This window comes from Sciurus carolinensis, chromosome 13, assembly GCF_902686445.1.
Source record: "Sciurus carolinensis chromosome 13, mSciCar1.2, whole genome shotgun sequence".
NCBI classification, from domain to species: Eukaryota; Metazoa; Chordata; class Mammalia; order Rodentia; family Sciuridae; genus Sciurus; species Sciurus carolinensis.
The window spans coordinates 42,845,023-42,917,111 of NC_062225.1; the positions used below are offsets into that span (position 1 = coordinate 42,845,023).

At 37.7% G+C, this 72,089-nt stretch overlaps 1 protein-coding gene across 3 annotated transcripts; it reads right to left on the reverse strand.

Moving 5' to 3' along the window:
• Positions 1-24,914: 24,914 nt before the first annotated feature.
• Positions 24,915-59,402, reverse strand: Papolg (poly(A) polymerase gamma). 3 transcript variants are annotated; one of them, XM_047523113.1, is made up of 22 exons: positions 59,172-59,402; positions 55,692-55,853; positions 54,003-54,069; positions 50,464-50,545; positions 50,118-50,227; positions 49,221-49,274; positions 47,103-47,214; positions 44,828-44,917; positions 40,682-40,820; positions 39,162-39,234; positions 38,147-38,267; positions 37,761-37,845; positions 37,290-37,343; positions 34,998-35,117; positions 34,497-34,606; positions 32,657-32,778; positions 32,248-32,420; positions 31,768-31,856; positions 31,469-31,689; positions 30,924-30,989; positions 30,553-30,609; positions 24,915-27,818 (listed from the first exon to the last, which is right to left on the reverse strand). In XM_047523113.1, exons 1-22 carry the CDS (start codon positions 59,186-59,188, stop codon positions 27,720-27,722), a joined length of 2,223 nt encoding a protein of 740 aa, XP_047379069.1. In that variant the 5' UTR covers positions 59,189-59,402; the 3' UTR covers positions 24,915-27,719. The 3 variants fall into 3 exon arrangements, 2 of the variants coding, with proteins under 2 accessions (XP_047379069.1, XP_047379070.1); XM_047523114.1 differs by lacking the exon at positions 30,553-30,609; XR_007104729.1 differs by lacking the exons at positions 24,915-27,818; positions 30,553-30,609; positions 30,924-30,989; ... (1 more) ...; positions 31,768-31,856; positions 34,497-34,606 and having other exon boundaries at positions 32,286-32,420.
• Positions 59,403-72,089: the final 12,687 nt, after the last annotated feature.

Here is a 72,089-nt window from a genome sequence, read left to right on the forward strand (position 1 = left end):
TATTCTTGTCACTCTGCTTTGCCAACACACTTCCGCCTCATCTACTTCTTTCCCTTTACTGCTAACTTGCCAAAAGAAAGAGTGTCTTCTGCTCTCTCCTTCACTCTTGGTCTGTTCAGTCATCTACTCCATGAATGTGGTCTATCTAGTTCATTCTAACTGTGCCTTTGGGTGGGATTGGTCTGTGTGTCCTTGGGTACCCCCTGCTCCCTCTGGGTAGATACCATGTCTACCTCCCAGTGTGTCTGGGAGTAATGGTGATGACCTCACATTCAGAACAAGGCAAAAACCAGACAAACACGTCCCAGAAGGCCAGGGAGATGGCTGAACCAGGGCTCCCAGGGAAATTCCTTTGAGTTGGAGCTCTCTTTACTAGAATGACGACACACTATTGACATATTTAGAGCAGTGATTACCAAATGGAAATACCCTATTTCACCAGGGACTGAGATCCGAAGTCACTGGCTTCATATCTAAATGTCATTTACTTCTTCACTGTAACCAAAGCTCTGAGAAACAGAAACACATGACTACATGCTAGGGGATTCAATTCCTGTTTTTTCTTCCTGTTTGTCTTCTGCTAAAAAAAAAAAAAAAAAAAAAAAAAATACTGAAAAGAAACTTCCTGGTACAGTACTACTACATATGTGGAGATAGCAGATAAAGCTTAATGAAACAAGTAGTTTTTGAGTATTGACATTAAATGCCATCAATTCTTAAAAGACAAGTAAATAATACCTGAGCCCTAATCTGTTTGAAGGCAAAAAAAAAAAAAAATCCATTCTGTGGGTAATTCTGTTCTCACACTCTCTGTGCTGAAATGGCTGTAGGAATTTCCGTAAGTTGGAACCAATAAGCTTATGTCTAACTTTCATCCTTCTAGATATCCACTGGTTCGTTCCTTAATTCAACAATATTTATCAAAACTGTGTGCTTGATCTTTGAACAAGATAGACACTGTGCCTGTCCTCAAGATGTGTGGCCTAATCTGGCACCTGAAACTTAACATGGTAGGAGCCGGATAAAAGAAATGTACGGTATGGTAGAAATATTTATGTAGACCCTTACCCTGGACTTGGGGTGCTCAGTCAGGGACAGTTTCCAGGAAAAAAACACCACCTAGAATAAAACCTGGTGTGTGGGTGAAGGAGGAAGGGTCACGCTGGGGGAGGGGTCATTCAGGAGAGAACCACATTTAGAGACAGGAGAGAGTTTTAAAGGACTTATGAGTTCATTCTCATTGGGTCAGAGAATAGAAAAGGGGAAGAATGGAGAAGGATTTCCATCATAGAGAATATTTTAAGTACATAAAGTGGGTGCCATTATTATTGGTGTTGTTTTGCAGTACTGGAGAATGAACCCCGTGCCCTGAGTATGCTAGCAAAGTGCTCTACCACTGAACTACATCCTCAGCCCCCAGTGGGTGCCTTTATTAGTCACATTTTTCAGAGGTGGGAACTGGAGTACTGAGAAGTTTGTGCCCAAGGCCTCACAGCTAGCATGTAACCAATTCCATCTCTACCCACTGTCTGTGCCCTTGCCTGACGCAATACTGCCCCCCATCCTGTCTTTGAGATAATTTTCAAATTTCTCTCCCCACAAGCAAGTTGGGAGTCCCCAGGGGAAAAGAATAGATTGAAGCTCTGATTTAATGTTTTGTGGGATGTCTAAGCTGGAATGCCAACCCAAGGAAGTCTCTCCTCCCCCACCTCCTGCCCTCCATACATCCATTTAAATACAGGAGCAGGAGCAACAGTTTTGATTGCTCTAACTGGCAGGGTGGGATAGAGGGAGCCATTCTAGGTTAGGGGTCCCTCCCAAGGGGGACAGGTAGGTAGTAAGGGACCACCTAGTTATATACTTAGAGGCATCTTTTTTCCTGGAAGGATTATTATGAATCACCAAGCTCTCAATTTTCTATCAGAAGTAACTTAGGCTCTCAAAAATTATATATTAGAAAGTTTTTTCCCTCTTCCCATTACTAATGACATAAATGAAAATTACTCTAGTTGACTCAAGGAGTCAGAGACTCATTCAGAGCAGCTGCATTTCATTCAGAGACTGACTTAGAGCAAATAGCAGCTTCATATCACTTAAGTGGGGAGATAGTGCCTTTTATGGCTTTAATGCCATAAACTTTGCAAGTGAAGACTTTAAAGTGGTCAAGTGTGCAGGCAGTGCACCCAAGCATGGGACACGGTGATACGACTTCTCAAGACTATAATATCTATCACAGACGATTACCCACCAGCCCCATTGCACCTGGAGCTGATGAGCCATGTGGAACATCTGTTTACAACTAATTCTTCCTAAAATAAAAATATCTTAGTTTGAGAAGTACTGGATATCACCCTTCTCAAATCCAATGCTTATTTGTTTTTCTATTTCATTCCAGTTGGACAGAATAATATATTCACTGCTGAGGCTGGCTAGAGTTAAAATGCCTGTCTCCAAGACTTCCTGTGGTGAGATGGATGAGGACAGAGAGAGTTATTTCCATGTTCATGTACAACATTAGTGGGGGTGTTTGTTTCAAGATTACACACACATACACACACACACACACACACACACCCCTGGATACAGTAAGTTCTCCATATCTGTGGGTTCTATACCCATAGATTCAACTGGCTACAGATCAAAAATATTTGGAAAAAATTACATCTGTATTAAGCATGTATACATGTATTATCTTGTCATTATTCCCTAAACAATATAGTAAAAGGATTACATAGATAGCATTTATATTGTATTAAGTATCACAAGTAATCTAGAGGTGATTGAAAATAGTCATTCCTCAGTTATCTGTAGGGGATTGGTTCCAGGAGTCCCTTGGTTACCCAAATCCAAGGGGTTGTGTTTTACATCCTTATTTGCACCAGTACCTAGGAAACTCAGAGTTGTGTGGAAATTGGATATGGCTTCAGTTAGCTCTTTCTACTCCAACCATTCCCCATCCCTCCTCCAACAAATGGGCAATACCTTTATCAGTCCTTTCCCTACTATTTAAAACTCCTTTTTCCACTTAGCCAGACTTGATTCCTCTCAGGCAAGTGGACAGAAAGCGTAACAACTTATGCTTCTTTAATTTTTGTATAGATAATTAGTTGATTCATCACCTTGAAAATTCAGGAATGTTATTTATATAATGACTAACACTTTTCTTATTGGGACATAGGTTGTCCCTGCCCTTTAGGCACATATTGTGGTTAGAAACAAAACAGATAGCAATGAGATTTTATTCTTGTTTGTTTCTCTGTTGCCATTGGGTCTCCTTATCACAGAGGCTAGAAAATAGTTGACATGGTGCTTCTGGCTTGGGGGTCATTGAGAGAATGATTGAGTGAAGGGTGAAAAAACGGAGAGAGGGGAAACACTGAAGAAACCCAACTCTGACAACCAGTAGCTTCATAGGCAGAGTCAAGGAGCAGACATGGAGATTCTCATTCCAGAAACAATCAATGCTCTAGTCTGGTCCCCAAACTCCTGTATATATAAAGGATGACCTATTATATTCCCTTGAGGTCAATTATGCATTCATTATTAGTATATAATGAAAATAAGAAGAAAAAAATCCTTGTTTAATCTGATTTTATGGCTTCAATTCAGCAAACACTTAGAATAAAATAAAAGATCTTTACTTAGCCCTTCCCTTTCACTTCTTCCTGCCCTCACATATTCCCGGCATCCTGACCTCTTTCTCAAAGTCTGAACTCAGTCCTGCTTCAGAGACTTTGCACTGCTATTCCCCTGCCTCAAATTCTCTGCTCCTAGATCTTGGCAAGGCTGGCTCCTGAGGAGGCTGAGCCTTCAGAACTGCCATGAACACTTTTCCAGTTTGTGCACCATATAGAAGCCTCACTGAAATGTTGGTAAGGGCTGAAATTCAGCTCCAGTGCTCTCCTCTGAGAGCACTGTGTCCTGAGGAAGAAGTTCATTTCTTTTTTCACTAAAGATAGCATCCTGTACCAAGTTCCTGGGTCCTTGAGGTTACTTCTAGCTAGATGGGAGATCTTGTGTAGTTAGTATGCGCCACATAAAGCTAGTGGTGGCCCATGGCTAGAGGGCCTCCTCATCAGAGCTGGGAAATTTTCTCCTCCACTGAATGATAACCTGTGGCTAAACTGGTACTAGAGCCATGGATCTTGAAACTTGGGATAGAGGTCAACCAGTAGCCAATTGTCCCATCTGCCTGAAGGTGGAGGAGACAGAGCATCATGGTGATACCGGAAGTTGGTTCTGGACTCTCACCTGTCCTGTTGCTCTTTTGGTTTAGTCACTTCTTTGCATTGGGCACTTCATTATCCCAAAAGGATATTCTGGATTCTCATCATGTGGTAGAGAGGGATTACTGCCCTGCCCAGTAATCATACTGGCATGAAATCATCACACTCTGATGAGGGCGGTGGGTGGGAGTTTGAGAGCACATGGGGGGGTACCTGACCCAAGACGGGTGGAAGTGGTTCCAGGTGAGAATGGTAGGCTAGGTAGGAGGGGAGCAGTCAAAGAAAGGACGAGACCCAGTGTGGAAGGTGTTCTGGTCAGAAGAAGAATAGAAATTGTTCCCTGAGACCTGGGCTCAGTTCTAAATGCAGGTCACCAAACGTGTTTTAAACAAGGCTTGTTGGTCTTTAAGAAAATGGTATTTTTAATAAAAGTTGGTGAGAATGTGGGGAAAAGTTTCACTCCTACATTGCTGATGGGACTGCAAATTGGTGCAACTACTCTAGAAAGCAGTATGGAGATTTCTTAGAAAACTTGGAATGGAACCACCTTGTGTCCAAGTTATCCCACTCCTTTGCATATACCCAAAGGACTTAAGATCAACATACTATAGTGACATGGCCACATCAATGTTCATAGCAACTCAATTCACAACAACAGCTATGGAATCAATGTAGGTGCTCTTCAATAGCTGAATGGATAAAGAAAATGTGGTACATATATGCAATGGAATGTTACTCAGACATAAAGAAGAATGAAATTATGGCATTTGGTGGTAAATGGATGGAACTGGAGACTATCACGCTAAGTGAAATAGGCCAATCCCAAAAAACCAAAGACTGAAATGTTCTCTCCGATATGGGGATGCTGACTCACAATAGGATGGGGGCAGGGAGGAGTGGAGGTTTACCTGACTGGACAGTTCAACAGGGGGGAATGGAAATAAAGGAGGGGGAATGGGAATGCGAAAGACAATAGCAAGAATCAGACATAACTTTCCTATGTTCATATATAAATACACAACCAGTGTATCTCCACATCATGTACAACCACAAGAATGGGAAGTTATAATCCATGTATGTATGATAAGTCAAAATATATTCTACTGCATGTATAACTAAAATGAACAAATAATAAAAAAAAGAAAATGGTGTTATTATCAATGAGGTAACATTTGCAGACCATTCTGGCAGGTTATCTTTCAGGATCCAGGTACAGCATGACTCAGTGGTGTGTCACTGTCTCTGTTCAGCAAAAATTGAAGACAGGACATAGAGAAAGCAAGCAAGCAGCAGGTTTGTTGCAAAAGCGACAGAGATAGACTTGTCCGAAGAGAAGGAGCCCCAGAGCAGGGAGTCTGGTGGTGGTGTTGTGGTTTGTGCTTCATGGTCTCTGGAATTTCCTCCTTTCCTATCTCCTCCCTGTCCATGCTCTCCTCACTATTATTGATTGGTGCCCCTCTGTCCATGTGTCTGTTTTAGTTTTTCTATTGGGTTCTCTGCTTAGGAGCACAAGTATGCAAGTGACTGTCTGATTGGATCCCCTGCTTGTGTCCACAAGCACTTCCATCAAGCAGGAAGCTGACCTCATTAGAAAACCCTCTCCGTGCTCCTTTGTTCTGGCTCCGCCCCCAACCTCCTCCCTCTCCACCTTGCCCTGGCCGCGTAAGCCCTTCTACATCTCCCTTAGGCTCAACATTTATGAGCACACCACTGGGCATGGGCCAACTCTTCCAATCCCAGGGAAGATATCCAATTTCTTGGGGCATTGCAAGGTTTCTTGAAAGGGTTAGATTTATGACAAAATGATATGATGGCTTTGGGACTTACCTGAGACAGCCTAAAAAGGAGAGCTATTGCTGACCCACCTGGGATCTGGCATGATTTCTGTCAGAACCTCTCGAGTGCTCTTCATGAAGGGGGACCATGGTGGTCGGATGTGGTTAGTCAATACTGCATGCTGGATTCCTTCTTGGTCAGATACTGTTAGCAGGTCCTGAGGCAAAGAATAAAGGCACCCAAGACTTCATCCCTCCTCCTCTGAAGACTAGAAATATAGAACAGGGATAAAATAAATGTGTGATTGCCATCTCTTGCTTTGAGAAGGACCTGATTCATATGATGTGTCCCCTGACAGTATGGACTGTCAATCATCCTTGTGGTCTTCACAGCATCTGGCCCCGTGCCTGACATGCAGACAACCTTTCACTACCAAAGATGCTGGCTTTTGAATGAATGCATTCTATGAAAGAGAATCCAGGAAGTCTACACAGTAGGTCTCTTTACCCTGGGCCTTTTTGTCTTTGTAATTTGTCTTTCTGGCAACTTCTGTTTATCCTGATAAACTCAGCTCAGGGGATTCATGGAAAGCCTTTCCTAGTACCCCTGAGACTGGAGGAATGTGACACTCTATCTTCGTCTTTGACCTCCTTGTTTGTTCCACCCACTCCATCCATCGTTATTGTCTATGTCTCGTTCAGCCCTCTAGCCCTGGCCCCTAGTACAGTGACTGGCACAGTGTAGGTGCCTCCTAAAGACCCAACGTGTGAATGTGAAGCTGAAGCTGGTATAAAAGAGAAACTCAAAGTTCAGGAAAGACTGGCGAAAGTCACACTTCACAAGCTCTTTCTGCATGTGAGTCATACAAAGGGCAGCACCACATGTGACCCCAAAGCATGTCTAAGGATTTTATGGCATAAGGATTGTTTTGAGCTGAAGACAGTTGAGAAGGAGCAGACGCAAGAAAAGCTCTCTGAGTCCAACTATTTGCCTAGTACCAGGATACGAGTACACAAGTTTGTGAAGGAAGCCCCTCCCCTCTCTACCAGGAAGCACAGAAGTTAATCACTGGAGTCAACTAGACCCTGGTCAGCCCAGGAGGACACGGGAGGGAATCGCAAAACAAACCTCACTCTCTACCCTCACATCCTGCCTCAGGTTTGTCTGTCTACACTTTGTTGCTCTAGGAACTTTTCATTTTCATTTTCATTCCTCTTGTCACTTCTTTACAGATTTATTGATCTTTTGTTAAGACCCCATGTGGACCCAGGTTGTAACCCACCCCCTTGGGTTACCCAGGGTGGCTGCTTCCCTGCGAAAGCAAGATGCACATGTTAATAGACTTCTGTTTGTTTTGCTCTTGTTCATCTGTCTTTTGTGACTCTAATGTATAGAACTTAGGAGGATAGAGGGGAAAAGATTTTCTTTCCTTCCTACACATTGTACCAAATCCTTACATACCTCTTCTCTTTTAATCTTTATAATTACCCCGCGAGCTAAGTTCTACTATTCCCATCATATGGAGGAAGAACTGATGATCAGAGTTGTTACATAACTTACCCAAAGTCACATAGCTCATAATAGGAGGGGCTAATATTAGGGTCATATGATTCTCTGACTTCTACTACATGGTGATTTAGGGTGGACTGGAGTCAGAGCACTCCATTACGACAATTAAAAAGTAATTAGTATAGGGGCTGGGGCTGTGGCTTAGTGGTAGAGCGCTTGCCTAGCATGTGTGGGGCACTGGGTTCAATCTTCAGCACCACATAAAAGTAAAATAGAGGCATTGTGTTCACCTACAACTAAAAAAAAAAAAATTAAAAATAAAGTGATTAATCTAAAGAACCATTTCTTTGACTGTTTCTGCTTCTGACATCACAATTATCATTCCTAGGGGCTCATTTCTTGGATTTAAGCTTATAGTACACTGGGGTCTAATTCTGTTGTGTTCCTCGCAGATTTTGCAACATTTGTTTGGTTTACTTCATATGCTTTAGGTTTATGTAATGGCAACGTGGACCGAGAAGCCAATGGGCAGTGAACACATTCCGTAGAAACTTTTGGCCCATGTGTACTAGGATGGAGTTCCAGGATAACTTCACTGGAATTGCTTGGGGGTTTGAATAAGATTCAGGGTCTGGCCCCACACCACAGAGTGGTTTCTGGATGGCACCTTGAGGTCGGCTGGAGTTTTTAAAAAAGGAGATTTCAAGAACCTGTGTAGGGATCCAAGATGGTGGACTAGAAGGAGGCTGCCTTCCTTGTCGCTCCATAACTCGGATTTCAGGCAGAGGATATCTGTTTCTTGGTGAGGCAGTTTTTGCTACTTATCGATCCCCTGGTGTTTACCCCATTTGTCTACTGTGATCGCCTGCAGTCAGACAGCACATGGACACCTTTTTGAGTGCAGATTGCTCACTGTCAGGCACCTATCATCCATCATTTGCCTGCCTCTTGCCTGTCCATCTCCTGCCTTTCACCTACCCATCACCCACTGCCCGAGGTTCACCTCCCGATTGTCCGACAGCAGTCAGCAAACCGACCACAGACAGCCAGTGGAGAGTGCCAGCTGCCTGCTGCTGCCTGGAAGAACCTGTTTAAATTTTTAAAAAATATTTTTTATTTGTTCTAATTAGTTATAAATGCTGTTTAAATGTTAAAGGTATAATTTATAGAGTTAGATAGATTTTAAGTGTACAGTGTACACAATTCTTACATAAGCACGTTTTAAAAATATTTTTAAATTGTAGATGGACATAATATCTTTACTTATCTATTTTTTGCATGGTGCAGAGGATCGAACCCAGTGCCTCACACGTGCAAGGCCTGCAGTCTACCACTGAGTTACAGCCGCAGCACCACACAAGCACAAGTTTTAACCTAATCATACAACCACATAACAACTACTCAAATCAAGATGGAGAAGAAAAATTTCCCTCTAAGTCTTCCTTGGGATATGTACTATTCTGATCCTCACCATAGACTAGTTCTGCTTGTTCTTGAACTTCATAGACATGGAATCATTAATATTTATGATTTGCATCTGTTTTATTTCACTCATATTATGTTTTTGCCATTTATCTATGTTGTTAAGGGTGGCAGTAATTATTTCCTTTTTACTGAGGGTAATATTAATTGTTTGAATACATCTCCATTTACTCATTATTCTCTTGCTGATTTTGAATGTTTCTGGTTTGGGGCTGTTGTGAATAAAGCTGCTATGAAAATTCTGGTAACATTCTTTCATTAGTCATGTGTACTTGCTTCTCTTGGATAATTGCTTCAGGCTCAAGGTTTAAAGTGAGTGGGATTTATATATAACCATGAGCAAGAAATGCAGTGTTGGGGGAAAAATGTCAGGAATCACCACCCCAAAGAAAGAAGAGTCTAGCTCATGTATTCTCAGAGGATGATATTGCATCAAAGGTGTGAAAATCATTTCCTGAGTGTGTGTGTGTGTGTGTGTGTGTGTGTGTAAAACTTAGATTATCAGAGATGTGCAGATATCCAGATAATGTTGATATATATCAATGACATGGAGGGAGGAGTGATTAGGAAAATGATGTTGGTCAAGGCTCCTTAGGGGCTGATAATAATAATAATTTTAAAAACCAACTTGAGACAGATTAGTTTAGCTAAATCTGGTCTTTCTCTTATCTCCAAAATCTGGAACCTAAGGGGATGATCTTGGTTTCTGGTCAAGGAGGGTATTTTAGTCTGTTTTTCAATACTATAACAGAATACCCGAGGTTGAATACTTTATAAAGAAAAGAAGTTTGTTTAACTCACAGTTTTGGAGGCTGAAAACATGGCACTGGCTCTAGCAACACTCCTCCTCCACCAGCTGCATCACTTCATGGCAGATGGCATCATGGCAGGAGCATACATGAGAGAGAAAAAAAATCATATGGCAAAACGGGAAGCTAGAGAGCGCTTCATAGGTCAGGCTCACTCTAGCCAGGGTTCCAAGAGAATCACATCAATCCCTTCCAAGAGCTGTGCCCTCAGCGACCTCATTACTTCCTAACAGGCCACACCTCTTATAGGTCCCAACACCTCTTAACACTGCCATACTGAGGACCAAGGTTCCATTGCGTGAACCCATGGGGGACTCAAACCATGCCCACACCATGGCAGAGGGTAAATTGGGAGGAATAAGTAACAGTACCCAGAAAAGCCCAGGGAAAACCAAATGGTTAAATTCCTGTGTGTGTGTGGTAGGTAGGGCAGAGACTCATGGTGTAGGGGCATGATAATACTCGACAGGATAGGGTGACTACAGAGCCCTGGCTCTGGTCAGCACAGGGACCAACTGGTCCAGGAGAGAAGTGCCTTTTATTCACACTTTTGTTGAGGGAGGAAGTGAAGAATGTCTCTGCTGGCCCTGCAAGGCGTCACTGAAGATCAAATCTCGAATGGAGGAAGCTCAGGAACCACAATACAGCCACCACACTCAGGGCTTCCTGGGCACCTCACGCCCATTGATCTTCAGCTCATGTGCATTGTTTCCGCCCCAGCAGGCCTTCCCTTGTGACAAATGGAAAGAAAGTAAAAACTCTGGAAAAAATGAATGAAACAAAGAGACAGCAGAGACCACGAATCAGGCCAGGGGAGACGCTCAGCCCTGGACCCCAGGCAGAAAGAACGAGGCTTTGAGAGAAACCCTGGGGGTGCTCCTAACCCATGCTCTCGGCAATGCCTGCTCCTGGGGGCCTCTCATCACTCCTGGGGGCGGATGTGTAGCCAGCTGTAAGAAGGGCCAAGGGGCAGAGGACCCCACGTGGCCCAGGCACTTCCTTCAGCTCCAGATTACACACATGGACAGGGTGGTACCCTGCCCAAGCTACTCGTCATCAGGGTGGCTTGGGAAAGTCTCACACCTGTTCTTTTAGCATCTGTGCCTTAGTCTTCTCATCTGCAGAATGGCAGTGATAGTAATGGTACCTACCTTATACTGTTGTTATGAGAATTAAATTAGTAAAGAAGTGTAAAATGCTCAGAATGGAGCTTGGCACTCAGTCTCCCTACATGAGCATTGGCTTTTATTATTACAAATGACAAATGACACCTGCTGTCAAACTGTTCCCACGCTAGGGAAGGTACCACCTTCTAATTTCTTACTTACTCAACTGAAAGGATGACATGCAAGTGTGATCTTAATAATCTTGCCTGTTCCTCTCTAGACTTTGAGCAGGAATACTGCTGCCCCCTTGGGGCTGTCATTTCTTGATTTGCTCATTTCCCTCCTTTCAGTCCCCCTCCCCCCCACCTCCCCATGCTCCAGAAGGGGGAGTGGAGATAACCACTGTCCTGGGTATGGGGTGGGGTGTGTAGTTGAGAGGAAATTTTGATTGAGCCCCTGATGACTCATGAGTCGCTGTGCACCTGACTCAGCAGGGTGAGGTCACAGCATAGACAGGGAGGCCAACTTGGGTCTCTTAGACAATAAATGGAGCTGGTTTCACAGAAGGCTCCTGAGGCATGGAGGTGATTGCAGACCCTGCTGCCACATTCTCTTCCTTCCCAGGTTATTTTCTTAAGAGAGACATGATGAGTGGTGGGTGGTTGATTAGATAGGTGTCGGCGTGGATTTCCATAGGCTCAGCTTGTTTCTTCTGTGTCCAGTTTCCCCAAGATCCTTTGATCTCCCTGAGAAGTCGTGGAATAAGTTGTTCTGAGAGTCGCCGGCTGAGTTCTCCAGGGAGCAGTTTCCCTGGCAGAGTACGCTCCATGGCGTCTGCATTTCTGTTTCTGTTCAATTCATGGAGTGAATTCAACAGTAAGAGAGGTTAAGCCCCTACCTCTGAAGCTGATTCTCCACGAGTGGCATGGGGACACAGAAGTAAATAGCACATGGTGATTGGTGCCGCCTAATAATATACCTATATATTTATTATTTGATATGATGCTGTCACAACAAAGGATTTGCCAGTACCACAAGGAGCTCTGAAGTCATCATGGCCCTTTGAAATGGGAGCACAGGAATGGCTTCCTAACCTGCATGGATCTTTGAATGCAGTCTGCCCTGGAATGGGGCATTGGCCTGGGGAGAGGCAGCTCTCTGCTTAGAACAAATGCTATAGAGGAAGCAGCTTGAGTTCCAGCTGCCACCATGCCCAGCAGCTGGGGCCATGCGTGACCCCACCCTGCAGGTCCCTCAGAATCCACCTCACTGAACAGAGGCTTTGGATCTTTTGTATGTTTACCTCCTGTTTATATCTTTCTCATCCTCTCAGATCTGAAAGTACGATAATTAAGGGCACAGGTTTTGAAGTCTGACAGACATGTGTTCAAATCCTATTTCTGCCATTCATTTGACAATGTTTATAGAGTATCTATATTTCAGGCTCTATTTGAGACATGGAGGGCATAACAGAGAATAAGAGATCAAACCCCTGTCCCTGGAGCTGATATTGCATGAATGGCAAGGGGCCACTGACAATTAGAAAAGAAATACATAACACATGGTGATTTGTGCCACCTAATAATATATCTATATAAGTGAGGTGTGGGGGGAAGGAGAAAGGAATAGTGGGGTGGTGTTTTGTATGGAGGTAGGGGAAAACTTTCCCCAGAAGATGGCATTTGAGAAGAAACACAAAGGAGATGGGGTTGCCACTCAGAGACCTGGGAAAATGGGCTTTGGGTGAGAGCCCAGGCCCTGAGTGGAGAGTGTGGGGCAAGTGTTTGAGGCTCTCAGAGGCAGGTGCAGAGAAGGGAGTTTCAGGAGAAGATGCAGTCAGAGAGGTTTAGTGAAATATCCAGAACAGACAAATCTGTATTGACATAAAGTAAGTGGCTTTGGGCTGGATGAGTGGGTGGGGTTGGGGACTGCTGACTTTGGGATGCAGGTTTTTTTTCTGAAATGATGAAAATGAGCTACATTTCACTGAGATAATGGCTACAAAGCTCTTTGACTATATTAAAAAAACAATGCAATTGTACATTTTAAATGGGTGAGCTGTGTGATATGTGAATAATCTCTTACTAAAGCTATTTAAAAATCAGAGCAGTGGCTGATGGGGGACTGGGTTGTGCAGGGCCTGTAAGCCATCGTGAGGATTTATGCTTTTACTCTGAGCTGGGACACTACTGGGTGGTTTTAAGCAGAAGAGTGAACTGAGTGGATTTATATTTGCAAACAATCTCTGCTGCTGTATCAAGAAGAGACTGAAGTGGGCATGAGAGGAAACCATCAGTCAAGTAAGGAGCTCATTGCAATAATCCAGGTGAGAGGTATTGGTGGCTGTCCCCAGGTGCTGGATACAGGGGAGTAAGAGATTAAATTTAGTCACACTTTGATGGTGGAGCTGGCAGGAAGTGCCGAGTGTGGGTGTGTGAAAGAGAGGAATCGAGTTTAGTCCTAACTGGTAGAGTGAATTTCCATTTACCAGCATGGAGACAACTGTGGGAGTAACAGGTTGTGGGTTGGAATCAGGAGTTTATTGTTGCTATGTGAAGTTTGGGGGATCTATACAGAGACCCCTCAAAGGCAGTTGGGGATTGTCTCTAGAGTTCAGCATAGGCATCTTCTGGGCTGGAGATGAAATATAGGAGTCATCAGGATACTCATGGTATCTAGTTTTGGGATTGGATGCTGTCTTGGGAGGAATATAGACACAAGTCATGGCCAAGTGTCTGACCCTTAGAGGCTTAGTTTTCTAAGCTATGGAAGTTCTACCTTGCATGGTTATTGTGAGGGTTGACAGATGCAGAATGGACAATGTGCTCAGAGGATAACTCTCTCATGCCGAATTTTTTATTTGTTCTAATTAGTTATACATGACGGTAGAATGCATTTTGACACATCATGCATAAATGGAGTACAAGTTCTCACTCTTCTGAAGTATAAGATGTAGAGTCACACCAGTCATGTAATCATATATGCACATAAGGTAATAATGTCTGATTTATTCTACTATCTTCTTACCCTCATATCCCCTCCCCTCCCTTCACTCCCCTCTGTTTAACTCAAAGTACCTCTATTCTTCCCTACCCCCCATCCCCTTATTGTGAATTAGAATCTGCATATCAGAGAAAACATTTGGCCTTTGTTTTTGGGGGATTGACTTATTTTGATTAATATGATATTCTCAAGCTCCATCCATTTACCAGCAAATGCCATAATTTCATTCTTCTTTAAAGTTGAGTAGTATTTCATTGTGTATATGTACCATATTTTCTTTATCCATTCATCTGTTGAAGGGCATCTTGGTTGGTTCCATAGCTTGGCTATTGTGAACTGAGCTGCTATAAACATTGATGTGGCTGTGTCACTTTGGTAAGCTGATTTTAAGTCCTTTGGGTATAAACTGAGGAGTGGGATAGCTGAGTCAAATGGTGGTTACATTCCAAATTTTCTGAGAAATCTCCATACTGCTTTCCAGAGTGGTTGCACCAATTTGCAGTCCCACCAGCGATGTACGAGTGAACCTTTTCCCCCAGATCCTTGCCAAAATTTATTATTGCTTGTCTTTTTGATAATTGCCCTTCTTACTGAAGTGAGCTGAAATCTTAAAGTAGTTTTGATTTGCATTTCCCACTGAATTTTTGTTTCAGAATTCTCCATGCACTTGTCTGCTCACCTAACTTTATCTTAGCCTTATTATTTCACCACTTCAGCTGGTTCAACCCTGGGCACTGACTGCTAATCAGCCACTTGCTGGGAATATCAACTCCCTAACGATGCTGGCCTATGCTTTCTACCCTCCAAGCATGTACCTTCCAGTGAAGAAAACATAAGACCCTGTCTCCTTAATGATAATGTATGGTAAATACAAGGCTGTAACAGGTGCAACCCCAGGTTTGGAGTCGGGGAGGCATTCATTCAGATAGGGGACATTTGTGAGGACTCACCAAGGAAGCAAAACATGAGCTCACGCTTGAGAGTTGAAAAATGTGTTGGGGAGAGATGATGGGCAGACAGGAGTGAAGGTGGAAGGGAGGGCAACCAGGCAGATGTGACAAGAAGAGAACTAAAGGAATCCTATGTGGCTAAAGCATGTTTATGGTGCTAGCAAGAGGAAGCTCAGACTGGAGGGGTTGGTAAAGAGAATTGCTGTAATTGGGAGCTGGAATGTCCTCCAAAGGCCCATGTTTTTAAAGGTGTGGTTCCCAGGGTGTTGCTATTGGGAAGTGGTAGAACCTCTGAGAGGCGGGGCCTAGTGAAAGGGCCTGAGGTCGTTGGGGCGTGCCCTCCAAGGGGATTGGAGTATCCTGGTCCCCTGCTCACTCTTACTTACTGGTCATGAGGTGAGTGACTTTGCTCTGCCACACACTCCTATCCTGATGTGGCCTTGGTAGAGGACCAAGGCAACAGGGCCAACTGATCATGCATTGCAATCTCCAAAACTGTGAGCCCCAATACATCTTTTCTCTTTATCTCTGCTGGGAATAGTTCAGGTATTTCATTATAGTGACGGGAAGCTGACTAACACCAGCCCTCCATTTTAACATCCTGTACCCATGGGCACACCCCAACCCGTCTGGTTACCCAGGGCTGCTCCCTTTTTGCTGGTTCCTCTAAGCCCATCACATCGACCCATCAGCTTTATTGAACCTGCTGTTACCTGCCCATCCACCCATGACCTAACCTCTTCTTGTTTCCCTCCTGTGGTTTCATTACTGCAGTCCATCTCTTGCCAGGATCCTCAACTGATTTGCATCTTTGGTTTTCTAACCTATCATCTTTAAACTCCTAATCCTGAATCATTTCAATAGCCTCTCTTTCTTCAATTTCAGAATGTCAAGGTAGTTGAACAACAATCCCTCAACTGCTTATTGCATTGGCTTCAACTTTTTTGTTACTAGTCTCAGTTGGGCCCTTAAAAGTTGTCTTCAGTCTAAGTTGGGTCCATTCTTCTATACATCATTCATTGCCTTAATTTCCCATTTTCCACTGTGGCCAAATTAAATGTTTGTTCCTCTTCCCAACTTTTCTCAACACAGAAAGTAGAAGGCTTTTTGACTCATGCTCCCTCAAATGTTGCTTCTCCTGCATACAGACTTGTCTAATTATTGTCTATTGCTGCATAATAAGTTAGCCCTCCCAAATTTGTGGCTTAACACAACAAACATTCATTATCTTCCTACCACAGGTCTAGCCACCTTCTTGGTGTGGTTTGGTAGGGTGCCTCTCCTTTAGCATCCCTCCAAAGTTGCAATCAAGCTATTGGCTGAAGCTGCAGTCAGTCATCTCTTCTAAGATCACTCATGTGGGCTTTTCCCTAGGGCTGCCTTAGAACTTGGCAGTTGACTTTCCCCAGGGTGAGTGATCCAAAAGAGAAAAAGACTAAGTGTCCAGTCTAGAAGCCACAATCTTTTCTAACCTAATATCAAAAGTGACATACATGTACAGTATTCTATTTGTTAGAGGTTAGTCAATAAGTCTGGCCCCCACTCAACTGGTCAAGGGCAGGAACACCAGGAGGCAGAGATCATTGGGGCCATCTTGGAAACTACTTACCACAACTTCTTTCCTTCTTTCTCCTCCTTTCCCCATTCCTCCTCCTCTTTAGGGCTAGTTCTTTAGGGCTAGTTCCTTAACTAGTACAAATGTTGCCATCTTTTGGTTCTAGCTCTATAAAATATCCACCATCATTTCATTGGTTCTCTCTTCAACCTTAAAACATGTCCAGAAATCTCCCAACTTAAAAACAAACCTTCCCTCCACCTTGAGCTGTGACCACTTATCTCCCGTCCCTTCCCCTGTTACTCTTCTTCAGAAATGTGACCTTTATTCCCTGCTTCCACCTCTACAGCATTGCTCTGCTAAGATCATCCGTGACCTCCTAAATGCTGGGTCATGTGGCTACCTCTCAATCTTTATCTAAGGTGACTTTAGCTGCCTTTTTTTTTTGCCATGCTGAGGATCAAACCTGGAACCTTGCACATGCTACTTAAGCACTCAACCCACGGAAGCTACCCACCCAGCCCTCTCCATAGCTTCTCCTGGGTTGCTGACTTCATCTTCTGAGCCTCATATTTCTTCACTTAATCCTAAATCTGAGATTGCTCCAGCTTTGCCCATACGCCTTGGCTTCACTCCCTCTGAATTTCTACCTTCCCTACTCTCAACACTTCTATGTTCTGTAACTGGTGTAGCTCTGAATCTTATACTTCCAACTCTGATGTGAAGAAAATAACACATTTTTTGACCTATTTTAAATCAACTTCAATCAGACATTGAGCCCCCATTCTACTGACCTGGCAGGATATTAATCGCAGTAATAGTTAACTCCCTCCCTGTTCCATCCATGTGTGTGCCAAGGTCAGCTTGTCCAGCAGGCCCTGCTAGGCAAAGTCTTTGGTTCTCATTAATAGCTGCTGGGATGTTCCCTGTTCTGATCCAAGTAAAGCAATTTTCCTGACCCTTCCTAACTATGCCAATTGATTGCCCTCTTTGAGGACTTGTCACCTCCCCAGTGAGATGAGATAGAGCAGGACACCGATCCTAGTCCTCAGGAACCTGCTGCTATTTCCTCTCTCCCAGTGCCCTGGCAAATCTCTTCTCTCTTTTCTTGAAGCTTTCATAGCCCTCACCCAGGGAACACCAAGCATGGTCTAGTGTCTATTTTTCATCCTGCAGAAACATCTAGGGAAATGCCATAGGCCTGACCAGCTGCTGGGAATGCATATAAACCATAAACTATTCTTATCGGTGGGTTTCAATCCATTTACATTCTCTTTTGTCCCTTATGAATTTGTAGCAACTGCCAGACAGAAATTAAAACATTTACTTTATTACTGATACAACTGATTGGAGACTGTGGTTTTGGGTCTGCTCCAAGCGATCCTGCTCTGTAGACCATCTCACATGACAAGACCACCGCATAAGTTAGGATCTAAGGGGAGAGACCCCTGGTGGGTCTGCATATGCTCAGTTCCTTCCCCCTGTGACCAATCAGGTAAGCCGCCCTCTGTGCAGGGGGTACTGAGTGGCGAGAGGCGGGAGTGTCCCTCCTGTCTGAAAACCCATCTCGTGGGGCTGGGAACCCCAACTACCCCGAACAACTACCAGTAAAGATACTGCCATACTGTGAAACCTAGACTGCCAGGGAGGGCTCTCCCGGGCTCCAGACCAGCCCTGGCCATGTTCTACTGTCCCTCGCCTGGCGAGTGGGCATGAGGCTGCTGGAATTCAACACTGCTCAATCTGAAGTTAGGACCCTCTTCTCCCAAACTCCCCTGGTGTTCTCAGAGATGATTAATGACGATTGACACAATCTACCTTCCAACCCAAGGAAGGTGTACTCTGTCCTCAGCTCTTCCCCTAACATTTTGTCAGCAGATGCCATCTTTCCACTTCCCAAAACTCTTCGGGTGTTCCTTCATGCTACCTTGGTTTCCTCTCTCAGTTAGACCGCAGCAGAAGCCTCCTTCCCATCTCCCTGCCCTTATGTATCCTTGTGAGGTTCATGAAAAGTGAGACTTGGTCTCATTTTCTCTTTTACCCTTTCCCAAAGTGCATTCCCTACCTTCGCAGGGACTTCCTGCAATATCCGGTTTCTCCATGGTTTGTGTGAGTGGTTCCCTCTGCACTACTTTCCATTCTTCCACCTCCCCTATATTCCTAATGGAAAATTCCTAATGGTCCTACCACATTCAGTTCTGTGGTTATTCTCCCCATCACCATCTCTGACCAAGATGAAATTAAGAGGTCCCTCTGCTCTGCTCTCAACCGAGCAGCATAACCTAGATGTTTGGTAGCCAATTTCCTACCAGTCCTTTCAGAGTGGGAACGTGTTTAATTCCTGTCTGCGCTGTGGTTCCTAGCTCCAGGCCTGATGGATGTTAGGGGCTTCATAAACTTCTTTGGCTACCGCATACCACTGGCCCCAACAACTAGCCTTGTCAAACCATCTTATCCTTTCTTCACTTCTTCTCTCCTTCCCCATCCCCCCTCACCTGGTGACTTTGTTGCAGCTCATTGGTTGCAGAGCTCATAGGGAATTTGATGGTGCTTTCCCTCTGGGTTGTTCAGTTGGAAGACAGGCAAAACAGGCGGTCTCTGCAGGCTGTGAGTGGGCCTTGCTGGGGAGGGATGCTTCATGCAACCTCAGGGCCTCCTGCGAATCAGACATGATCGCCTTCATTTCCTGTGCTCAGGGAGATTAGATACTGCCTAATCAAGGTCGATTTTTTTTTCTTTTCTTAATATTTGAAAGTGCTAGTTGCCATCCAAGTGGGTGGCTTTCAGAAATCCCCTCTTTTTTGGTGTTCGACTTCTTGTGAGTTTCAAGAAACCAATCTATTTGGAAAGAACCTGCACTGAGGAGTTCTTTGAACTGCTATGAAGCTTGCAGGAAGTGACTTGGGACGGGTTAGGTAGTCTTGCCCAGGAGGGGTGGGAGGAGTGAGGTACAGGTGCATCTTGTGCGGGTGTGGCTTTAGATCATTCCTATGGTCCTCTCCCCTTGTGTGGCACTTTACAGATCTAGTTGGCTCTGAAATCAGGATAACTGTTTACACTCTAGAGCGACTATCACACTCTGGTGGGGCAACTGCTAGGCCAGGCATTCTGTGAGTCCTGGGTTGGCAGACAGGCTTGATAAAACTTTCTCATTTCAGCTTAACCTGTTAAAAATCTTCGAGTGGACAGAAGAACAATTCAGTGAAACTTTATAAGAAATTAATTGATTCTACACATTACTCCAGATAAATCAACTGTTCTGAGAAGTATTTTTCAAGAAGGACTTGAAGGCAGGGCAAGGGTCATGTACCTCCTCACCACTGCCTGAGAGGTGGGGATCTATTATTCAGTCTGTCTGGGAAGGCAGACAATGACTTTCTTCCCTGACTCTTATGTGGTATTTTTAGGAGAGGGGATGACCACTCTGGATCATGGCCATGCATAGATCCTGGCATATGGTAGTTCATGTGACATATAATGCCTCAAAGGGATTTATTGAACTGTACCATGTGCCAAGAACTTTTGGATCACCTCTCTTTCAGTCCATTTAGCAACTCTTTGCAGTAGGTTCTGTTATTTTAATCACCATTTTTTAGAAGAGAAAACAGGCACAGAATTAAGTGACTTCTATGATTCTTCATTGTCAACAAGTGAGTGGCAGGCTGGAATGGAGCTTGGTAATCTGACTGTACATCACTGCGCTTCTCCTAGGAAATAGATATCTATATTCCCACTTTACAGATGAGTAACCTAGAAACCAAAGAGGCTAAGCAACCTGCCCAGAGTCCCACAGGCAGAAAGTGACATAACTGAAATAGCTCTCTAGGTCTATGAGCTTCAATGTCGACATCATTCTCCTACCCCATACTGCCATACTGGTTAGATAGTGGATATACTAGTTTCAAAGCAAAGAAGTTCTACACATCTTTTTTTTTTTTTTTTTTTTTTTATATCAGCTCCTTCCTTCCTCTTCCTCTTTTTTGATTTCTGCTCCCCAGAGGCAACCATCTTTAACATTTTAAGACTTTTTGGGTTGGGGCTATAGCTCAGTTGGTAGAGTGCTTGCCTTGCAAGCACAAGGCCCTGGGTTCAGTCCCCAGCACTGCAAGACTTTTCTTCTCCTAGTCACATATTTCTAATTTTAATATTTTCTACTTATTACTACTGAAGATGAGGATTTCACTCTCTTAGGCCCTGTCCTCCTCATTTCCACATCCTTTTCAATATAATTTTTGGCTAGTTCAGTACTCTCTACCGACATTATTAAGACCATGTGAACATTAGCAGCTGAGCCATGTAATGTACTCTTGTTAATTTCTTTTATATTTGACTTTTGGATTTCTCTAAAATTAAAATGCCATTTAAGAAATTTACTTGCAGGGCTGGAGTTGTGGGTCAGTGCTAGAGTGCTTTCCTAAAATGCGTGAGGCACTGGGTTCGATTCTCAGCACCACGTTAAAAAATAAATTAAAAAAAATAAAGGCATTGTGTCCATCTACATACAACTAAAATATTTTTTTAAAAAAATTTACTTGCTTATTCTCAAGCTCTTTGACAACAGTGCTATCTTTTCACTGTGCACAAGCATATCAGGTAAATATTTATTTTCTTTTTTTCTTGGTGATATTCTTTGACAACAGTGTTATCTTCTCATTGTGCACAAGCATATCAGGAAAGTATTTATTTTCTTTTTTTCTTGGTGATATTCCTTCTGGATTCCTTTCTTTCTGGTCTGATGGTTAAGGAATGCTACATAGCTGTTATCCTAGACGATTACCTGTCTGTCTCCCTTATTTGGAGTCCTGCTTATTTGGGGATATTTTCATGTCATAGTTACCTGAAGGTTTGAAGGGCAAATGTTTTCAATGGGAGAAAATAAGCATAGAGGGTTTTAAGCATCAGTTAAGTTTACACAGATGTAAGTAGCAAAACCAGGTTAGAATGGAGCTCTCTGCTGAATGCCAGTGTCCTTTACCTCCTGGAACAAATGGCCATTGTTGTAGCTGGCCAGGTTACCCTGGAACGTCCATACCTCATGGGATGATATGGGGGTGGTAGAGACTTGATGCACACCTCGAAGTCCTTTTCTAATAGGGAGATATGGTTAAAAACTTGGACTTTGAATCATACTTCTGGAATCTGCCACTTAATAGTTACACAATTTGGAGGTGGTCATGTAATCTCTCTAAGCCTTAATTTCCTCATTTGTAAAATACGAATAAGAGTGCCACCTCATAGTGTCATAAAGATTAAGTTCCATGATGTTTTCAAGGACACATTAGAAAATGCTTAGTGAATGTTAAACACTTTTATAATTATGGCTTAGAACTTCCCCAGTAATAATACTTTTACTGTCAAACCCCTATAATCTAGTATCCTTGAATTTTTCGGCTATGGGCTATAAGAGAGCGGTGTGCAATAGAATTCTCTGAATGATTTATGCCTCTCACTTGAACATATCTGGTTAATAAGCTATCCCTGTCATTCTTCTATTTAATCCCAGACCCCTCTCTGAAAATTGATGCCATCTGTTGGCCAGCTAAGGTCCACTGACCAGTATTAAAATAAATTCCATCCCAATGTCCCAATTGGTGTTTTTAGCTGCTTTTTGACTTTTACATTCTTTCTGTATTGATGATTGATATAAAAGTGTTGTTTGGGAGTCAGAATCTTTTTTTCTTGGGAAAAAGGAGTATCTGTACTTGATCCACTTCTCCCTCATCTTTTGTCCTACTGTCCTTTCCTGAACTATTTGCTAGGAAAATTTGTGTTACAGAACAGAGAAAAGAAAGATAATCCAAGTTTGAGAAGAACTTTGGGGAAGAGAGTTTTTAACACAGTGTAATTCAAAGTGTAGCAACTTGAGACTGGATGGGAAATCACACTGTCATTTTAAAAATTGAAACAAAATAAAATGCCTGTATCATACATAGTAAGGAGACATTGTTTTGTGAACTTGTTTTAATTTTATGTGTGCATATATATAATACATCTATACACACATTCGAGTATGTATATATGTGCTAACTTAACAATATGAGATGCACTTGTCATTCAGGATTACTGTTGAAAAGTTTGGAAAGGGTATCTTTAGGATCATCACTAAGTTTTGTTTGCCTTCTTGCATCTTAGTTCCTTTACTGGTCTCTCCTCAAGATAATCTTATTCGAATTATAAACAGAAGAAAACAAAAAAACACAAGGAAACAAGGACTCATGTTTCCCTCTTCAACATTTTTTGGGCACTCACTACATAAGAATTCTTGAATGAAGATCACTACTTTCAAACCTACAGTCTTGTCAGGAGGAACAAACAGGTAAATTGAGTTATACAAATTAAAAAAATTAAATGTTAAAAGGTACAAGTAAACATGTTGTGAAGGTAGAGTGAGTCACTCTCACCAGTGTATCATGGGAGGCTCTATGCAGCTCAGGAAAGTAAAATATGTCAATAATCCAAGATTGGCAAGAAAGAACTTGGCAGTGTGTCTTTTTAAAGACTATTCAGTAAAACAGTTTGTTGGATCATACAGTTTGATAGTTTTAAGAATATGAGCTTTAAAAGCAATATATTCTATTTTGTTCTTAATTCTGTAACACATTTGAATCTACAGATAAACCTGTTATGTTAATTTACTTTAAAACATTTCAGCAGTGTGACAATTCTATGTGTAAGTTGTATTCTAGGAAATAAGGTGCTCCAATAAGAAAATCAGTCCAGGGATGATTGGCCAGTAATTTAATCAAGAAACCCAAACTTCACAAGTGACTATTAGAAGCCTTTTTTATTGGTACCTCAGTCAATACAGGTGACTTTACTTTAATATCCAATATGTTCCTATTGGGGGACATATGTGGCTTGCTAGTAACCTTGAAGCTCTTATTTGTGAATCCAGTACCAGGATGTAGATTATCTGTGAACTAGCCACTGTGTGTTCTTACAAGAACCTGACACCTGGTAACCTGTGCTTGTCTGCATAGGATCCAAGGCTTGATTACTACACACACCTGTGTTTAGTCATTAGCCCAGAGGACTCTCGTTGCCTGATGCTGACCACAAGGATGACAGAATTTTGCCTCCGATATTTGACACAGGTGCCTCAAGTGACCTTTTCATGAAAGTGTGGTCGGATCACCCCAAAAGGCATAAAAGCTGAAACTTCTTTTAGAGCAGATTGTATAAATTATTACTGCTTGCTAATAAATGTTTAATAGGTAGATTCTATGTGAGGCAAAATGATTGAGCTTCGCTTTCATATTAAGTGGGAAAGGATACCACTATCTACCAGAGTCTGAGTGTAAATGACCAAAGTGGCTATCAATTTGAAAAATAAATAAGGAAAGACTTCTGGTACTCAGTCAAATAATATCATTCAACCACCACCTATTTATTAAAGTCAAGTTTATTTGATTACTTATTCCAGACAAATAAGGCTCATATGTACAACTAAGAAATAAAACAATCCAAATAAAGGCAGGAAAAATTAATATGAACCACACAAACATCTAGAAAGGAACAGCAGCTGCATTCATTTTATAGAATACTGTGAAGTGATGTAGCACCATTTACATCAAAGACAGCCTAAGTACTTTATAAGATAATTGAGTCCATTAAAATGCAAAATAGCTTAAAAATCATAACAAACTTGATGAATTTTATGTTTAACTGATTTCAAATATAAAATTATATCAGAAAAATTATTTCAGAAAAAATAGGGAATCTAGAAAGGACATGACCTTGTACAATTCTTTAGAAAATCTCAAGGAAACTGTTATCGTTATTGAGATTGGTTTTTTTCCATCATGTGCACTATTTGTTATTAGCATTACAACCAATTTAAATTCTAAGCTTTGGATGATTTGTTAGGCAGTTGTTTATTTAAACACAAACACTTTATACAAAAATACTTATTTTTAACTAAAACACTTCTATTTATTGGTCTGTTCAGTGTGTTCTGGCCTGAATGATAAACATAGAAGAGCAAGTGAGAAATTTAAAGCTACTCAATTCAAAGGATTAGGACCTTTGATGACTATTTCTATTTTTTATAATTCATAATGATCATTCTAAGCTGTTTTACTGATGGATCTTAGATGAAATTTGTTGAACTAAAGTTTGACCCTGTTAATGAATTTAAAATGGCATATGATAATCTGATAAACATTTTTCTAAATGCTAGTATGTTTCATCTGAATTATATAAAGAACCTTAAAATGCAGTGTTCCAGATCCTCTACCAACCCTTTACTAGTTAAGAGCCACAGTACATTTTCAGAAATACACTGTAGCAAAATCAAATAGAGGAAATTTGAAATATTCTAGGCTCATTCAATCCTAGTGGTTGCTACCTCCTTCCCCTCTTGGGAGTCATGAATCACTTTGAGAAACTGATGAGAAAGCTATGACCCCATCCCCCAAAATGCATATAAACAAAAACTTCTTATATACAAAGGATTCATGATCCCCAAGTTAGGAATTCTCATTTCACAACTGTGGGACAATAGTGGAAAATAAGTTTAGCCTATTTTTTTTTTTTTAATTTTCTACTACAGTATAAAATAAGCACTTAACACTGCCTTAAGATAAAGTTCATCTTATTTTAAGCACCAATAAACTTTGAAAATTCATTCTCTTGCCCGAATTTTACAAGGTTTTAAGCCAGTTACTTTCTACCTCAAATTAAGTTCCTAAGGTTTAAGCATTATCTATTTTCCTTTGATATATACTACTCTCCAGAGCTAGTCACTGAAAAATGATTAAAATCTAATACTGCATGAAAATGAACATGTGTCTATATACTGAAGAACAGGTTATGTGACTTTATGAAATGTATTTCTAGGTGTAGTTTCACTTGAAAATGGATACATGTAGTGCCCCTGAACATAATGTACAATCCCAGATCACACTGTCTCCTTTTACTACCCTGGAACCAGTACAATCGAGGCTTCTACCATGGTCATGAAATGTACTGAGTTCTTCCTACTTGTTAGGATGAGAAACACTTCACTTCTGAGCAAACCCACCATCTCAAAAGCATCTAATTAGCCTCCATTACCCAACAAGTTGAAGAATGCTATACTTGAGGATTCTAACATTCAACCATTGACCATAGCTTAACATCATGCTGAATGAATCTTTAATCTAAGAGAAATGACTATATTATGACATTGGGTCAGATTTGTTGTTTCTTGTTAAAGAAAAACTCCACTGGCCACTACAAAGAATGTTTCTATAACAGGGTAAACATGGATATATAAGGAATTCTTAAAGAAATGTTAAAGGCTGATTTAAAAGCAGGGGAGGGGAAATACAGAAACACACAGACACTTCAAGTATATAAAATTTAATTAAATCCCTTACCAAAGAATTTTCAAAGTTTGAAGTCAAGTGACAGTTATTCAATTCTTTCATAATCATTCACTTTTGCTCAAATACGAGTATTGTAAAACAAATCCAAAATATTTGAATACAGGAAAAGGGTCAGTTAAGAGAATGACTTTGCCATGGAAGCTACACCTTGGTTATGGGATTTCATTCTCATCTTTTGCTGCTAGGTAAAAAGTTAATAATGGAACAATTATTTTTTCCTTCTAAGAAGTTTGCCACATTTTTCTTTGTACAAGCTAAACACTAGAATTTGTATTTCAGAGACCTAGGGGTTGGGGAACAGGAGTGGGAGATGGAAGATACTGCTCTCTGACAATCTGAATTCAAGAATTTAAACTCAAAATAAAGGGCTTGCAAGTGAAAATGGACTGCTATTTCTCCACTGACTAGATGGCATCCCATGAATCCTATAAAATATACAACCAGGTATACTTCTTCACTATTCAATGTACCATTCTGTTTTTCCTACTAGCCCACTGAATGTGGAGTGAAAGCTGAAGAACTGTAACATACACTGGCATTCCTGGCTGTGCAATCTATACATTTTCATTTTAAATATAATAATTCAAGCATAATTCATATTTAAAAAATTAGACTAAAGAGAGACAGTAAAGGTTTTAAAGGTTTCTCTTTGAAAAGATGGTATCTTACAGTACATACAAAAATACTCTGAAAATACATACGACTTCATTTACAAAACACTGAATCAACATATTACAAGAATTACATGGTTATGGATTTTAATAAACTGAGCATGCATTCATGAAACTTAAAAATATTAAGAAGTGCATTGAAAAAAGCAGTGTAAAAAAAGACAACTCATATAGTTAAATAAAAATTACAAAGGTCCTGAGCCAATTAAATGGTTGTTAACAATGTCATTCAAAAATGCCTTTAGAGTTCAATAAAATCCACTGCTTATTTCTGCATGCCTAGTCCATGAAGAAACTTTGAAGTTGTGGGGTAAATTATGGTCAAGGGATTATCATGCTGAGTTAATTTTACACTTCAAAAATACAAGTTTGCCATATGTGAAGGTATCTTGTTGATGGTGAAATGAGTTGATCCTTAGTAAAAAATACTGGTCAACTAACAAGAATGGCATGAGATAGTAGGATATGTAACAATTTCACCATTCATATACTGACTTTCAGTATCCTGGTTATATTTTGATTTTTAATAAAGATGCATTCAAAGGCCTCCATGGGAGGCAAAATACAGAGAATTTATGGTGCCCAACTCTTATGTAATCACTGGACTAATCCTCCCTGGTAACTATGCAACATTAGGACAGAAAGGCACACACAAAAAATAAAAGTTTAAATATTCCATGTGCCATCTGGAAAAAAATAATTTAAATCAACAGAACAGACAATACATCTACACAAATGAAGGAAGCAGAAAAGATCTCACATTCATTCATCTCAGGTTTCACAAACTGGCTTCAATACTAAAATAAATGCATTAACATTTGGAAAATTACAAAACAAAATTTTTTTTCAACTTTTTCAGTTCTATACAATGATTAAAACATAAGACTTTAAAAAAAAAAAAAGGAAAAAGAAAGTGTTCAGCACTTGTATTATCAGTGTCCAAGTGGCCAAGAACTGGTTCCCATAACAAGAGAAACAAACATTAAAAGTTAAGGCAGTAAAACCTCCAAATGCGAAGCCATAATACTGTAGATGACAATTTGATAGCAGGTGATCCTCAGAGGAGTGTATGTAGCAATCAGTGAGAGAATGCTACAGCATCTGCAGGTCAGTGTGAGAGTTCAAAAACCACTTCAAGGTTGTTAGGCTGATGACTGTAACTTTCAACTATTTTACGTATGACAGCCACTTCTATTTTGAAAAGAGTGGCTGCATCTATGCCACTATGTGATTGCATGCTCACTTAAGTGAGGAGGCACAGCTTTTACCGATTAAGGGTCAGTCGAATGGAATTTTTGATGACACGGATGTTATTTGCTGGAACTGGAGATGATGAATCTGGTAGTTCTTTACTTGGTAGTCTCTATTAGAAAGATATAGAAACAAAAAAGGAAAAGCACATATTTACTTATATATAAATAAATAAAGCATTATATATATATATTATAAGTATAAAATAAAAGGTCCAACTAATTTATCAGTCACAAAACTGTTTCTCTCCAAATTCCTTAAGCTCCTAATTACTTAGGAGTGTGTTGAATATTTCCTTCCAGTATTTTTTGTTGCTAGGCATTTCTTGCTTTTGGAAGTTTTTAAAAAAAAACTCACAGAACTGAAAAGTAGAGGGACAAGGGGAAAGGACAGAAGTGGCATGAGGGTGAGAAGTTATAGAAGAGGACTCTGTTATATCAATTGCTTTTCCTGGACTGAGAAATGCAGAGATCTTAAGCACCGCATACAAATAAATAAAATGAAAGTATCGTGTCCATTCATCTATGACCCCCCAAAAAAACCTAGTCCTTGGGCTGGGGATACAGCTCAGTTGGTAGAGTGCTTGCCTTGCATGCACAAGGCCCTGGGTTCAATCTCCAGCATGGCAAAAAAAAAAAAAAAAAAAGGACCTAGTCCTTAAAGTTAGGCAATGATACTATGATACTAGAAATAGGAAGTACACTCACTGTGACTAAACAGGAAACTCTTGGGATGTGAAGTGAAAAATGAATGTTGTGGAGGAAAATCTGAATCTCAGTCATATCCCTCCACCAGTTTCTATAATATATTCATGAATCTCCCAACTATGAGATACATAATTTTTCAGGAAAACTTGTTTTTAACCTGGGTATGTAACTAATGACAGTGAAATTCAGGGACATCTTTGTGAGGAATTCTGAAGATGCTAAAGAATATTATATGATGAAGGCACAATGTAAGGAACTGAGAAGCAAAGAAAGACTTCTAAAAATACAGACCTGTGTGATGGATATAGTATCATAGGGGCTGGGGTTGTAGTTCAGTGGTAGAGCACTTGCCTAGCACGTGTGAGGCACTGAGTTCCATCCTCAGCACCACATAAAAATAAATAAATAAAATAAAGGTATTGTGTTCATCTACAACTTAAAAAAAAGTATGTATTAAAAATATATAAAAAATATATATTTAAAAAAAAAGAAATAGTTTCTTGTTAAGAAATTCTCTTGTGGTACACTGGCTAGACAAATTTCTTTGTATTTTCACTTCTATCAAAAAATTATGGGGCTGGGGAGATAGCTCAGCTGGTAGAGTGCTTGTCTCGCAAGTGCAAGGCCCTGAGTTCGATCCCCAGTACCAAAAAAAAAAAAAAAAAAAAAAAAATTATGAAAACTTAAGACAAAGATAAAAGTAGAGGATAGGGCAATGAAGACTCAGATGCCATAATCAAACTTCAGGCATTAATTATTAAAACTGCCACATTTGTCTGATTTACCCACTTATCCTTTAAATTTGAAATATTAAAAACTCCAAACACATTATTTCATTCTTTAATATTTTAACAGCCATCTCAATTTTTTTCTTCCATAATCACACTTAATAATTATACACCCATAACTCTGACTTGTGCTAACAAAGCCTACAACTAATAGCCTGTGAGGATATCATTTTACTTTCTAATGGCTAATACATTCTGGGAAACATCACAAGTTACAGTTGATTGCAATGAGAAGTACTTTATTATTTAATGGGGGGGTAAAGATAAACTATTTTGTTCACTGTAAATTCTCAGACAAAGGTTTTCTGTGATTTACACAAGACTGTTTTTTGAGCACCTGTTTGTTAGCTTACCATAATTAACTACATATTATTTGTTTCAATGGTAACTCTTCAAAGATTGAACTTTTAAGTTAAAATTCAGTGGCTCTTTAGCTCATGCTCTACTTAAAGGTACTTACCACATATATTGCTACATTTGATTCCTCCAAAATATTAATACATAGTTTCTAATTATCAAACGTAATTTTAAAACTATGCAGTGGTACAAATGAAAACTACACTCTCAGATGTTGGTAATACCTATGATGAGCACCCTTTTTTTTGTTGTTTGTGCTGGTTATCAAACTCAGGGTCTCACACATGCTAGGTAAGTGCTCTACCGCTGAGCTACACTCATCAGTCCTGTATCTTTAAAGATAAATAAGAAACAAAGGATGAACAAAATCTAAAATCTTAACATTAATATCATAAAGTCTTTTTAAATTACTCCCTCTTTTCTCAGTTTCTGAGTTATGTACAGTCAGGACTATATACTTGGTTTACTATCTCTATCTTTAACCCTAACTAGACAGCTGGTCTTTGAGAACAAAATCTTACCTTTTTCCAGTGTTGGTTCTTTTTTTTTTTTTGCATCAGGGATTGAATAAACCCAGGGCCGTTTAACCACTGAGCTATATCCCCAAGCCCCTTTTTAGATTTTATTTTGAGACAGGGTCTCACTTAGTTGCTGAGGCTGGCCTTGAATTTGTGATCTTCCTGCTCAGCCTCCTGAGCTGCTGGGATTACAGGTGTGCGCTACCATGCGCTAGGTCTCTCCAATGCTAGGTTCTTTTTTTTTTTTTTTTTTTTTAGATATATTTTTTAGGTGTAGAAAAACACAATACCTTTATTTTATTTATTTTTATGTGGTGCTGAGGATCAAACCCAAGGCCTCACATGTACTAGGCCAAGTATTCAATCAGTGAGCTACTGTGCTACTGAACCCAGTTCAGTGCTAGGTTCTTAATAAGCTTTTTTTGTATATGTAGATTATCTATGAATTTTTATCTATGAATAAGACTATCTATTACCTTTTTGCGTGACGTATCAATAGTTGGAATAGGCATAGATTCTCCTCCAATGGCATCCTAAAAACAGAAGAATTATATACAAGTGAAAACTTTGCCATTTGCAACACTTACTCCTACTCTTGAAATAAAATATAAGGGGCTGTGATCATAGCTCAGTGGGAGAGCACTTGCCTACCATGTGTGAAGCACTAGGTTCAATCCTTAGCACCACATAAAAATAAAATAAAGCTATTGGGTCCACCTACAACTAAAACACTTACAAAATGTAACTAAAACCTGACAAATCTAACCTGACCTACTAATATAGGACTTTTCCTGATACACTGCTCTTTAAAAGTAAACATTCTGAAGCATATTACTATTATATTTACCACTGATTTTCTTTTTCTCTCTTCAGCAGCATGGGAGTCCTTAAATGCTGATTCAAGTCGAATAAACTAAAATATAAACATGAAAAATGAGTTGCTATTACATACCTGCAAAAACCATATAAATCCACATAAACAGTAAATAATTAATGATTAGGTTATCATCAAAACAGGGTGGTGAGGGAAGAGAATTTAAATTAGACTGAATTCAATGGCCACTCTTCATTTTTACAGCTTTAGTGACCTTTTTAGTTAAGTCAATAAATATAGCTTTATCACCACCTACTGGAAGCAGAGAATATCAACAGAACACAAGAAATATAATCTAATTACCAATAATGACTTGTGGAAGTCAAGGATAGATTTAGATACATAAGTAATTTGTACTTAGGATGATCAAGTAATGTTCTGTTAGGGTCTGAACTATTCTTTCCAAACTGTCAACTCCTAATTGAAAACTAATATGGCTATGGAAAACTATGGGTTTCTTTAGCATCATCCTAACTTTAATAAAACATACTAAATCACCACTCAAGTTGTAACTTTACCTTCTCTATGTCTTTCAACCTTTTAGAAGTCCCATCTACAGATGGGGAATGAGATCTTTTGGGTGTAACATTCTTGGATATATTTGACAATCCATTTAGATGCGGTTGTCCCTGGGCAGGGTTGTGGGGTGTTGTGATTCTAGGAATAACATTTCGCCCTACTACAGTAGGAATAGTGCACACAGCTGGGGGTGATACAGCCTTCACTGTAGAGTCAACCTCTGAAAGGGAGAAAAACAACTTTAATAATTAAATACCTATGTAGTAGAATCATTCATAACACAGGTTTAGATACCTACTTGCACCGATGACTGGAATAGACAATCCTTGAGCTGGTGGGACACTCAGTGGTTTTTCCATAATTACAGCAGCAGGTTCAGCACTATTTCTAATAAAAGTGTTAAATTATAATCATTAAATTATTTAAATATTGCTTATTTTTCAAACTCTAATTTTAACAGAATTCCTTCAAGTACTTCTACTTTAAAATTTCACTGAAGGAAAAGGCAAAGGGTTCAGTGAGAATTAACAGAAAAATCTAAGCAGAAAACTTGTATAATTCTGTGTACTTAATAATTCCCACATGTTCCTAAAGCTTATACATCATATCTCATAGCACTACCACAAACTGTCAAATATTTCTAAACAAGAAACTGACTACTATCTAAAAAAATAAAAATCTTTTTAATGATTTAAAAAGATATTTAGCAAAGGTATTGAAAAGTTCACATTATCCTCAAATAAGCAGAAGACTGAAAGGACAATTTTGATATACAGACCTTTCTGCTTCTCCTGCAGGACTTTCAGGTTTGGAAGTTTTGTTTGTAGACACTGGGGAATTAAAAGGTGTTCCATTATCAGTGTCTCTGGAACTATCCAGACAACTACTATCCAGAGATGATCTTTTGGACTGAAGTCCACCTGAACACCGACTGACATCAGAGAGGCTTTGCTGAAACAGAGGAAAACTATTAGGATTTCAAAAAACAAAAGAGAATATAAGGCTGGTTTTAATTTAAAAGCAAATCATCTTTTATGATTACTGAAGGTAAGGATTTTAATCCTTGACTGAATTGTCTATATCAATCTCCTCTTAATCAGTATGGGAGATATAAAAATTCACATTTGGTTTCACAATCATGTATTTGACTGAATGAACTCACACTGGAGAACTGAGATTAGACTCACCTTTTTCTTCTTTTGAAGAATCTCTGCTGGAAGATAGTGATGAAGTTGTTTTTTCTTTACATGAGTTGCTTCAATTTTCATTCCCTCCTTTAGCATATTTATATTGTTTGCCTGTCTGTACACTGTAACAATGTTAAAAACACATTAAATGGAAACTTCTTTCTGAACAGGAGCTGTTCTTTTTTTCCCCCCAAATGCATATATCTTCAATATTTTCCCAACACAAATGCATAGATGTAGACACCTCTTACAAATATTTCTAAAACATTTGCATTGTTCCACAATCCTTTTCAAGAATTGACTAGTTTCCACAAGTCTATCTTCTCAGACTTTTTCATAATCGAACCTCATTAATAAAATAAATGGAAAAAAGACTTTTTCCAAATATTACTTTTTGCTATTTTCCCAAAAGGCAATCTCTGCATAATTAGTTGCTCAAGTCTAAACTAATTCTTATACCAGTATCCAAGATGCAATTCAAGTTCTCCCTCTTCCATAAAGTTTCTTTTATTATTGTAACCCGTATTAATCACAAAACATCAGACTTCAGGAACTATCTACAAGTGCATCCTTACTGTACAGGTGGGGAAATTAGGTTCAACAACTCTGAACACCCTGACAGGACCAGAATACATACTGCTCAGGTTTCCATTGTACTGCTATTCACACCTTTTAAGAGAATCAGTTATATGAATGATCACACAAATCACTTAATGTATTTTAATTGTGAATAGCCAATTAAATTATAAACCCAGCAAAGAAAGGGATGGGAGGCTTGTTTTGCAGAGCCACTACTGTAAAATGTAGTAAATTATTTAATCTTGGGTCTTTAAGTTTCCACTTCAGGAAAGGAGCATTTTGTAAATCTATTATAAACAGAGCTTCCCATCTTTCTCCTTTTTGAAAAAATTGACCCTATTTAGAATGGAATAATTTATATCTGTTTTAAGTTCAGTGGTTATTTCACTTCCAACTGTTTATAAAGTAATTATCAGAGAACTTATTCAAACTGCAGATTTTCTGGTTCCATCTCCAGAGAGTGTGACTTGGTGGTTCTAAGTGAAGTATAGGAATCTACATTATCATGATAAATGATAGGGCTAGTTCAAAAGAATTCAGAAAACCAGGAGAGTCAAGAATAATAACATGTATACCCTTCTAGATTAAACTCAAATTTATAACAAATATATTAAGATATTCCAAAGTGGTGTGGTTGGGGGCTAGATACAAAAGACATTTTTTTTCACTGATCTTGAAATACATTCAGCGAGTCTGATACTTCATCTAAAAGACATACAAATCAAGTCATCTTTATGACTATGGTTACAAATCCTGGCTATGCACACAAAGAACCATCTGTGGAGTTTAGGTTTCTTTCTTTTTTGTTTTAAAATAGATGATAATAAATGTACATGGTTTAATGCTCAAAGAATTTAAGAGTACTCTGAGATTTATCCCTGTCCCCTAGACACACTGGTTCTCCAACCTAGAAGCAACAATCTTTGACAACTTCTTCTTCTTCTTCTTTTTTTTTCTAAGTATCCTTCCAAAAATATTTTATGGATTTGTAAGCAAACATGCACTTATTTTTTTTATTTATTTATGCAAATGCAGCACACTGTACACACTGTTCTGCAACCCCCTTCACTCCTTAATGTCTTAAAATTGCTTCATTATGTCTAACCTTCTTAAATAATAACATAGATTTCCACAATATGAACGTACCATTTAATTTAAGCAACCGTGGAACTTAAAAAATTACAGGCAGTAGACCCTGTTCAGATGATACTGAGTCACAGCCAAGGTTGAAAATCACAGATCTGTGATGACAAAGTCTTACCTGTATCAGTAAATGACTGTATATCATATGTCAAGTCTATGTTAACACTTTCTGCATTTTCTACTCTCCGAAAAATTATCCCGAGGAACCACATTGATACGTAATTGTTGCTATAAAGTAAAATTTAAGAATTTCCATTAATTTTTATAACAATTTTACAGAAGCTATTTGGAATTAAAACTTAATCTCTATGTATTTCATAAAGAGAGATTTCAGTGGGTTGACTAAGTTCTTAAAACTGACATCCAAAACACTGGTGAAGCTGTCCTGTGTTGTTCTGAAAATGATTACGTCACTTTGAAAATGAAGATGCTCAATATACTTTGATGTTGAAGTCTATGGGCTATCACAGTAGTATATACTTATTTTTAATCCATGGTCACTCATACTCAGTCACATGTTTCACCTCCCCATCAATGCCTGTTATATGACAATCTTAGAACTGATCTGCATGCATATTCAAAATGACATTAAGAAATGTAATATTAAGAAACAACTTACTCTTTATGATGTTCTTTATTTCCTGGGAATGACTGGGGATTCACATGGGCAAGAGTAATAAATTCATTCCGTTCCAAGTTTCCAACAAGAACACGAATTTTAGATTCTACTAATCCAACCCTAAAATAGATAAGATTTTTTCTTAGGTCTATATCAAATTTGGAAACCGTACTTATGTAAATCAAACAGTATATTAGCTATAGAGCCTTACATGTCCATTTGAAAACTTTAGTTTAACATAGTAGGGACTCTTTAAACTACCATTCAGATGAATGACAAATTTAATGAGTTCTTGTGTGTTTTATCTTTCAAAAAAATTTGCCTAAAAAAAAAAAAAATTGATCAACTTAATGCATTCCTGAATCTAAAATTCCCTACCTTGGATAAGACTATAAAATAGTCCCGATTGGAGTATGAACAAAAACTCTTGGTTAAGGTGGTCCTTAATATGTTTCCACTTTCAATCTCATGTCTAAACTCAAAAGGCCAAGATATATTTAAATAATGTGAACAGAAATGCTAATATAGCAGGCACAGTAGCACACGCCTGTAATCCCAGCAGCTTGGGAGGCTGATGCAGGAGGATCACGAGTTCAAAGCAAGCCTCAGCAAGAGCGAGGCGCTAAGCAACTCAGTGAGACCCTGTCTCTAAATAAAATACAAAATTGGGCTGGGGAGTGGCTCAGTGGTCAAGTGCCCCCGAGTTCAATCCCTGGTACAGTCACCCCCCCACCAAAAAAAAAAAAAAAAAAAATTCAGACCCATAATGTATAAACATAAAAACATGTTCCAATTTTCACAAAATTAATACTAGAACTTGCATTTTAAAAAGAAGTCACTAAATTCAAATCAGATGTCAGAAAAATATATAACATTTCATCAAATTTCTCCATTTTCTATCTCGCTTAAGGAATATGACTTAGGGGGCTGGAGTTGTAGCTCAATGATAGAGCACTTGCCTAGCACAGGTGAGGCACTGGGTTTGATCCTCAGCACCATATAAAAATAAATAATAAAATAAAGGTATTGAGTCCTTCTACAACTTAAAAAAAAAAAAGAAATAATAATGTGATTAGTTCCAGCAATATTAATTTATTAGTGACCTTATAAATTAGAATTATAAGAGCATTTAAGCTTTTTTTCAAATATCTACAACACCTTGCACATTATAATTGTGCATGCTTCAACAGAAGATACACAAAAATCTGAGTTGGTCTAGTGTTATCTGAAAGGTTGGCAAACCTTTTCAGTGAAGGGCTAGACAGTATATAATTTAGGCTTTGGGAGTCATACAGTCTCTGTTGCAACTATTCAACTTTGTTATCAAGTATGGAAACAGCCACAGACAATATATAAGTGAACAAGCACTTGCTATCTCCAATGAAACTTAATGAATAGGTGGCAGGCTGACTTTGGCATAGGCTATAATTTCTAATCCCCTGATCTAGAAAAATACTTTGAAAATGACTGAAAGAGGCTCCAAATATTTTCAGGGTCCCTTTAATTACCAATGAAATAAGACTGAACTCTTGAAGCAACAATAAGACCTGTACTATATTTTGCTTTTCAGACGTGAGGAAAGTTCAACTATTTCTGGTGGCCCAATAGTTCTGCCTGATGAAGCTAGGCTGAGGGCATGAATTTAGATGCACCAGAAAGATTATATGCTCCATATCTCTTTTCTTTTGACAGAAACATACATTCTGAGATCTTCCATGCCATCATCTCCTAAATTTAAAAAGATAACATATCTTTGGATGTCTGGATGGAGGAAATATTGATGGCAAGGATAGGAAACTAAGAATCATTCAAACCACCTAAAAACTTTGGCTCAAATCTGACTCTCAGAAGCAAGGAGCACAATCTATACATATATTCTTATCTTATATCACTTCTAATTCTCAAACATTAACTCAGTGGCATTTCTTAATCACTGATGCTCTATGGTCATGTACATCAGCCACCAATAAGATGTAATAACTACAAAAATCCCAGGTACTTGGGAAGCTAAGGCAGGAATACTGCCAAGTTCAAGGTCAGCCTTGGCAACTTAGTGAGACCCAGTCTCAAAATAAAAAATAAAAAGGGCCAGGGATACAGCTCAGTGGTATGGTGCCCTGGGTTTGATTCCTAGTACTGGGGGATGGTGAGTGGGATTGGGAGTTAGAGGGAGAAAAAAGGAGAAATTAATTTTGGAAATCAAAGAAGAAAGTATTTCATAACTGGTAAAGCACCATATACATATATCAATTTCATTACACAGCAGGTAGAGAAGTTGAATATAAGTCTTACCACTCTAGATGGTTTTCTTCTGTTGATGCACTGGCAGTTAATACTATATAATGTCTGAAGAATTTTTCAGCAACAACCAGAAAAACAAGACAGAAACATTATTAGGGTCTGCTTTTCCATCATTACCTTTCTATTCTCCTTCCCAAAGAACAAAAGAGCAATACAAGTACACAGTTTATAAAATTAAAGTATGCTCTTATTTTCATAAAATTAATTCTAGGCCCTATAATTAAAAAAAAAATTCACTTAAAAATCACTAATACTGGATTAGTAGTTACTACTGGAATAAAGGAATTCTATTAAGACCAAGAATTTTTATTGACTTATTCTCTACCTTGCTTAAGAAATCTAAAAAACAGCTATCATCTACCATTTATTGACACATCGCACATTAACTTTGAAGTTAACATTCTTTTGGATTGCACACACACACACACACACACACACACAAAATGCAAAATTTTCAAATACCTATACTTTTGAAAGAAATTTGGTGGTTCAAGTAATTTGGACCAATCTGATTTTCCTTGAAGAATTTCATCTGTAACTGCAAGACCTACAGAGAGGGGAGGGAGGGAAGGAAGGAGAAAGAGACTGTTTTCTTGTATCATTCTACTCCCAACAAATTCTTTTGTTACAAAATGTAAATACATTATGTTGTTTCTCAGAATACAAAAATTAAGTTAAACTAGAACTGGACTAGCTCAATTTTTGGTTACTTTTTGGAAGATTTTTAAAAGAAGTTTTAGAAAGAGTGTTATATAATTCTAATCACCAATTCATAGCTGCAATAGAGAATAAAATTGTCAACCAATCTTGTGGGAATATGAAAAGGGTAACAGGGTCAATATGTTTACCTTGTTTAAATTCTTCTACCATTACTGTTCGAGTTGATGTGGACACATTATACGTAGAATTCTGTTGTGGGTAGGCAGGGGTGATTATGGGCATGAGATGATACCTATCTGATGGATTTACCTGTGAAATTAGAAGCAGAATAATTGATCTATTCTCCTATTTCAGTTGTCCTCACTTCATTTCCCCAAAAGTCTGAAGAATATGAAATATAAATTTAATACTAAATTTCCCCCAATTCTAAGAAGCATATTTCCCCTCCCCAACTACATTTCTTTCTGAGGTTAGATTTGTCTAGTAATCAAAGTCAAAGGAACCTTTGCAGTTTATTTTTCTTCAGAAAAACTGTTACACTGATGGTGCATCTTACAAATAATAGTCATTCAGAACCAAGGATAATAGAGTATCATAATCATAAAAAGTATTATCTGGTCCAAAGGTTCTCAATCCTTTTTCTGTGCCCACTAAATGGATGACTTCTCTTTGGTTAAGAGAGGAAGGAGCACTCAAGCTAAAAGCCAATTTATTTATTTATTTTTATTTTTTTGGTGGTACCAGGGATTGAACCCAGGGCCTTGTGCTTGCAAGGCAAGTACTCTACCAACTGAGCTATCTCCCTAGCCCTAAAAGCCAATTTAAATGCAAGGTACATAAGAATTATGCCATCTTGGAAACAGGAATTTGTTTTAAATTGTACTGCAAGGTAACTTTTTATATACTTCAGTACTTTATTATTAGTAACTACTTGAGAGATAATTTTTCACAATGGATTATGACACTGTGGTTGATATACCCTCTCATCTAGTCTTACGTAGGCAATTTTTTAATGACATAACATTTGGATCAGCATTAGAGATCCAAATCATCTGCACCAAAAAACACAGCAAAGGGAAGGAAAGGAGCATAGCTATACAGAAGGGAGATAAATGGAAACGAGGTGCATTATCTTTAGACTATAATTTAGAGAAATGTTCTTTCCCTAAAAGGTTTAATGAAATTCCATAACAGATTACATACCCGAGGATCCCAGACAGGTAAATTCAAATTGCTTTCTTCTGGTTGCTTCAACAGCACAGGATTTGGCCATTCCCTAATGTGAATGAAGCAAATTAACTTATATAGAATCTCACTTCAGATCCTGTATGAAATATTAAAAACTAAAATAATTAGACCGTTACAACCTTCACACAGTACATGTTTTGGGTAACTGGAGAGAGGGAAAGAGAGGGAAAGGAAAAGAAAGGAAAGCAAAGAAAAGAAAAGAAAAGCAAAGAGGCAAGGGAAAAATATACACAGGAAAACTATTTTTAGGCATTGTTTTTTAAAAGGGCAAATCATTGCTTATTAGTTATAACTGATACCTGAATCTTTCCATTTCTTCTCATTTACTTTCATGGATTTAATTTTGGTAATTTAATAACAGCAACAACTAACATTTACTGAAAATACTAACAAATCAATGTGGTAGTTATGATTATCATCTCCATTTTACAGATGAGAAGAATTTAAATCACCTCTGCATAGTTCGTAATGTGCAGAGTTAAATCTATTGTAACTATTCTTGCAAGCTAAAAATCCACATTTACAATTGTTGTGCCATGGTGTATTTGTTCACAAAAAAAGAAATGAGTTGGGTGTGGTAGGGCATGCCTATAATCCCAGCAACTCTGGAGGCTGAGGCAGGAGGATCATAAGTGTAAGGCCGGCCTGGGAAATTTGCTATGACCTGGTCTCAAGAAAAAAACAAAGGGGGCTGGAGATATAGCTCAGTGGTAAAGTGCTTGGCTAGCATGCTTGAGGCCCTGGGTGGAAACCCCAGTGTCTGTCTGTCTGTCTGTCTCTCTCTCTCTCTCTCTCACACACACACACACACACACACACACACACAAGGTGAAATCCAGTCACTTGTGACAACATGAATGGAAATGGAGGTCATTATGTAAAGTAAAATAAGTCAGGCACAGAAAGACCAATGCTGCATCATTTCATTCATATGTAGAATCTAAAAAACACTGACCTCACAGAAGTTGATAGAGAAGTTAAAAGTAGATTAGAGGTTATCAGAGGTTGGAAAGAATAGGTCAGATAGAGGGTTAGGGAAATGCTGGTCAATGGGTACTAAGTTACAGTTACGTAAGAGAAGCACATTCTAGTATTCTATTACACATACTATAGATAATACTCATTGTATTATATACTTCAAGAAAGATAAAAAATAATTTGAATATTTTCACTCAAAAAAAAGTTTGAGTAGATACATTTACCCTATTTGAATAGTATGCAATGTATACATGTATCACATCATGGTACCCTATAAATATGTACAATTTTTAGGAGTCGATTTTAAAAGTTAAAGAAAAAAGAAAAGTGCTATATGGATGTCCCACCATCGCCCCCCACGAATTTGATGTTTCAAAATTTTTAATTTAAGGAATATAAAACAACAGAAAAAGTTCATGTACAGATCTTAAATTTCTAAATAAAATTACATATAGACAGAAGTTAGTAAATAACAAAATACATATATGAATACTTACCACTTGGAAAAAACTAAAAAAAACTTATGAACTAAGGTAGAAGCTGCAGCATTTGGATATAATTGGCAAGTTCTTGCAACTAGCATTGCCCAGGAGACACCACCAAGAAATCCCAGCATGTTGGAATAAATACCACGTCCTAGAAAATTAAATATATTTGTTAATTATTGTTTAGATCTACTATCCTTGACATTCAATAGGATAACTTCATTCTTAAGACGTGTTTAAAACTTTCCCCCTATTGACACATTAAAATTGATAAGCAATGCTTCATGCTAGGCCCACAGTCAACTGTAAGCTGCTCCTCTTACTACCTCTATTTTGCCTTCTAATACAGACACCTCAGTTCCCTGTCTCAGTTCCAACTGTATAGCTGGGCTCTACTGTTATTACATTCAAATTTCTCATCTTTTAATATTTGGAGTTTAGAGAAAAAAGGAATCAGTAAAGGCATCTAGAGGGTCTATAAATGGGGAAGAATGAACATTTCAAAAATAATCGTACTCATGGGTAGTATTTTAAAATCAAGTGTAAAGTTGGCAACTAACTTTAGTGTCTCACAGAATCTGGTACCTCTCCATAAAGTACAATATACCATTGATACACTCATTTTTCATAAAATTGTTTCTTACAGCAACCTATAAAATATTATTATTACCTTGTTTCACCAAACCTAAGATGCTCTCAATTACATAACATTATTTTGTGTCCCACTAAGAAAGGGGGGGGAAATCAACTACAAAATGCCAATTTTGGACATGTTAAATGTAAAAAATATGCATCTAAGAATTGATAAAACATGGTATTTAATTTGTAAGGAAAGACAAATTGTTGTTACTGGGGAGGCTGAGGGAGAAAGATAGCAAGTTTAAGGCCAATCTGGGCAACTTAGTAAGACCCCGCCTCAACATGAAAATAAAAAGGTTGGGGATATAGCTCAGTGGTAAAGCACTTGTCTAGCATGTGCAAGGCCATGGGTTCAAATTCAGTAACACACACAGCAAACTGTTCATCTTATTTCTTCACTGCATAACATACTGGAACCTGAGGACAAAGTGCACTGTTCAATATGGTAGCCACAAGCTGCACATGGCTATTTTTTTTCTGTTTTTTGGTTAACAGTTTTAGCGATATAATTCACATACCATAAGATTCATCCATTTAAAACAATTCAGTTTTGCAACCACCAACAGTCTCTTCTAAACATTTTCATCACCCCAAATACAAACCTTTAATAGTGACACTTCTCCTCTTCCCCTTAATTCCCCCAGAAGTAGGTAGCCATTAATATTAATACACTTTAGGTCTCCACAGATTTACCTATTAAGGTCATTTCATATAAATGGAATCATACACTATCTGGTCTTTTATGATCAACTTCTTTCACTTAAAATGGTTTTAAGCTTCATATATATTGTAACATGTATCAGTACTGTATTTCTTTCTGTGGCTAAAAAATATGCCAGTGTGGATAGGCTGGGGTTGTGACTCAGTGGCACAGTGCCTGCCTGGCATGTATGAGGCCCTGAGTTTGATCCTCAGCACCACATACAAATAAATAAATAAAATAAAGGTCCAGTCCATTAACAACTAAAAAAAAAAAATTTAAAAAAAAGAGCTTAAAAAATGTCAGTGTGGATTTATCACCTTTTGTTTATTCATTCATCAATTTGTGGACATACGATTTTCACTTTTGGGCTATTATCAATAATTGTGCTACAAACATTTTCATATGAGATTTTGTGTGCACATGTTTTCACTTCCCTTGGGAACTATTTAGCTTTAAATTTACTGAAATGAAATACAAATTTAAAGTTCAGTTCTCTGGTTGCACATTTCAAGTGCTCAGCAGTCATAAGGTTACGTGACAACACAATAAAAAAGATTTCCATAATTGCACAAAGTTTTATTGGAGAGTGCTGTTTCAGACTATGTAAAATCTGGTGCCAGAAGTGCAGATCTTTTTAAATGTACAGTCATGAGCTGCATAACAAACAATGTTTCAGTCAATGACAGACCACATATGATGGCATTCCCACAAGACTACAATGGAGGCAATAAACTCCCACTGCCTCGTGAATACATAGCTGAAGAAGAAGCAAGAAAAAAGAAACAAAACTGCAGAAGGAAAAGGAACCACCACCATCAAGAAAATTCACATTAAAGGGTTTAGCAGAAGCTTTTGCAGACCTTAATAAGCTCCTTAAAAAGTCTGAAAAACAAGGAATGGGGATATAGTTCAGTGATACAGCACTTGTTTGGCATGTGGGAAGCTTTGAGTTCAATCTCCACTACTGAAAAAAACAAAACAAACAAAGAACTGAAAACGTGGACCCATAACACTCAAATTTTTTTCATTAATGGGAAGGAATGGGAAGGAATACTCATGGTACATTATCTACTTATAAGCAAATCAATGATAAAAACATGAAACAAACAAGCATATGGATATATTTCCAAAAAGAGTAATACCTCCCCAAGAAAAGTCTGAGCAGGTCCTGAGGGAGGTATTCCAGAAAAAGGTACTGTTATTACAGGTGATTACAGCTCATGCATACTGGCTGTGAGGCCCTTCCAAGGGAACAAGATGTGAAGATGGAAAACAGTAATTTTTTTTTTTTGGTTTTGGGGATTAAACTCAGGAGTACTCAATTACTGAGCCACATCCCCAGTCAAATTTTATATTCTATTTAGAGACAGGGACTCACTGAGTTGCTTAGTGCCTCACTTTTGCTGAGGCTGGCTTTGAACTCATGATCCTCCTGCCTCAGACTCCCAAGCTGCTGGGATTATAGGTGTGCACCATGGCACCTGGCAGAAGACATTGATGATCCTGATCCTATGTAGGCCTCCTGTGTCTTAATTACTTAAAAAAGTGTTAAAGCAAAAAAAAAAAAAAAAAAAAAGCATACATTTTAAATTTTAAAAAGCTTATATAATAAGGATATAAGGAAAAAATATTTTTGGCTAGGTGTAGTGACACACACCCATCATTCTCAGTGACTTGGGAGGCTGAGGCAGGTAGATCACAAGTTTGAGGCCAGCCTCAGCAACCCTATCTTAAGAAGGTCTAGGCCTGGGGATGTGGCTCAGTGTGGGTTCAATCCCCAGGAACCTCCCCCACAATTATTTTTCTTTGTAAAGCTGTACAATATGTATATTTCTGTTTTCTTTTAAGTGACAGGGTCTTGCTATATTTGCCGAGGCTGGCCTTGAACTTCTGTGCTCAAGTCATCCTCCTGCATTAATCTTCCAAGTAGATGGGACTACAGGCATGTACTACTATGGTCTGTGTTCTAAGCTAAAGATATTATAAGAGACCAAAAGTTAAAAAAAAAAAAAAATTGGAAAGTTTGTTAAAGCAAAAAATCACAGTAAGCTAAGATTAATTTATAACTGAAGAAAGAAAAAAACTTGTTTATAAATTTAGTGCAGCCTTAAGCATACACTGTTTAGTCTATAGTAGTATACAGCAATAAAAGAGATTTTTATATTCACTCACTGCTCACTGACCAACTATGAGCAACTTCTATTCCTGAAAGTTCCATTAATGGTAAGTGGCTTATTCAGATATACCAATTTTTTTATCTTTTGAATTATATTCTATTTTCTATGTTTATATATTTTTAGATATATGAATACTTATGTTGTGTTACAACTGCCTATGATATTCAGTACAGTGATATGCTGCTTATGTTTGCAACCAAGAAGCAATAGCTGTATAACCTAGGTGTATAGTAGGTTTATGTAAGTACATTCCATGATTTTCATACAACAATGAAATCATCTAACAATGCATTTCTCAGAATGTATCACCATGGTTAAGAGACATATAACTGAAGTTACAAATAATACAGAATGTCCTATGCCAGCACCAAGGGTCTTTCAAGTTCTGAGCGCCTGGGTGAAATCTAAGATGGAAGGTTATAGGGAGCTTTTGATTTTCCTTCCACCGTACGAAGGTGGAAGGAGAGTCACATATCACAATACCTTAATCACTATACTTGAAAAATAACTATTTCTAAATCTACTGGCCCTCAATCCTTAATAGTTATCAACAGGCTCAGAATTTCCATGTGTGCTTCTATCACTAGCAACAGAAAACTGGAATTTTATAATGCAAACATGAAAGACTTGGATACTTACGTTTTGCCCATAATTTGACTGCTCTTAGGGTGAGTCTAAAAGTTTCTTTATTTGGCACTAAATGCAAAATTTCATCAGTAACTCTACATCCTGAAAAACAAAAAATATTCATTTTCCACTGTGCAACAAAACTCAATTAAAATGCCCTCCTAACCTCCAGACTCTCAAATGCTAACAATATGAAAGGTATATGTCAGGGTTCATTTTCTACATGTATTTGAAATTTAGCATTCACATATAAGAAAGTACTTTGCTTTTGAAGAATTAAAAGTGTATGGGAAATGAAATCCAGTATTAAAAGAGATGGTTCTAAGTATCTTTTTAGTTTTTTTCCACATTTGACTTTGTTAAATGCATGCAAGTTGTGTAACTGTTTTTGCTTCAACACAAACCTTATTCACAAATAGTATGATTTATTGTTACATTCTATCTATAAGTTTAGCAAATAAAACAAGATACTTAAAACTAATAGTTCTCAAAGTATAGACTTTGGACGCTTTAGAATGTGTGAGGTCAAACCCATTTTTATAATACCAAGGCATTCTTTGTCCTATTCACTATGTTAACATTTGCACTGTTGGTACAAAAGCATCCCTGTTTGTACTTTAGCAGGGAATGGGGCAGTGGCAACAAAGTATATACAATACATGATTTACTAACACACATGGTTAAATAAAAGGATAAATAACTATGATAGTATGAGCTGTAGGCTGAACTACCTGTTTTTTTTCCCCAAGGAACATCAATTTTACTTGAAGGTATGATTGACAGATAAACTGTGGTTATTTACAGTCAGGTATTTAAAAATGACCTAAGTAAGCTCCTCACTTCAAGGAAACCAAATGACACAATTTATTGCCAATAAAAAAATATAAATTAGAATTTTGGATAATGTATATCTGCTACTGTGACCCTGGCAGACTTCTTAAAAAACTGTTGGTGATAATAATGAATGCAATTTAGAAAATATTTTAAACTGAAATGTATTAACATTTGGAAGATATAAATAACTCTGAACCAGTATTTTCCAAATGACTAAGGCAAGATATAGTATAAAATCATGCATGAGGAAAAGATCCATTCAAAGGAAAATACAGCAAATTTTAATATGATAGTATAAAATTTCAATTGGTATGGTTTTAGATTCCATATTCTAATTAACCTTTTAGAAACAATCAGTTTTTAAAAAATTCAGCAATAAAAAAAGGAACAAACTACAAATATGGATGAAATTCACGAACATGCTAAGTGAAAACAAGTCAGAGACAAAGGATCACATATTACATGATTCAATTATAAGAACTGTCAGAAAAGGCAAATTATAGAGACAGAGGATTAGTGGTTGCCTGAGATGGGAGGGGTTAGAAGGGAAAATGATGGCAAATGGGTATGAGGGATCTTTTGAGAATGATGAAATGTTCTAAAATTGGATCATGGTGTACAACTCTGTTAATACACTAAAAGACTATAGAACTGTACATTTGGAAAGGATAAAGTTTATGGTATGTAATTATATCTCAAAAAAGCTGTTAAGAAGAAAAAAATTGTCACTGGTCATGTTTTGGTATAGTATCAAAGAAGAAAAACTACAATTATCTGAAAAGGTTTAAAACATTCACCCCTTTTCAACTTTATAGTGAAAGGCCAGATTTTCTTCTTGTATTTTATCGAAAGCAAAATATTATAAGAGGTTGACTACAGAAGCAGATAGAATAACTTAGCTATCTTTTATTAAGTCAAATATTTAGATTTGCAAAAATTTAAGTCTTTTTTTATACACAAAATTTATTTCCTTAACTAGCAATAGATTTATTACTGTTATTTCTATGAACTAATAATTACTTTTAAAATTCGGTTTTATTTCTAATATGGTAAATACTGACCTATATAATCCACATAAACAAAAGCACTTTGTAGTTTTCTATAAATCTTCTTAAGAGTTTAGAAGTCCTGAGAGCAAGTTTGTGAACCATAAACTCAAAACATAAACAACCTTTCAAATTAAATATGTGGTTTTTAGGATGCTTAAGTATGGTCATATTATCTGTACATTATCTACGTAAAGAAAATTACATCATCTGATATGTGAGTATACTGGGGATTGAACCCAGGGTCTTTCACATGCTAAGCACATGCTCTACCACTGAGCTACATCCCCAGCCAACTTGACTTGTAACAGAGTGAGTCCAATCCCTAAAAGAGTTCATTAATACTTCTACAAAAAGAGCTCTATTTGTTTTCAAGCAGTATCTGAGATTTATTTTTAGAAGCTTACCATTTAAGCTGCGAATACACCTTATATCAAGGCTTCTCAGGCGAGAGTCGTCTCTTAGATCTAAATTATCTGATATGGTTTGTATTGCCAGTCTTGCAAAGACTAGATCAATCTTTGGAAAGAGGTAAAAAAGAGAAAAAATATTACTTTTTCTCCTTCCAGTCCATCCTCCCCCACCCCACCTCAAAAATTTAAGTTCTAATTATTAATTGGGAAGTTCTATCAAAACTTCAAAAGGCATATGCAGGTAATCTCACTTGAGTGAAGTTTTACAGTAATTAAAATTTCTAGTTATGGTAAATATTGTGACATTTAGCAAATATGCAAAGCGTTTAAAAAAAATAAAAATCTTTTGATTGGATTTCTAAATAAAGATGGAAGACCCCGCACTCCTTCTTGAAACCCAATCAAAATATCAGAAATTTTGTTTGGTTTAATTTGAATTTGAAGGCATAATCCACTAGGACAGAGAGATAGAGACAGCAAGAGCTATGAAAGCTAGAAAGCAGATGAACAAGTAGTAACAGTTCCAGAAGACCTAGCAAAGCAGATATAAAACACATTTGGGAACTAAGGACAGACAACTATAAATACATCATAAATAAAAAGGAACAATTAGAAAATAAAAATTATTCCTAGAAATTAAAAATAGGACAATAGAAATGAAAAAGAAAAGCAAGCTTAAAAGACGAAAAAACACCAAAAAAGCAGAATAAAATTAAGAAGATGTGATTAAAGCAGGCTGCTCTGGAGAACCAAAATAAGCATTTAAGTAGTGGGGGTTGGGGGTACAAAAGCAGGAAATGTCATAGAATTCAATAAAAGTTCCAAGAACTAAAGGATGAAACGTCCAAACTGAAAGAGGATGACTGCCTACTAGCACACTGGCTGAAATGGCACTAGCTTAAGTACATCACCATGAATTTTACAACTATGAAGACAAAACCAAAAAACCAAAAAACCAAAAAAAAAAAAAAAAAAAAACCAACAAACTTCCAAAGAGACAAAATTGGCATATTCAAAGAATGAGGAATCAAAATGGTAACACACTTTTCAATGCAGTATGGAAGTTAGAAGACAATGAAGAAAAGCCTTCAAATTTCTGAGAAAAATCATTTCCTACCTAGAATACTATAATCAGCCAAATTATCAATTTAGTTTAAGAATGGAACGAAGACATCTTTTAAACATGCAACATATCGAAAAATGTCCTTTTTCAGTAAGTTAGTGGATGCGCTCCATTAAAATCAGAGTAAAAAAGAAAGAAAAAAATTCTAGAGAAGCAAAAGGAAATTACAAGATATTGGCAAAGGAAGATACCAGGATGACAGCTATACACTAGTCACAAAAAACAATCAGCTTAGATTGCAAGAGGGGAAAAGACTCAGTTTTTTTCAAGATGATAATGACATAATATCTGGTGAATCTAAACTTATTTAAAGGAGATTCAGACAACTTAGGGAAGACTGGGTTTAAACTATTCACAAACATAAAAACCCAAATAATAATTTACTTCTAAGAAAACAAAATATCACACAGCAAAGAATGGTAATCTAGTACGCTTAGTGCTCAGCTCTGAATACTGCTTGTAAGATCATAATAAAGAGATTATTGCTCCAACTAAAATTATAATAATACAATTATTTTAGATTATGAGATTATGAGAAAAAGAAAAGTATATATAAAAATCATGGGGATAGAGAGAGAGGTTTGTTCATTTTCCATGGTGAGATGCTAAAAGAAATGAGAGGAAGGCGAGGGGCAATTTAAAGACTACTACTTAATTCTTTAAGATATGTGCCTACATGGATGCATCTCAGGCACATGTCTTGGAATACCAGCTATTTGGGAAGCTGAGGTAGGAGGATCATAAGTTTGAGGTCAGCCTGGGCAACTCAGTGAGACTCTGTCTCAAAATAAAAAATAAAAAGGGCTGGAGATGTAGTTCAATAATATAGCAGCCCTGGGTATCATTCCCCTGTATTAAGGGGATAAAAATATGTGCCTATGTTAAGTCTGATTATAAACAAAACAAACAACAAAAATGTTTTCAAACAAAAAAAAATCATATTGGTTAAACAGTTCCATTATCAAGTCAGAAAAATACTAAACACTTACTTCAATACCATCAAATTCAAATTTTATAACAGGTACAAAAGCATCTTCTACAGCCTACAAAAGAGGAAAACAATTATAACACACAAGTTAATCCTCTCTATCCTTCTTAAGTGCCAATAATGTAAATGTCTTTGCTTCTAATTTGTATTTTAACTCAACTGAAAAATGTTCTTCATCTTACATTCAGGTTAAGGACTTCTACTTTGTGACCTGTGTTACTTAAGATAAACAAAATGCTTATGACAGTAGATATTAAACTTATCCTTCTAAAAATATTTGTCAGAAGTTGGAAAGCAGACTGTTGTCATTAGGATACATACTATTTCTTGGGTCTAAATTGAAAACTGATTATTTAAAAAGAGCATTAGTGTTAGAAGTTTTAAAATAATCAGAACTCTTGACTAATAAAAAAATTGCATTTGTAGGAATAAGGCCAGTAAATAAAAATTATTGGTATTAAAATTTTATTTGTTGAATAAATAGCTAGATATATACATTATACAGTTATTAACTAAACCTTACACACAATAGCACACACAATTTGATAATGTATCAACCATTTATCTGATACTAGAGTAGTTTATGTAAATTATCTCATCAATCCTTAAAAAAAAAACCTTATAAAAATGTTATCACCATATCTTTAAAATAAAGATAAAATATAGATGAGAAAACTGAGGCTCAGAGAGAATAGGTAACAACTAAGGTCTAAGAAGAGCTAAAAAGTGATATTCTAGATGCAAACCCAGGTTTGTATAATTATAAAGCTTATGTTCTTAATCTTTATGTGTTAGTTTAATAAAACATAGCAACTTTTTATGAGGCATTTCAATAATCCTAAGACCTAGGATAATTAGGTCATTAATTTCAAAATATCAAATGCCAGAGGATACTTACTCTTAAGTTTCTAATTCCATCTTGATGTTTCAATTTTTCAAAAAAAGACTGAAAAAAATCAGATCTTTCCACGTGTCTGGGAGCTACACAAAGTGCATCAATGTCAGCTCCTACAAATCAAAATATTTCTTATGAAGAAAAGCATACTAAGTATTACATTTTCATTAAAGTTCATGCAAACATATATACAGAACAAAGTAAGGAAGATGTGTATAAGAAAAATGTTAAAAAAGATTAGTTTTGAGTAGTGATAATGGGAATTTTTCTTTTACATTTTCTAACTGAGAACAACAAATAAGCATTTATTCAAAGTTCTTATCACTAGAACATAACCAAAATCAGTTACCTTTGGTGTGTACTCCAAGCCTATAGGATCCAAATGTGAAAATTTTACCTCCAACAGTAGCCACAACAGAAGGTGGGAGATTCTAAAATAAAATTATACAAAAGATATTCAATAATTCAAGTTATATGTATAAAAAGTGTCTATACATTCTACTGTCATGTATAACTAAAACCAAAAATTTTTTAAAAAGTAACTAAATGCTTACTACCTTTACACAGTACATTTGTCAACTTTGGTTAAGATGAGATCTGTTAAGGTACTTCAGGGATCTTTTGGTTGTGACATGAAATAAAAAGATATATCCAAAGGGAGGACAAAACATTCAGGTTCACTACACATGCCCACATCTCTACATCTTTATCTTAAAAATAAGTTTTTTTTCTAATCATTTGACTCTACCTGACCCCTCCAAATCCCTATCTTTGGATTCATCATTTTCAACAGTCAACAGGGAACTCTTAACTACCAAATTAATGAGCTTTCAGTTGTTTATAACATGATACTCTCAGTCTATCCCATTTCCCCTTAATATGTTTAATTTCTTGACTCTAGTTCTGCAAGCTTTCTCAGGAAAGTGAGGTCATTCTTGACATGATATCTTTATGAGAGCTAATCTAACAACTTCAATTAATAGTTCTATGATTGTACCATAATTAAAAAGTTACTGTTCACCCTCCAGAGCTGCCTATCAGATATTTTCAGGCATCCTGATCCACTTGAATATCCATCCTCAAACAAGCAAAATATTCTATTATAAAAACCAATATCCCTCTTGATTTCTCCATTTCTGTTCTCATTATTCTTACTGCCCAAACTTATTATTTTGGCTAATTCTTAAGTTTATAGCTCTTAAATTTGTTGCTTCCCTTCTGATCAACTACTCCTCCCCGAACTTGAGGCTATTTAATAGTTATCCTAGGCTATAATCTTGCCCTTAATCTTTCTCTTATTCTGTTGTATAAAATTCACTGACATTCCTAAATTATTCCATTACATACTACTTTTGCTCAGAACTTTACAGTGCAATATTCTTGGACTTGAAATAAAGATTCTTGGGCTCTTTCCTTTCTGAAGTTCCAACTGCCAAATTACTTCATAACCCAATCTCCTTTTCCCTGCATCTGCCGTCGCCCCTGCCTCAAATGCTTGCCCATCCTCTCTGAGTATCTTCAATATTTTTTTCAAAATTCATTTCAAGTTCTACCTCTTCCATGAAGTCTTCCCTGATTATTCTCACTCAGTAATAAGTTCTTTTTCCTCTGTGCTCCTCCACTATTATAATCTCTAAATTCTTTATACTACACTTATTAACCCTTAAATGTCTCATCTCTCTAACCATATTTAAATCCTCAAAGGTGAGAATTGTGTCTATTCTTGGAATTTTCCTACAATATCTAGTACAAGAATATCTGCTCAGGCTGGGGATATAGCTCAGTTGGTAGAGTGCTTGCCTCACAAGTACTAAGGCCCTGGATTCAATCCCCAGTACCACCAAAAAAGAATATCTGTTCATTAACTTGAATAGAACTACCTGTATAGCAGGATATAATGTTTGTTACTTCTTCTGTTTAATGAATATTAATGTTTTGAGAACATCACAATTTTATAGTTAGAAAGGAATATTAATGACTAACGTGAATCAAAAAGATAAAGAAGCCAGAATGCTAAAATCTTTCAGTTTACTTCTACTTTAAAATTTAAGAACCTTGCATGATTTGTGAGAAATACACTGAAAAATACACTGAATCATGGCTAAAAAAAACCCCATATATATATATATATGTATATACACACACACATATATATACATATATGCATATATATACACATATATATATATATCTTTTTTTGGTAAAATATTTTTAACATAGTCATTTGGCTGAAATAATCTGACTTGGGGTTCTAGATCATTTAGAGTTTCTAACACAAACTCTTCAGTTATTTTCCAAACTAAAATATGCATAAACCAAAGAATTATAGTCGACACAGAAAATGTCCAATGATCAATTACCTTATTTACTTAGTGAAAAATGTTAAAACTTTTTGATTACTATTAACAAGCACCTGCTCAGAATTTGATGTATCTAACAAACTCTCAGCTATTGATAAACTTGCTGAGAGCTCAGAAATGAGCCAGATAGCCTTTTGGCAGCAAAAGTAAGCAGCATAAAGACTGTTAAACTCAATGACTGAAGTCTTAGGAGAATCCTAACCTTACTTGAGTCACTGTTTATAAGAATCAAATCTACACATTTATCATAGGTATAAAAAGAAATAATGAAAGTTGTAAAAGAAATAATTACAGTAGATGTTTACCTAATTTCTAAACTCATGTAGACTAGGGGGCAGAAAGGGACTTTGAAGACACCCATGTTGCCAACTGGTAGACACTTATTTTTTAATTGATTGCCACAATGGGAGAGATGGGTTACTGTTTTAAAAAAACAAATAAAAAATTCAAAATACAACAGTTTGAGTTACTTGATGAAGGAAAATTAGTCTGAATATGAGCAAATCACTTGTCCCCCTGAAAGGTTTATATGTTAAAGGACTGGTCTCTATGATGACAGTATTGGGAGATGGTATGAACCTTTAAGAGGTAAGACCTAAAAAAAAAAAGAGTTAAGGTCTAGCAGGTGGTTCTTAACTAACTGGGGGTGTGCCCACAAAGAGAACCGTGAAACACCACTGGTTGTATTTCCTGGATGGGGATGTGATACTTGCTCTGACATGAACTCCTGCTACTGCCATCCACCAGTTACCTAATCTTGAACTTAAACTTCCGAAACTACGAACTCAATGTTCTTTTTTCATAAATAGCCTGTCTCAGGAACTTTTTTATAGTGAGGAAATGCTAACTGAAGAGCACCCAGTTGAACATGCCCTATTTAATTGTAATACAGCCATCAAAATAATATCCAGTGATTATGAAACAATAATGAAAGCTCAATTATATTCAAAATACTCTAAAAAAAGAAAAATATATAATTCAGAGGAAAAATAGTTTAACTACATGCATAATTATAAATTTGTGTTTGCAAACTCCTATGTCTTAGGGGTCAAGCAGGTATGCAGATAAGGGACTACCACATGAGAAATACAAAAATTGATAAATGGCAGTTGTTTTGTCAGAAAGAACAGGCAATAGTGAGGGCAGGAAGTATGGAGTACTTACTAGAAGGCAGGAACCAAGTCCCATTCATGCCTTTCTGCTGGGTACAAAAGCAGGCCCAGTGTTGCCAGATCTGATGTTTCATAAGAAGTCTGAAATTTAGCTTTTTAAATAAAATCTCCTGACACTTAAATTTTCGCCTACTACATATGGGTAAAAAAAATTTTTTTTATGTGGCCTTGCAGGGGTAAATGGGGTAAATCCTCATCTACTTAGAAATTTAATTGTCTAGACTAATTCATCCTCAAGTATATCACAGAGCCAAGTTATAATGTGTTTCAGATAATTCTTAACTCTTGCATCTTATTGCTAGGAAAAAAGACCAGGACCTAATGAAATTTGAATTCCATGTAGTATAGAATCTTACCTTACTCTCACTGACATCAGAAATCCATTCTTTTACTAAATTATTCAATTTACCAAGAACAACCAACCTATAATAAAAAGTAAGATTAAAACTTAAGATTAAAACTTTAAAAAATACTGAAGAAATAAACACAGGCAGTATCTCTGTGTTGGTGTTCGAGTAAAAGCACATTGTATACAGGCTAATACTATCACATCTGTTGATACACAGCACATTTTTGGCATTCTTAGATCTCTAAGATTGCCAAAGAGATGTCAAATGTGATGATAGTATTTTGGTCTCTGAACTATTTTCAAAATTCAAAAAATCTAGTAAAAATCATAAAGTTATTTTCAATGAGTTGCAGAGGCCAAGAGAATTGTCAACTTTTTTTGCTTTATTGTGTAATTAAATAAACTCAATGTGGTACTAGAGACTAGCATTTGCTCACTGCCAGTCATAACTCTTTGAGTAATTAAAATGGGTAAATTATTAGCTAATTTGTGAAGTATATTATTTAATAAAAGCAGTTTGGTATTAAAACAAATTTGCAGTCAATCCCATAAACAAATCCACATTAAAAAATAAAAGGAGGGTTTGGGATATCAAAGATAGCATACAAAACTGAACTCCTGACTTGTCTAAACTTGCTTTTCCTTAATTTCCTCCTGGGGTTATTATAATGGCCTTTTAAGTAATCTCTCTGTTTCTGCCCTTGCACACTTCTTCAGACTATTCGCAATTTAGTAGCCAGAGTGACTATATTAAAACAGGAGTCAGATCATGTTAATCTTCTCCTCAAAGCCCTAATAGCTTTCTGCTTCATTCAAAATAAATTGAAACCTTGATAATTGTCGCGCTCCCTGCCCGCAGAGAGACGAGACGCAAACCTGGTTCTTTTTTATGAGCTCTTTATTTTGCGCGCTTACTTTCTCTTAGTTCTTTCTTTGTTCCCTCTTTGAGGAACTTCCACTACAATATCTATAGTACAGTAACCAATCAGCATTTTTGCACGAGGGGAGAGCATTAACATATACAGGCAGCGAAGGCAGGCATATAGTGGACCTGTACTGTCCATCAGGGAGCTTAGCCAATCCCTGGAACTTCCTCAAAATAATGTCAGTTGTTTGTGCAAAAGTTAACTGCTCTGGCTCACTGCCAGGCGCCATCTTAGCCTTGTCACACCTAGGGCCAGGGTCCGGCCGAAACCCCGACAGATAATGCTTTACAAGGTCCAATGTCCAAGGTCCTTCCCACCTCACTTTCTTTAAGCCCAAATTTCCCAGCTTACTTGCTCTGCTTCAGATACTCAGGAGATCTGAACTTGCTATGTACTTTTCAAACATACCAGGTACACTCTCACCTCAGGTTTTCTATCCAGAATGTTCATCCCTCAAATATCCACACTCTCACTCATCTTCACATTTTCCCTTAAATGTCACTTTCCCAATGAGGCCTTCTCTGAAAACCTCTACTCCCAGCTTTATTTTTCTCAGTAGCACTTGTGTGTAATACTATATTTATTTTATTCATTTGACTGTTAGTCTCCTCTAACCTCCACCTAAAATGTAAGCCGTAGGAAGGCCAAGAATTTTCTTTTTATCATTTCGGTATCTCTAGGCAGAGACATAGGAAGCATTTAATATATGTTTGTGGAAATAATGATTCAATAAGATATAATAAAATATTTTACAGTTTTCAATGACATACCTGTGGTTCAATTCTTCCTCATCTTCAAATACTCCAAATGGTTTCATGGCATCGATTAATTTTTGCGTGTAAATATGATCAATTTCTTTAGGACATGCCAAACTAATTGGAGAAGTAATTCCATAATGCTTTTGTTGACGCTGGCTGTCCAGCATGGTGTTTCTGTTCAAGAAAAAGAAAACAGCAGAAAAAATTTAAAGTATCATATCATACTGATACATTCATCCTCTCAATTCATTCATGTTAACTGAGCTACCCTAGAAATTTATTTAGTACTAACAGTTGGGGCAGGCACTTTTTTTTAAAAAGGAAAAATGGGTATGTGTTTATGTTATGAAGGGCCATTTATACTGCCTCCAGTTTTCATGGTTCAAATGTCTTTTCAAGCCAAAAGCAGCATGTGTTGGCATAACACCACTCAGTTCAAATGCAAAGAGCCTGAATGGGATCTGTGCCAGGGCTACCTCCACTACACCCTGCAGACTTAAGTCAAGTACCATCTACATTCTAGAATCTTTGAAATGCAAACACTTGAAAGAAAGTTCTTGGTAAAAACAATGGTTTTTTTCTCCTAAGAAAGAAACAAAACATACCATCAGAAGGTCCTTGTGAAATAATCTGGCTTTTAAAAAGAAATCACAAAAGATTTCTCCTTGGAAAACTCAACACCCTTTGCTTGAATCAGAATGTTATAATCCTACCATTTTGTAGTCTTAACTCTTCATTTTGGAGAGGCACTGATAACATTTCACTGAATAATTATCCAATTCTTTACACTAAATGACAACCTTTTTTTTTTTATTGGATACAAATGATCCTTCACAGACCCTAGCCATCAGGAAATTACATTTTCAAATAAGGTGCTACAAATTTCTGAGATCTGGGGTTTACATGAATCAAGAACTTCAAAATAAAGTCTGGAATTCATAAGGATTTGTACAATTTTATTTTGCTATGAAAGTAAAATAAGAATAATACATACACTAATCAACTACCCTTACCATCTATCTTCACCAGGCTTTCACTAAGGGCCATCCATAACAAGTAATAGTAAGAATGTAATCTAAAAATAAAAAGCAGTCTTTTACTTGAATAAATTAGCTGTATAAAAATAACACAGAGAAGAATAGAGGAAGGTTAATGGGTACACAAGTGCAGTTCATGGCACAGTAGGACAACTGTAATTCACAACAATTTATTGTATATTTCAAAACTGATGAATTTGAATGTTTCCAACAAATGTCTAAGGTGATATATGTAATTGTCCTAATCTGGTATTATAATAATCTGATTATATGTTATATTCATGAAGTATAACTGTACCCATAAATATGTACAATTACTATGTTAAAATTTTTAATCACAAAAATACAATAGTGACTATTTGTTTTTAGATTTTAAGTAGTCAAAAATTGGCTTAACACTACTATTAAATCCACAAAATAAGGCATGCTCTTTAGGTAAAGATTTCATTGGGAGGAAGGGGAAAAACAAATAGAAGATAAAAGAGCCTATACCTTCCAAAAGGACTCCAAGAAACAAAGGGGGAACATCAATACCAGTTTAATTTTCTCCAACATTGATTTTGTAAATGTCTATTAGTTATTTTGTCATATATATATATATATATATATATATATATATACACACACACACACACACTTTTTTTTTTTTTTTTTGGTACCAGGGATTGAACCCAGGGGTGCTTAATCACTGAGCCACATTGCCAGGCCGTTTTATTTTGAGACAGGGTCTCGCCAAGTTGCTTAGGGCCTTGCTAAGTTGCTGAGGTTGGCTTTGAACTTGCAATCATCCTGCCTCAGCCTCCTGAGTAGCTGGGATTATAGGGGTGCCCTACTGTGCCCCACTCAAATTGTATTTCCTTCAAAAGATTTGGCTTTTTATCTTAAGTGAGCTACAGAGGTATTCTGGTATTGTTTGTGTTTGCTTACATATATATGATAAAGAGATGGGACAGACTGCTTAAATATTACCATTCAATTAATCTCAAGAACTTCAGGTTCAAAGAGAGAAAAAGAGCCAAAATCTGAACTCCAAAACCTCTTTGCACCATTCTGTTTTCTCCTTCATAACTACTTCTGACACTATGGTCCTAGGTCTCAATTTCTTTATGTATTCTCAAAATGTTGGCTATTGAGGTCCCTACTGACACTAAAAATCTCAAATCTAGGGTTCTGAACCTCCCACATCTAAACAGGAGGGGGTGGGGGTTGTAAACAGCATATTGCACATTCCCTTCAACCCATCAATTTTACTTATAGGCAACACCATAGAGAAAGTCTAGTAAAGTGGACAAGAAGACATGTAAAAGAATGTTTGCTGCCACACTGTAACATTAAAAACCTAAAATATCCTAAAACAGTCACTAACAGGAAAAGGACTAAATTAGGTCATATCCCTATGATAGAGTACAACACATTAGTTAATATAAATTAATTAAAACTGAAACTATTAACATGAACAGCTCAGATACCATGTTGCTCTAAAGAAACAAGCTGCAGAATGACAAGTGTGATACTAGTTATAAAGTTTAAAAACAAGTAAAACAATGACAGCTATTATAGACACACACGTATATAAAGTATAAAAAGATGCATCAACAATAAACACCAAATTCAGGACTGTAGGGATCCATGAAGAGGGACATGAATGGGACCAGATAAGAGGGTACGAGAGTCCTTCAAATGTACCTAGAATGTTTGACTTCTTTTAAATAAACAAATAAATAAATACAGATATATGTACACACAGCGTGTTAGTCTTTGGAAGGAATGGGTGGTGGCACAAATGGTGTTTCAGCTCTTTGCAGTTTTTATATATATATGTTTGAATTCCCAATAAATCGAAATGTAAGAAGCTCTGACAAAATCTTAAAAAGCAAAGAAACTGTTTCTGACTTATCAAAGTGTGAGCAGGAGGTACAGACCGGTGGATATTATGGGCAGGTGGGGAGGCCTGAGGAGGGGGCGTCGTCGGCGAAAAGACCTTAGCCTTTATCAAAGAGAAACCCATGGGCTGGGATAGGTCATTCACTCCTAAAGACCTGAAGACAGCCACTCCGGCAGGGAGGAGGGGGAGGCAGGGGGATGGTATTTGCGCCAATGCAGACAGGAGCAAACGGGCTCAGACACTGCTGAGGACAGGAGAGTGACCGACAATTTCTCCCCATGGGCACAAGCACTTCTCGCCCTCCTCATCAGTGTCTGGGGGCGTCCTCAGAGGCGGGACAGGTGGGGGTAGATGAGGACTCCAGAGTCCCCGAGTTCAGGCAGGGTTGGCTAGGTAAGCCGCCGGGTGTAGGGGAGGTGCCACTGCGGACCGGTTGGGAACCGGGAAGGAGAACACTGAGGCAAGGTGCGGTCAGGGCACGAGGGACATGAAGGGAAATGAAGCCCTGGGATGACCACCTCAGCACACCTCTCCCCACCTCGCCCTCAACCGCCGCCCCCCACCACTTACGCAGACATCTCTTTCATCGCTTCCTGCGTCTCCCTCTTCAGCGAGTGTCTTTCGCTGTGGAGTCCTGTTCTCGTTCCTCCTTTCTTCCTGTATCCACTTTCCTCCAGTCACTTGCAGCTCGCTTGCTCTCTCACTTTCCCACTTACTATAGCCGAGGCATCCAAACGAGTAGTGAAAACACCACAAAACCGGCTCTATTTATGACAATACAGCGCGGACGACGCCAATATGGCGCCGCTTCCCAGACTGCCTCTCGTCCCCTGCAACCCCGCCCCTGGGTCCCGGGCCCGCCCTCGACCACGCCCGCTCAGCTTTCGGCTTGCGTTGGCCCCGCCCACAAGGGGGTGAGCGCTTTCACTGGGAACGCAGATCGGTAAAAAGCTTTTGGTTCTCTCCTTTGTCCGTGGGGCTGTCAATCCAAGCAAATCTCTTGGAATGTAATTTGGGAAATATGTTTTTCTTGTTTCTCCGATGAAAGCATGTATATATTTTAAAAATACCACAGGCTTGCCTAACAAATACAATTTTAAATCTTCAATTATCCCACATCTTTAATTTAATTAGGTGTAGTCAAACGTAATCAATCCACTTGTCAAGGAGATTGTGTTGTGAGAAGGTCACACCCAGGAACGTGCGACTTTAACACAATTATCCTAGGGAAGAGCAAGCTTGTAAATTGGAGGCTAACTGTTCACTTCACCCCTAAGTGCCACCCCCTGATTCATGACATTCTGGCATTTAGCTGAGAGGCTGAAAGTAATTGCTAGCAGTTTGCACCAGGATAAATCCAAGGGTGAATCAAAATCTCACACTTTCAAATAGTGAAGATCATGCGCTATGTGATTGTAAGGATGAAAATGGGAAAATAATGACTGGTTTTAAAATGTTAAATTTTTTAAAAATTTCAAATACTAACTCATTACAAAGAAAGGATGTCAAGAAGCTGCTTATTCTTGGAACGTGACTCAGACACAGTAAATAGAAGAGAATACTTACTGACTTATTCATTTATTCATTCAAGAATATTTATTGAACACCCAATCTGTTTTAGGAACTGTTTTATGCTCCAGGACTTAGGGTATATAAAACCAGATGTTAAAAACAACAACAACAACGCCGCCCCCCCCAAAAAACAACAAGATGTATTCTTTGACCTTATCAAGTTCAGAGTTTGGTAGAAAAAAAAAATCAGATACAAATGATACACTTTTATTGTATAAGTAAAGCGCATACTATGTGTCAGGCACTGGAGAAATTTAATTCCTGTCCTCAAGAAGTCATGTCTTAGTGGAGGAGAACATATACATAGATCATTAAAATACAGTATGGTCTATGATACAGAGGGATCCGGGTGATAAGGGAGACTTAAAGAGGACCACCTAAATTTGGGGTGTGTCAACAGTGGCTTCCTAGAAAAAGGGATGCTGCCTAAAGTAGCAAGATTTGAGAGTAGGAATTGGATGTAGATGATGGGAAGAAAGCAAAACCTATTCCAGGCAGCATAGAGCAGGAACTAGCATAGGCTTCAATGCAAGGTAGACCCAAAATTGAGTTCTAGGTTTCCTATTGACTGGTTTTGTGACAATAACAACAGTGAAACAAACTTATAAATTAATCTTAAAAAAGAAAACATTTTTCTTCATCTATAAAATAAATGAGAATCAAATGAGAAGAATACTGTGACCAGTACGAATCTCAGTCCAAAAATCCAGACTTATACGAATTAGCACTTTATTTTTAAAAACTTAAGTTTTGACTCTGATTCCCTCATTCTTCTGAGCTAGCAGGCAAGGCAATTTTGGTTGTGCTTTCCCCCTCACCCCCTTTCTTGGGGGTAGTATCAAGGAACTTGTAGATATAGGGCCAATTATGAACATCTGGTGCTGGGCCACTTTCCTGTCCTGTGGGCATCTGGGCCTAGAGGGTTTCTGATGTATCTGGGGCTCATGATAAGGGCCTCTGTCTCAGCCCAGAGTGCCCAACTCTTTTCATCTCCTCCATGGGTTAGTGTATCTTGCCACTGTGGGAGACAGACAGCCTCCTTTCCTCAAGTTTTCTAACCAATATCTTTGTTACTGCCTAAGTGGAGTTCTCTTCAGGGCTCAGTCTTGTTTCAAATAGAAAAACCAGAAAGACTTGCTGGTGAATTCTGCTATCTGGACAGTGTAGAACCCTTAGCACAGTGCTAGGCTCATAAGGATTCAATAAATTAACTTTTCTCTCTCTGTCTTTTGGTACTTGAAATTGAAACCAGGGGTGCTTTTACCATTGAGCTACACCCCCGGTTCCTTTTTACTTTTTAAAATTTTGAGACAGGGTCTCACTAAGTTGTGAGATGCTCACTAAATTGCTGAGGCCGGCCTCGAACTTGCAATCCTCCTGTCTCAGCTTCCCAAATCCCTGGGATTATAGATGGGAGTCACCACAACGGGCTGATAAATTTAACTCTTATTTACACTGATTACCAAATTCTTATCTCAGTTTTTCTGTTTATATATTTGTTTTTGAAATATTTATTTTTCTTTCTATTTTTTTTTTTCTGATTCCTTCTTTACCTGCAGAGAATAATTTGTTTGTAATCATCTATTATAGCAATTTGGAAGGAAGGTGAATTCTCTTTTAATCCTATTAATTCAGTGAAATCTTAGGTGTTTCTAAGATAGCTTTTAAACTATATTTAATAATCAGAGTCAACATCAGAACAATACATTTTAATTCACCTTTACATAATTTATAGTTTGGCACTGTTTAATTGTTTTTCTTCCCATTTTTCTGTCTTGTTAATCTACCTGAGATTAAATCCCTATTAAGTACATTTTTTCTTTTGCAGTATACATTATAACTGTATTTGTTAAGCTAAACTAAACTTTTTCAAATTACAAAAGTAACCCATGCTCATAAAAAGGGAGTGGATCTGCATCCCTCCCTTCCATCTTTTTTTTTCCTTCCTTCCATCTTTAACTCTAGTTTTTCCCCTGCAGGCGAACCATTATTATTCTTTTCTTTCTTTCTTTATTTTTATTGTAAACAAATGGGATACATGTTGTTTCTCTGTACATGGAGTCAAGGCGTACCATTTGTGTAATCATAAATTTACATAGGGTAATGTTGTTTGATTCATTCTGTTATTTTTTCCCTTCCCCCACCCCTCCCACCCCTCCCACCCCTCTTTTCCCTCTATACAGTCCTTCCTCCATTCTTGCCCCCCTCCCTAACCCTAACTCTAACAGTAACACTAACCCCTCCCACCCCCCATTATGAGTCATCATCCACTTATCAGCGAGATCATTCTTTCTTTGGTGTTTTGAGATTGGCTTATCTCACTTAGCATGATATCCTCCAATTTCATCCATTTGCCTGCAAATGCCATAATTTTATCATTCTTTATGACTGAGTAATATCCCATTGTATATATATGCCACAGTTTCTTTATCCATTCATCAATTGAAGGGCATCTAGGTTGGTTCCACAATGTGGCTATTGTGAATTGAGCAGCTATGAACATTGATGTGGCTGGATCTCTTTAGTATGCTGATTTTAAGTCCTTTGGGTATAGGCCAAGGAGTGGGATAGCTGGGTCAAATGGTGGTTCCATTCCAAGTTTTCTAAGGAGTCTCCACACTGCTTTCCAGAGTGACTGCACTAATTTGCAGCCCCACCAGCAATGTATGAGTGTACCTTTCTCCCCACATCCTCGCCAACACCTGTTGTTGCTTGTATTCTTGATAATCGCCATTCTAATTGGGGTGAGATGGAATCTTAGGGTGGTTTTGATTTGCATTTCTCTTATTACTAGAGATGTTGAACATTTTCCCCTATGTTTGTTGATTGCTTGTAGATCTTCTTCTGTGAAGTGTCTGTTCATTTCCTTAGCCCATTTGTTGATTGGGTTATTTGCATTCTTGGTGTAGAGGTTTTTGAGTTCTTTATAGATTCTGGAGATTAGTGCTCTATCTGAAGTATGATTGGCAAAGATTTTCTCCCACTCTGTAGGCTCTTTCTTCGCATTGCTGATAGTTTCCTTTGCTGAGAAAAAGTTTTTTAGTTTGAATCTATCCCAGTTATTGATTCTTGCTTTTATTTCTTGTGCTATGGGAGTCCTGTTGAGGAAGTCTGGTCCTAAGCCAGCATGTTGAAGATCTGGACCTACTTTTTCTTCTATAATCTGCAGGGTCTCTGGTGTGATTCTGAGGTCCTTAATCAAGTTTGAGTTTAATTTCGTGCCTGGTGAGAGGTATGGGTTTAGTTTCATTCTGTTGCATATGGATTTCCAATTCTCCCAGCACCATTTGTTGAAGAGGCTATCTTTCTCCATTGCATATTTTTGGCACCTTTGTCTAGTATGAGAAAATTGTATTTATTTGGGTTTGTGTCCATGTCCTCTATTCTGTACCATTGATCTACCTTTCTATTTCGGTAACAATACCATGCCGTTTTTGTTACTATTGCTTTGTAGTAGAGTTGAAGATCTGGTATTTTGATATCCCCTGCTTCGCTCTTTCTGCTAAGGATTGCTTTAGCTATTCTGGGTTTCTTATTCTTCTGATGAATTTCATAATTTCTTGCTCTATTTCTGTAATGTACATCATTGGGATTTTAATTGGAATTGCATTGAATCTGTATAGCACTTTTGGTAGTATGGCCATTTTGACAATATTAATTCTGCCTATCCAAGAACATGGGAGATCTTTCCATCTTCTAAGGTTTTCTTTAATTTCTTTCTTTAGTGTTCTGTAGTTCTCATTGTAGAGGTCTTTCACCTCTTTTGTGAGATTGATTCCAGGGGAACCATTATTAATAGCTCTGTATTTATTCTTCTAGCACCCCAAATCACATATATATATGTACCGGTGATTTTGTTGTATTTTTTTAAATTTTGGAAACAATGGAATATCATACATATTCTGTTCCTTACTTTTTTAAAAAAACTCAAAATTATGGGCATCTTTCCATGTCAGCAAATGTTATAGGTTGAATAGTATTCTCCAAAATGTCTTTTTCTCTACATTTTTAAATTGGTACATTATAGTTGTACATAATGGTGGGATTTTTTGTTAAATATTAGTACCTATACACAAATGTTCTCCCAAATTTCATATGCTGAAGTTCTAAACCACAGTGCCTCAGAATGTGACTGTACTTGGAGATAGTGTCTTTAAAGAAGTAATTTAGTTCAAATGAAGTCATCAGTGTGTATCCTACAACATGATTGGTTTCCTAATCAGAATAAATTTGGACACAGATGGGTAGAGAGATAGTATAGTTTGGATCTGGAATGTTTCATATGTTAAAAGGCTTGTTCGCCAGTGAAGTAATGTTCAAGTTGGGACTTTGGGGAAGTGATTGGATCATGAGGGCTTTAAACGTTATTGAATTAACCCACTTATAACTGAATGGACTATTGGGAGCTGATGGAAACTGTAGGAGGGGGGACCTAGTTGAAAGATGTTGATCTTGGGGGTCATGCCCTTGGGAACTGTATCTTATCTCTGGCCCTTTCCCTTTCTCATTCACTCTCCTTCCTGGCTCTCAGGAGCTGAGTACCCTTCCTCAGCCACACCCTTCTCTCTTGATGTTCTGTCTTGCCTCAGGCCCAAAGCGAAGAATGGCCAACCGCAGACTGAAATCATGAGCCAAAATAAACTTTTCCTTCTTTAAGTTGTTTTTGTCAGGTATTTTGGTCACTGTGTTCCATTTAAAAACATTATTCTTTTTTTTTGTTCTTTTTAATATTAATAGTATTCTTTGTCATAGGTAATACATAATGCATCATCATACTATTGTATTTAGCCATTTCTCTAATGTCTCAAATTTGTTTATATTATAAATACTGCTATAATAAACATCCTGTTACATATATTTATATATTCTCTGTACTTGTGTCACTAGTCCTTGATGCTTCTTTCTTTTTTTTTTTTTTTCTTTTGAGAGAGAGGATCTCTTACTATGTTGTCCAGTAATGTCTTAAATTCCTGGTCATAAATGATCCTCCCCACTCAGGCTCCTGAGTAGCTGGGACTACAGGTATGTGCCACCTTGCCCAGCTAATTGAATATATTCTTTTTCTTTTTCCTCTCCTTATTTTCTTTTTTGGCACTGGGGGATCAAATCAAGAGCTTTACACATGTGAGAAAAATGCTTTACCTTGCAATATTCCAATTCCTTCAAGAAGGTTACTCCAACCAACAATATGTATAGGATGATCTGATTTCTGAAACCCTCACAAATGTTAGATATTAAAAATGCTTGTTATACTTATTATGAAAATTATGTATGTACATAAAAATAGAATAGTGTAATAAATACCATATATCTATCATTTAAATTTAATTTTTTTAGTATTTGTCATGTTTCACTTATGTTTTGTTGAAGTCTTTAAAGTAAGTACAGTTATGACATCTCATTCTTAAATATTTTGATATGCTTTTCTAATAAAAACACTTTCCTATGTGCCATGGTAATATTACTACATTCACATTTCCCTACTTTTTCCTCAAGTATCTTTTGCACTGTTTGTTCATAGTGGGAGCCAAGAACAATGACTACATTTGGTTTTTGGGTCTCTGAAGTGTGTTTTTTTCCCCATTATTTTATTGGTTCATTACAGTTGTACAGAATGGTGGGATTGTTGTTACATTTGTACATGCATACAATATAACATTATAATTTGCCCAATATCATTACATAGCACATCCCCCGCCACCCTCCCTCTTCCTAGTCCCTTTTCTCTATTCTTTTGATCTCCCTTTGATTTTCATGAGATCCACCCCAAACTTTCTTTTCCTTTTTCCTCTCTAGTTTCCACATATGAGAGAAAACATATGACTATTGACCTTCTGAGTTTGACTTATTTCACTTAACATAATGGTCTTAAGTTTCATCTATTTTCCTGCAAATGACATACCTTCATTCTTCCTTGAGGCTGAATAAAACTCCATTGTGTATATATACCACATTTTCTTTATCCATTGTTGGACACCTAGGCTGGTTTCATAGTTTTGTTATTGCTAATTGTGCTACTATAAACATGGGTATGCGTGTATTAGTACAGTATGATGACTTTAATTCTTTAGGGTAAATACCAAGTAATGGTATAGCTGGTCATGTGGTGGTTCCATTCTTAGTCTTTTGAGGAGCCTTCACACTGATTTCCACTGATCATACTAATTTACAATCCCACCAACAGTATAGAAGTGTTCCTTTTTCTCCACATCCTCTTCAGCATTTATTATTTGTATTCCTGATGACTCTCATTCTGACTGGTATGACATAAAATCTCAGTGTGGTTTTAATTTGAATTTCCCTAATTGCTAATGATATTGAATATTTTTTCATGTATTTGTTAGCCATTTGTATTTCTTCTTTTGAGAAGCGTCTAATTCATTTGCCCTTTTATTAATTGGGTTATTTGGGGGTTTTTTAGCATTGTTTTTGAGTTATTTATGTATTCTAGATATTACTTTATGTATCTGGGAAAACGTACATTAACTCAGAATACTTTTTCTGGCAGATTGTTGTAGCAGGTCATTATACTAGCACTTAAGGAAAAAAATATGTTTTGGTGGTGTCAGGGATCAAACCGAGGGTCTTATGCATTCTAGATACTCTACCACTGAGCTAAATACCTAGCCAGAACTAGCACTTAAAAGAAAAATGAATAGAAAAGTGTGGTCCCTCAAGTAGATCGTCCAAAAAATGACCTTTGGAGCTAATGCTGGGGTTGCCTACATACTGTGCCAGCTGTAACAAAGGTCTCCCCTTCTATCAGCAGCAGGAGCAGGGCCAAACTTAGCTTCTCACAAGATGACTTTCTGTCCCAAGCAGATGGGGCAACAAATTCCTAAAGATCCCTAGGTACTAGGAAGTTGGCTTTCCCAGACAAGTCCTGGAACAGCTGGTTCCTAAACTCAGTCACCTTGGCTCTAGTTTCTGTGTCCCACATTCTGATAAGGCTGTTTCCTTACAATTTTGCTCCAAGAAGGCGTCATCTCAGGCAGGAAATATCCCTTCACTACAATACATTTAGCACTCAGCCTTAGCATCTTTCTTTTCTCTGGATGACCCTTAACTTGCATGTTTCCCCATTAAAGCCTTGTTTTAGTCAGCTTTTTTGCTGCTGTGACTAAAAGACCTGACAAGATTAATTTTAGAGGAGGAAAAGTTTGAGAGCTCAAAGTGTCAAAGGTCTTAGTCCATAGACAGCCCCCTCCATTCTTCAGGGCTGAACATCATGGTGGAAGAGTGTGGCAGAAGGAAGCGGCTCACATGGTGATCAGAAGCAGAGAGCGACTGCACTTGTCAGATACAAAATATATACCCCAAAGACATGCCCCCAATGCCCACCTCCTTCAGCCACACCCTACCCATCTTCACTCAGTTAATCCCATCCAGGGATTAATTGACTGATTGGGTTAAGGCTCTCATAACCCAGTCATTTCTCCCCTAAACCTCTGGTATTGTCTCACTCATGAACTTTTGGGGAATACCTCACATCTAAACTATAACAAGCCTGTTCCTTAACCCAAACTGAATGACCACGTACAATTCATCCTGAGCCCTGTTGCAACAGGTGGTAGTCATGAAGGAACTTGATACTCACTTTGAACAACAAAAAGAAAACACACTGTTGAATTTGTTCTCACTGGATTCAAATTAAGTTTTGCTCAGTCGATTTGAATAAATAGGATCTGAATGTTGTCAGAAATTGATTGGATCCCCAACTATGTTTTAAAAATTAGGATATCAGAAGAAATAAGGCAGAAAAAAAACTGACAGTAAAGACACTTCAGAAGTATAGTAACATACATTGTTGGTGGGACTGTACAACCACTATGGAAATCAATATGGAGGCTCCTCAAAAGACTAGGCATGAACCACCATATGATCCCACTATACCATTTCTTAGTGTGTTTACCTGAAGAATTGAAGTCACCTTACTAAAGTGATATATGCATACACATGTTTATAGCAGCACAATTAACAGTAGCCAAACTACAGAACCAGCCTAGGTGTCCATCAACAAATGAATGAATAAAGAAAATGTGATACATATACACACAGAGTTTTATTCAGCCATAAATAAAAATGAAATTATGGCATTTGTAGGAAATGTTTTCTTTCATATGCAGAAGCTAGAGAGGAAAAAGGAAAACAAAGTTGGGGTGGATCTCATGAAAATCAAAGGGAAGGTTAGTAGAGGAAAGAAACCAAGGGGTGGGAGAGAGGGGAGGACGGGAGAGGGGAAATGTTGGGGAGTGATAGTTAAATTGTGTGCATGTAAAAATTTGTAACAACAAATCCCATCAATGTGTACAACTATAATGCACTAATGAAAATGTGAAATAAAAATTTAATGGAAAAAAATGTGCAGTAACATGTTGTTATAAAATTGTGGGGGAGGAGCAGAGTAGGATGAGAGAGGCAGAATCATAACTGAAGCCCTAATGTGGTAGAATCTCTGGGAAAAGGACCCTACTCTTTGAGTTTTTTTTTATTTTTAGACGTTGATAGACTTTTATTTTATTCATTTATTTATATGCAGTGCTGAGACTCAAACCCAGTGCCTCACACATGCTAGGCAAGTGCTCTACCACCCAGCCACAACCCCAGTCCTCCTCTTTGAGGTTTTGTGCTTACATGGCTAATTTGTGCCTTGTTGAGACCTCAGTCTACCATTGAGGATGTCAGAAGAGGGAGGAACACCCAGGTGTTGCAATTCCTAAAAGATCTCTCAACCCACTTTCTTTTAACATCCTGGAACAGGGTGGCCTGGACCACATGGTGTTATGGATGTCACAGGACACATTCTAGCATTTCCTATTTATACCATCATTTGTTGTCTCCTCTCAGAGAAAAGAGTACCTTCTGTGATTTGGTTTTATTCTGCTACCCAGTTCATTCAAATCTTGAATTTAGCAGAAATTCCTGTTTCTAATTTGAAATTTCTGTTGCTGGGGCAGATACAGTTGGCTCTTCACATCCACTGATTCGCCCAACCTTAGATCAAAAATATTCAAAATAAAACCTTGTACATGGGCTGGGGTTGTGGCTCAGTGGTAGAGCACTTGCCTAGCATGTGTGAGGCACTGGGTTCAATTCTCAGCACCACATATAAATAAATGAATAAAATAAAGGTCTATCAACATCTAAAAAATGTTTTTAAAAAACTATGTACATACTGAACATACATGTATAGACTTCCTTCATCATTATTGTGATGGGTTGACAGATCTGACTCCATGAGAATGTTATAGGCCAGACTCTAAGGGAAATGACTAAACAGACTCCATTTTGCTCCGAGACTCCATGTTATGTAGGAAATAAGCTTCTCCTATGGGAACACCCCACCTCTGTACCCATCCTCAGTTACTTAGCGTGACATGTTTAGCAATACAAAATGACAATTCTTATGTAATGAAAAATTGCTCTCTTTTGATTTCTATTGCTCTTAACCAATGTACCATGTAAATGGTAATTGTGTGAATGTTAGTAACCATTCTTTAGTTTGTACCTAGGTAAGGGTCATTTTGACCCACTTCCCCCTCTGTTGATGATCTCATGATGCTAGTTTGTAATTTTGAATCATAGCAACAGACACTTATGATTGATGTGAATTTTGGTATAAGAACCCCTACAACCCTATGGTCGGGCTGTTCTCCCAATAGCCATTTTTTGGGGGCATTGTGTGAGACAGTCAGCTGGCCAGCTTAACAAAAACTCTCGAATTTGGACTTCTCAGTGGTGATTGGTCTGTTCTTAAGTTGTACCCCATAACAATTATTTCCTAAACTATGTACATATTATTCACATTGTATTATGTATTGTAAGTAATCTGTACATAAGATATATGCAGATACTACACCATTTTGTAGAAGGGACTTAAGTATCCGTGAATTTTGGCATCCGTAGTGCCGGAGTTGGGGGTCCTGGAAACAATCTCCCAAGGATACCAAGGGATGACTGACTATATTTAATAAGCACAATTTGTTACTTTAAAAATATACTGAATTTGGTGCAAAGGAGGGGCAATCCAAGTGCCTATTCATTTTTCTCTATATTTAGAACAATATGTAAAACCCTGGACATGCTTTGAACAATTCAAGAGCCCATTGATTGAGAGTTTGATTTTGAGAACATTTCTAATTTCAAGGGTGGATTTTCATGGTATGTGCTTGTGGGATGAGGCTCCCTGAATCTCATAGTGTTTTCTTGCATTAAAAACCTGCTAGCTTCTTTGAAAGAGACTTTGCCCTGTGTGCTCAGATGCGTCAAATCAAGTAAGGTAGCAATCAACAGCTTTCCTAGGAGTCATCTTGACAGCCTGAAGTTAGGGAACTCAGCATTCCCTTCCAACTGTTAGTTCTCTACACATTCAGAAGGGCAGAAAAAGTCTTTACATCAATTTAAAAACTTTTTCTCCAAAACTCAGGGGATTAACATATAAACTCAGCAGACAGGCAGGTAAGTTTCCTACCTCCCTCCAAATTGAAGCCAAGATTAATTACGAGATTCACCTGTTCCTGAAACAGGTCAGGTAATTGATCCTGGCTGTGCTGCTCCCTGAAGCAGTGCTGGTCCTACAGTTCATAGACTTACTTGCTTTGATCACCTCATTCTCTCTCAGCAGGTCCCAAATGGTTGCCACGGGACACAAGTGCTTAGTTTACAATCATGTTAATTTTGCTTTTTGTTTGTCTTTAGCAGTTGGAGATTAATGAGTGAAAAGGGTGTTTAAATTTTCAACCAGGCTTCCAATCACTGGGCCAGCCACATTGTCGCTGGCAGTTTTATTACTTTGATTTCCTGAATCAATCAGGTATACGGTTTCTTTGTTCAATATAGGTTATGGTGCAGGAAAAGACAGGCCTACCAGGAATGACTGCTGCTGCTCTGGATTCCATGGAAGGCGACTGTGAAAATATTTTAGCACCTTTGCAGGTTTTCATAGGAGGACTATGTTGTTGGCATATTTTGCTTGTTTACAATGCTAGGTAGGGATTGAACCCAGGGACACTCCTCCATTGAGTTATATCCCGGTCCTTTTTGTTTTTTATTTTGAGACAGGGTCTTGCTACGTTGCTGAGGCTAACCTCAAACTTGCCATACCCTTTTGCCTCCCAAATTGTTGGGATTACAGGAAGTATGCCACCATGCCCGGCTCCTGGTATTCTAAATAAACATTTCTGAAGTATCTTATAAAGGATGTTGCTATGCCTGTTTTTTATAGTGAGGAAATCAAATTAGCCTATATCTGTTACAATGGTGAAAAATAATTCAGAATTTGAAATAAATTCTTTAGAAGTGTGAAACTGTTGCCATTTCAACTCCTGATGCTTCTGAAGTAAGGAAAACAAACTCCATTCCATAACAAGTTTACTTCAGTGCTTGCCTTCAGGTTTGTACATAAACCAGCTAGGCCTGGGGGATTCTCTCTCAGAGCCTTCATATCAAAGAAATCCCCTTCAGGTCTAATACACTGTAATCAAGATTTTATACAAAAATTACAACTGAGTATGCATTGATCCTGGATATAAGGGACAAGAAGAACTGTGATTTAATCTGGTCTTTCTAAAGCACAAAACTGATCATGAAACTTCTTGTTTTAACATCTGTTGTAGTTTAGACCTTGAATGTTGACAGAGAGGTCCATGTATTAAAGGCTTGGTTCCCCAGTCTGTAGCACTGTCAGGAGTTGGGGGAACCTTTAGAAGGTGGGGACTGATGGAAAGAAATTAGGTAATTAGGAGTGTACCTTTGAAGAGGATATTGGGACCCTGGCTCCTTCCTCTTTCTCTCTCTGCATCCTGGCTGCCCTGAGGTAAACAGGCCTCCTCTGCTATGTGCTCCCACCATGATGTACTGTGCAGCCCCAGGCCCAAAGCAACAGGGTCAAATCATCATGAACTGAAACCTCAGATG

What these genes read in the sequence shown, in the direction of transcription:
- Papolg (XM_047523113.1), bottom strand. An exon ending in ACAGTCATTTACTGATACAG is followed by an intron (nt 32,779 to 34,496) that starts GTAAGACTTTGT and finishes ACATTGTTACAG; the next exon opens with TGTACAGACAGGCAAACAAT. An exon ending in AGAGAAAAAGAAAATCAGTG is followed by an intron (nt 30,610 to 30,923) that starts GTAAATATAATA and finishes TTCTGTTTTTAG; the next exon opens with GATGCCATTGGAGGAGAATC.